This window comes from Lolium perenne, chromosome 3 (genome assembly GCF_019359855.2).
Source record: "Lolium perenne isolate Kyuss_39 chromosome 3, Kyuss_2.0, whole genome shotgun sequence".
NCBI lineage: Eukaryota > Viridiplantae > Streptophyta > Magnoliopsida > Poales > Poaceae > Lolium > Lolium perenne.
This window is the reverse complement of record NC_067246.2, coordinates 260,889,628-260,961,716: the sequence shown is the minus strand read 5'-3', so window position 1 is coordinate 260,961,716 and position 72,089 is coordinate 260,889,628.

The following is a 72,089-nucleotide window of genomic DNA, read 5'->3' as shown; positions in this document are numbered from 1 at the left end:
TACGCCGCCATGGTCGCCTCCGGAGTGATGTGTGAGTAGTCTACCCCTGGACTATGGGTCCATAGCAGTAGCTAGATGGTTGTCTTCTCCCCATTGTGCTATCATTGTCGGATCTTGTGAGCTGCCTAACATGATCAAGATCATCTATCTGTAATTCTATATGTTGCGTTTGTTGGGATCCGATGAATAGAGAATACTTGTTATGTTGATTATCAAAGTTATATCTATGTGTTGTTTATGATCTTGCATGCTCTCCGTTATTAGTAGATGCTCTGGCCAAGTTGATGCTAGTAACTCCAAGAGGGAGTATTTATGCTCGATAGTGGGTTCATGTCTCCGTGAATCTGGAGGGGTGACAAGAACCACTAAGGTTACGGATGTGCTGTTGCCACTAGGGATAAAACATTGGTGCTATGTTCAAGGATGTAGTCACTAGTTACATTACGCGCAATACTTAATGCAATTGTCTGTTGTTAGCAACTTAATACTGGAAGGGGTTCGGATGATAACCTGAAGGTGGACTTTTTAGGCATAGATGCATGCTGGATGGCGGTCTATGTACTTTGTCGTAATGCCCAATTAAATCTCACTATACTCATCATGATATGTATGTGCGTGGTCATGCTCTCTTTATTTGTCAATTGCCCAACTGTAATTTGTTCACCCAACATGCTGTTTATCTTATGGGAGAGACACCTCTAGTGAACTGTGGACCCCGGTCCAATTCTCTTTATTGAAATACAATCTACTGCAATACTGTTCTACTGTTTTCTGCAAACAATCATCTTCCACACAATACGGTTAATCCTTTGTTACAGCAAGCCGGTGAGATTGACAACCTCACTGTTTCGTTGGGGCAAAGTACTTTGGTTGTGTTGTGCAGGTTCCACGTTGGCACCGGAATCCCTGGTGTTGCGCCGCACTACATCTCGCCGCCATCAACCTTCAACGTGCTTCTTGACTCCTACTGGTTCGATAAACCTTGGTTTCTTACTGAGGGAAACTTGCTGCTGTACGCATCACACCTTCCACTTGGGGTTCCCAACGAGCGTGTGCTTTACGCGTCATCAAGCTAAATTTCTGGCGCCGTTGCCGGGGAGATCAAGACACGCTGCAAGGGGAGTCTCCACTTCTCAATCTCTTTACTTTGTTTTTGTCTTGCTTAGTTTTATTTACTACTTTGTTTGCTGCACTAAATCAAAATACAAAAAAATTAGTTGCTAGTTTTACTTTATTTGCTATCTTGTTTGCTATATCAAAAACACAAAAAAATTAGTTTACTTGCATTTACTTTATCTAGTTTGCTTTATTTACTTTTGCTAAAATGGCCAACGCTGAAAATACTAAGTTGTGTGACTTCACAACCACAAATAATAATGATTTCTTATGCACACCTATTGCTCCACCTGCTACTACAGCAGAATTCTTTGAAATCAAACCTGCTTTACTGAATCTTGTTATGCGAGAGCAATTTTCTGGTGTTAGTTCTGATGATGCTGCTGCCCATCTTAATAATTTTGTTGAATTATGTGAAATGCAAAAATATAAGGATGTAGATGGTGACATTATAAAATTAAAATTGTTCCCTTTCTCATTAAGAGGAAGAGCTAAAGATTGGTTGCTATCTCTGCCTAAGAATAGTATTGATTCATGGACTAAATGCAAGGATGCTTTTATTGGTAGATATTATCCCCCTGCTAAAATTATATCTTTGAGGAGTAGCATAATGAATTTTAAACAATTAGATACTGAACATGTTGCTCAAGCTTGGGAAAGAATGAAATCTCTGGTTAAAAATTGCCCAACCCATGGACTGACTACTTGGATGATCATCCAAACCTTCTATGCAGGACTAAATTTTTCTTCACGGAATTTATTGGATTCAGCTACTGGAGGTACCTTTATGTCCATTACTCTTGGTGAAGCAACAAAGCTTCTTGATAATATGATGATCAACTACTCTGAATGGCACACGGAAAGAGCTCCACAAGGTAAGAAGGTAAATTCTGTCGAAGAAACCTCTTCCTTGAGTGATAAGATTGATGCTATTATGTCTATGCTTGTGAATGATAGGACTAATATTAATTCTAATAATGTTCCGTTAGCGTCATTAGTTGCTCAAAAAGAATATGTTGATGTGAATTTCATTAAAAATAACAATCACAATGATTCTAGGCCATACCCTGCTAATGGTAACTCTTATGGTAGATATGCTTCACCTAATGAAGAAAAGATGCTAGAAATTGAAAGATCCACCAAGAGCTTTATGCAATCACAATATGAGCAAAATAAATTGTTTACTAAAACTATGAATGAGCAATCTACCTTGTTGAAGAATATAGGGAATCAACTTGAAAATCTGAATAGGGAGATCTCGGGGTTGCAAACTAAACTTGCTAATGCTGAAACCCGAATCTCATACATGTCTGCATCACAATCTTCTTTAATTAATAAAATGGCTGCTAAACCTGAGGATTTAGATGACAAAATTACTACTACAGCAAATGCCATTCAAGTTAGAATTAATGAGAATATAAGATTAATGGCTGAACTGCGTGCTAGGTGGGATAGAGAAGAAAATGAAAAACTAGCTAAAGAGAAGGATGTAGCTAAAGTTTGGACTATTACCACCACTTGTAATGCTAATGCTACACATGTTGCTGCACCTCCTACTAATACTAATAAAAGAATTGGTGTTAGCAATGTTTCCACTTCTAATGCAAAGCGCGAAAAACTGCCTGAAACTGCTAAAACTGCTGAAACTACCTGTGATAAAGCTGCTGAAATTTTTTCCAACATTGGGGATGATGACCCCATTGCTTTAGATTATAATGGTTTGAATTTTGATGATTGCCACATCTCTGAATTTATAAAGTTCTTGCAAAAACTTGCTAAAAGTCCCAATGCTAGTGCTATAAATTTGGCTTTCACACATCATATTACAAATGCTCTCATAAAAGCTAGAGAAGAGAAATTAGAGCGTGAAGCCTCTATTCCTAAAAAGCTAGAGGATGGTTGGGAGCCCATCATTAAGATGAAGGTTAAAGATTTTGATTGTAATGCTTTATGTGATCTTGGTTCAAGTATTTCTGTTATGCCTAAGAAAATTTATAATATGCTTGACTTACCACCGCTGAAAAATTGTTATTTGGATGTTAATCTTGCTGATCATTCTACAAAGAAACCTTTGGGTAAAGTTGATAATGTTCGTATTACCGTTAACAATAACCTTGTTCCCGTTGATTTTGTTGTCTTGGATATTGAATGCAATGCATCTTGTCCCATTATATTGGGAAGACCTTTTCTTCGAACTGTTGGTGCTATTATTGATATGAAGGAAGGTAATATAAAATATCAATTTCCTCTCAAGAAAGGTATGAAACACTTCCCTATAAAGAGAATGAAGTTACCTCTTGATTCTATTATGAGAACAAATTATGATGTTGACACTTCGTCTCTTGATAATACTTGATACACACTTTCTGCACCTAGCTGAAAGGCGTTAAAGAAAAGCGCTTATGGGAGACAACCCATGTTTTTACCTACAGTACTTTGTTTTTAATTTGTGTCTTGGAAGTTGTTTACTACTGTAGCAACCTCTCCTTATCTTAGTTTTGTGTTTTGTTGTGCCAAGTTAAGCCGTTGATAGAAAAGTAAGTACTAGATTTGGATTACTGCGCAGTTCCAGATTTCTTTGCTGTCACGAATCTGGGTCTACCTCCCTGTAGGTAGCTCAGAAAATTAAGCCAATTTGCGTGCATGATCCTCAGATATGTACGCAACTTTCATTCAATTTGAGCATTTTCATTTGAGCAAGTCTGGTGCCATTTTAAAATTCGTCAATACGAACTGTTCTGTTTTGACAGATTCTGCCTTTTATTTCGCATTGCCTCTTTTGCTATGATGGATGAATTTCTTTGATCCACTAATGTCCAGTAGCGTTATGCAATGTCCAGAAGTGTTAAGAATGATTGTGTCACCTCTGAATATGTTAATTTTTATTGTGCACTAACCCTCTAATGAGTTGTTTCGAGTTTGGTGTGGAGGAAGTTTTCAAGGATCAAGAGAGGAGTATGATGCAACATGATCAAGGAGAGTGAAAGCTCTAAGCTTGGGGATGCCCCGGTGGTTCACCCCTGCATATATCAAGAAGACTCAAGCGTCTAAGCTTGGGGATGCCCAAGGCATCCCCTTCTTCATCGACAACATTATCAGGTTCCTCCCCTGAAACTATATTTTTATTCCATCACATCTTATGTGCTTTTTCTTGGAGCGTCGGTTTGTTTTTGTTTTTGTTTTGTTTGAATAAAATGGATCCTAGCATTCACCTTATGGGAGAGAGACACGCTCCGCTGTAGCATATGGACAAGTATGTCCTTGGTTTCTACTCATAGTATTCATGGCGAAGTTTCTCCTTCGTTAAATTGTTATATGGTTGGAATTGGAAAATGATACATGTAGTAATTGCTATAAATGTCTTGGGTAATGTGATACTTGGCAATTGTTGTGCTCATGTTTAAGCTCTTGCATCATATGCTTTGCACCCATTAATGAAGAAATACATAGAGCATGCTAAAATTTGGTTTGCATATTTGGTTTCTCTAAGGTCTAGATAATTTCTAGTATTGAGTTTGAACAACAAGGAAGACGGTGTAGAGTCTTATAATGTCTTCAATATGTCTTTTATGTGAGTTTTGCTGCACCAGTTCATCCTTGTGTTTGTTTCAAATAAGCCTTGCTAGCCTAAACCTTGTATCGAGAGGGAATACTTCTCATGCATCCAAAATACTTGAGCCAACCACTATGCCATTCGTGTCCACCATACCTAGCTACTACATGGTATTTCTCCGCCATTCCAAAGTAAATTGCTTGAGTGCTACCTTTAAAATTCCATCATTCACCTTTGCAATATATAGCTCATGGGACAAATAGCTTAAAAACTATTGTGGTATTGAATATGTAATTATGCACCTTATCTCTTATTAAGTTGCTTGTTGTGCAATAACCATGTTCACTGGGGACGCCATCAACTATTCATTGTTGAATTTCATGTGAGTTGCTATGCATGTTCGTCTTGTCTGAAGTAAGAGCGATCTACCACCTTATGGTTAAGCATGCATATTGTTAGAGAAGAACATTGGGCCACTAACTAAAGCCATGATCCATGGTGGAAGTTTCAGTTTTGGACAAATATCCTCAATCTCAAATGAGAAAATTATTAATTGTTGTTACATGCTTATGCATAAAAGAGGAGTCCATTATCTGTTTTCTATGTTGTCCCGGTATGGATGTCTAAGTTGAAGAATAATCAATAGCGAGAAATCCAATGCGAGCTTTCTCCTTAGACCTTTGTACAGGCGGCATAGAGGTACCCCTTTGTGACACTTGGTCAAAACATGTGCATTGTGATGATCCGGTAGTCCAAGCTAATTAGGACAAGGTGCGGGCACTATTAGTACACTATGCATGAGGCTTGCAACTTGTAAGATATAATTTACATAACTCATATGCTTTATTACTACCGTTGACAAAATTGTTTCATGTTTTCAAAATCAAAGCTCTAGCACAAATATAGCAATCGATGCTTTTCCTCTATGAGGACCATTCTTTTACTTTCATTGTTGAGTCAGTTCACCTATTTCTCTCTACCTCAAGAAGCAAACACTTGTGTGAACTGTGCATTGATTCCTACATATTTGCATATTGCACTTGTTATATTACTCTATGTTGACAATTATCCATGAGATATACATGTTACAAGTTGAAAGCAACCGCTGAAACTTAATCTTCTTTTGTGTTGCTTCAATGCCTTTACTTTGAATTATTGCTTTATGAGTTAACTCTTATGCAAGACTTATTGATGCTTGTCTTGAAGTGCTATTCATGAAAAGTCTTTACTATATGATTCACTTGTTTACTCATGTCATATACATTGTTTTGATCGCTGCATTCACTACATATGCTTTACAAATAGTATGATCAAGATTATGATGGCATGTCACTCCAGAAATTATCTGTGTTATCGTTTTACCTGCTCGGGACGAGCAGAACTAAGCTTGGGGATGCTGATACGTCTCCGACGTATCGATAATTTCTTATGTTCCATGCCACATTATTGATGTTATCTACATGTTTTATGCACACTTTATGTCATATTCGTGCATTTTCTGGAACTAACCTATTAACAAGATGCCGAAGTGCCGCTTGTCGTTTTCTGTTGTTTTTGGTTTCAGAAATCCTAGTAACGAAATATTCTCGGAATTGGACGAAATCAACGCCCAGGGGCCTATTTTTCCACGAAGCTTCCAGAAGTCCGAAGACGAAACGAAGTGGGGCCACAGGGTGGCCAAACCCTAGGGCGGTGCGGCCCACCCCCTGGCCGCGCCGACCTATGGTGTGGGGCCCCTGTGCTGCCTCCTGACTTGCCCTTCCGCCTACTTAAAGCCTCCGTGACGAAACCCCCAGTACCGAGAGCCACGATACGGAAAACCTTACTGAGACGCCGCCGCCGCCGATCCCATCTCGGGGGATCCAGGAGATCGCCTCCGGCACCCTGCCGGAGAGGGGATTCATCTCCCGGAGGACTCTACGCCGCCATGGTCGCCTCCGGAGTGATGTGTGAGTAGTCTACCCCTGGACTATGGGTCCATAGCAGTAGCTAGATGGTTGTCTTCTCCCCATTGTGCTATCATAGTCGGATCTTGTGAGCTGCCTAACATGATCAAGATCATCTATCTGTAATTCTATATGTTGCGTTTGTTGGGATCCGATGAATAGAGAATACTTGTTATGTTGATTATCAAAGTTATATCTATGTGTTGTTTATGATCTTGCATGCTCTCCGTTATTAGTAGATGCTCTGGCCAAGTTGATGCTAGTAACTCCAAGAGGGAGTATTTATGCTCGATAGTGGGTTCATGTCTCCGTGAATCTGGAGGGGTGACAAGAACCACTAAGGTTACGGATGTGCTGTTGCCACTAGGGATAAAACATTGGTGCTATGTTCAAGGATGTAGTCACTAGTTACATTACGCGCAATACTTAATGCAATTGTCTGTTGTTAGCAACTTAATACTGGAAGGGGTTCGGATGATAACCTGAAGGTGGACTTTTTAGGCATAGATGCATGCTGGATGGCGGTCTATGTACTTTGTCGTAATGCCCAATTAAATCTCACTATACTCATCATGATATGTATGTGCATGGTCATGCTCTCTTTATTTGTCAATTGCCCAACTGTAATTTGTTCACCCAACATGCTGTTTATCTTATGGGAGAGACACCTCTAGTGAACTGTGGACCCCGGTCCAATTCTCTTTACCAAATACAATCTCGTAATACTGTTCTACTGTTTTCTGCAAACAATCATCTTCCACACAATACGGTTAATCCTTTGTTACAGCAAGCCGGTGAGATTGACAACCTCACTGTTTTGTTGGGGCAAAGTACTTTGGTTGTGTTGTGCAGGTTCCACGTTGGCGCCGGAATCCCTGGTGTTGCGCCGCACTACATCTCGCCGCCATCAACCTTCAACGTGCTTCTTGACTCCTACTGGTTCGATAAACCTTGGTTTCTTACTGAGGGAAACTTGCTGCTGTACGCATCCCACCTTCCACTTGGGGTTCCCAACGAGCGTGTGCTTTACGCGTCATCAACGCTGTTCCCATGGCTCCAACGCCTGCCATGGCTATGTTATACAATGCTTCCCTTGGATCTCTAGGAGGTGGCCTAGATGCGAGGATAAAGGCTTGTGTCGCCATATACCCAGCTTCCGGTGTTTTGGGAATGATGTTTCCTCTCGTGTCTATCGACATAAAGGACATGTCGAGGTTTTGGACTAGATTCTCTCTTTCTGCCTCAGGTATATTGCGCAACCTTGATCTTGCTCTGTTCCGAGCTTCTCTGTGGCTATCTCCCGAAGTTCCTGAATGTCGACTTAGGTCTGCCCTTCGCCTGCTTGACGCGGAAGCTGCCTCCTTTCTTCTGTTCAAATCAGCTGTCTGTTTTTCCAATTCCCTTCCAGCTCGAGCGAGTCTATATTGGTATGCTTGCAATTCTTCAATCATGGCGGTTGTCGCCATAGGTTCTGAACCATCCATAGCTCTTGCGGCTCTGTCCCATGCTGCTTGTGGCAGTTGAACTCTCATACGTGGTGTAGGCCCGACGTATTTGTTGCCTAAACCTCGCCTTAGGTCGGAGGGATCGATGTATGGATTTCCCAGATCGTCGAAAGCCTCCGACGTTTCTTCCTGATCACGACTTGCTTCTCCAATGGCGTAGATTTGATGATATTTTGAATTTTGCACCTTGCTGGATTCGGTGACACCATCGTAGAGATTGGTGAAGACCTTTCCAATGGTGATAGATTTGTCGATGAAATCGAAGCTGTCGACGCTCTCGGAATCGCTGCTTATATAGGAGTCCGCAGACGACTCGAAAGACATGTCGCTGAAGATCTTGGCGAGTTTTTCGCTTGCCTTGGTGCTGATGAAGCGTGGCGAAGAGGTTCCTTCGTCGCCTGACTCGACCGATGATGCCGAGCTTGAAGATTCAGTATGTTCCACAGAAAACCTCGAGAAGGTCGGAATTTCGAGACGATAAGTTCCTTCCTTCCCGATGCGAAAGTGGAACCTTCCGAACGTCATCTCCATGGGCTCCTCCAGATACGTATATGCATCCAAACGGGAGGGCGGGTGAGGTACAAAATCAACGAGACCAGTTTCGATCTGTTTACCTTTGTCCATGATGTTGCTTGCTGCCGATGAAGTCGACGATCCTGAACGTGCCATCGAGATCAGCTCCTTGTCGCCTCTAAATCCCACAGACGGCGCCAATTGACAAGGTATTAACTTGTCAATGCCTACAAGTAGTAGACTAGGGTTTCGTTGGATGTAGAGGGCAAGTAGATCTCGAAGGTTTCAGCCGAAAAGTACTCGACGAAATAGAAACTAGGGTTTGCTCAACAATGATTCGATCCTCTTCTTGTCCCTCGACTCCCCCTTATATATGAGGCAGAGCCGAGGGATTCGTATTGTACAAGTTACAGAGTCCGGGAAGGTTTCTAACTCATCCCGCAAGATTACAAATAACACTTCCTATTACAACTCTAGCTTTCCTTAATAATAACTTGGGCTTCCGAATCTTCTTAGTCTTCGGGTAGTGGGCCTTCAGTAAACCCCGGGTACTATCTTTGGTAGGCCCATTGGGGATACCTATGTCAATAGCACCTCATACTTGAGTACTTTGAGCTATTAAATTGTTGTGATAGTAGTATTTAAAATGCATGAGGTTTAGTACCTCATTTAAATCCTTTTTCTCAAATGATAAGGGTGAAGTGTTGACCTAGGTCAACATGTGATCATACCCTATTATTGGAGAAGATTAAATCTTAATAAGATTAAATGAGAGGAAATTATTTTCTCTTACAAGTTTATTTAAACCCAAAGTCAAACCCCCTTGTGCTAATGTTGTGATGCTAGAATAGCTTGTGTGAACCATGTGTGTACTTAGTCTAGCTCTTAAGCTTTGTTTGGTGATTGTTACCTCGTATCCATTTTTAGACGCTAGTACCGAGAAGTGCCAGGAGGAGGAGGTCTACTTCTAGGAAGAAGAAGACCACTTTGATCAGTACAAGTTTATTTAAACCCAAAGTCAAACCCCCTTGTGCTAATGTTGTGATGCTAGAATAGCTTGTGTGAACCATGTGTGTACTTAGTCTAGCTCTTAAGCTTTGTTTGGTGATTGTTACCTCGTATCCGTTTTTAGACGCTAGTACCGAGAAGTGCCAGGAGGAGGAGGTTTACTTCTAGGAAGAAGAAGACCACTTTGATCAGTACACCAACCAAGGCAAGCGAAACTCTTGCAAGTTACCCTAGTGCAAGCTCAACTTGAGCAAAGCACTCGTACCATATTACTTGTGTTTTACTTTACAAGTCCCAGTTTCTATCTCTCAAAGCTTTTACTTTGATTTCCAAGTCTTACTTTTATAAGTTAACTTGAGTCTAGATAAGGTAGTGCCAGAATATCAAAGTTAGCCTAGAAGAGCTACAAACTAGATTAACACCCCTCATGACTAGTTGCTAGTGCTAAACTAAAATTGACTACTCTAGATGGGAACTTGTGAAAACCATTGACTTTGAAAACCTTGGAATGAGGAGTCATTCTATTGAAAGATTTTTGAAGGTGAATATGACTTGTGAATGACTTGGTGAAATTTACCAAAAACTGATGGTTGAGTTCGGATGCGATACCATTCCAATTTCAAGTACCCCCACAATACCTGAATCTGCGTAAGGCTTAACTAGAAACTTATGTATTCTAGTATGGGTTCCTCTGAACAAGCGTCATAGGGGTTATGCCGAGGCTGCCTCCGTTGAAAGTGAAATGACGTGAAATGAGGTGAATGTCAGACCCAAGCCCTGTGCAGTTCCCAGGTTGACGGTTTGTCTTCACTGGGAGGCCAAGCTCATGGGGAGAGGTGCCTATACTAGGGTATGTAAATGAAATGTTGTGATTGGTAGTTCGCGCACTGAGTGCGATAAATCAGGGGCAGTTACCCCTGACGGACTATTGCAATTATTGTGGCCTAAGTGTATGACCTCTGCAGAGTCTTAAACTATTCGAATAGCCGCGTCCGTGGTCATGGACAGTTGGAAATGCCATCCTGTTCCGTCATCAGAACTTTTCAAAAATGTGAATGGTGACTTGTGACTTGAGTTTGAAACGTGACTTTGACTTTGAATCACAACAAAGTTGTGGAATGACACTAATGTTCCCACTTGAGTTAGTTAGACAATCAAAGAGTCTTTTATTACTAAAGTGCTTATGAAATAAAACTAGCTTTATGCAAATGAACCTAGAGCTTAGCACCCCCTTACCATAGTTGATAGTACTTACTTTAGTATTAGTTTGCGAGTACTTTAAAGTACTCATGGCTTTGTCCCTGCCTATTCAAATGGCCAGACTATGAAGAGAAGTATCAGAACCATGAAGATGGACAACATGACGTATACGATAACTAGGACCACTCCTGACGTCAACAGTTGCCTGTGGAGCAGATGGACTACTACTACGCTACTTCCACTGTGTGTCTTGTATTGGATCCTTAGATTCCCTATGTTGTATTAAGACTGGATCATATGATCCTTTGTTGTAAGACAATTATGGTTTGTAATGAATGATGTTCTGTGATATCAATCTATTATGTCTCGCAAAAACAATATTCCTGAGATTGCGATGTATGGCATAATAGGCATCTGGACTTAAAAATCCGGGTGTTGACAGTGGCCCTCTTGGCCGTTTCTCCTCATCACCCTCTCTGCACCAGCATCCCGCCTCCCAAACAAGCCAAAGATAAGTTCATTGCGTCCCCTCCAGCCATGAAAAGACCATGGTTAGCTAACAGAGGTTTTGATACTCGATGACCATTTAGTTATCATGGATAAATTTGGTGCTCATTGTCCGACTTATATCTCTTTTTGTTGGTCTGGTTCTTGAATTCATGGTGAAATCAGAACAATGTGTAGGGGGTGGGGTGCTAAGGGAAGTAGCACAGATCGGAATCAAACCACTGGAATGGTACTGAACGGAGCAGTTTGAGTGGTTTTCTTGAGGCATTCTTTCTGGGAAGAAACACAAATACAACTCCATCCTGGTAAATAAATGAAGTCATGAGCGTCCAACCAATCTGCTGTGGCCTGAAATTTAATAACATTTGCATTGAAGGGAAGCTATTCCAAGTGCTCAATAGTGTTACTTGCGAATAGAAAACAAGGGACGATATATTATCTGTAGTGTTGCAAGTTGGAAAATGGCAAATTGTACTGAAGTAGTTTCTGCACTGTATATTTTTTTGCTTCCCACAGTTCCTTCCCACTGAATATGGGTAGCCAATTTCCCTATTTCTAAGAGTTAAGTTTGAAGCATGGCATGTGGAGTGGTGTTTTGGAACATGGGAGCATATGCTCCCTATATTTTGAAATACATCTTACACATATTTTAAATTTCAAAAAAATTGAAACAAAAAATTCGCACGTACATCTTCACGTGATAAGCGCTCACAAAGTCGTTTCATAAAAAATAAACTTATCATGTGACGTGTGTAAAAAGGACAAAATTTAGTGCTAAAAACAATGCTTTTCACAGGATAAGTTTTCTCTTTTTTACATAGGCCACAGAAAATATTATTTTTTCGTGAAACTTGACACACACACATATATTATGGAGATGTACATGTAGAATTTTTTTTCAAAATTTTTCCACACTTCAAAATATGTTTTCTTGGTAGAGGGAGCATACGCACCCGGGAACCGAATTGAATTTCCGGCATGTTATGTTCTGTGAAGTTTGTCTATATATGTGCAGGTTAAATACTCTTAAATTGCTTTTAAACTTCTACCCAAGTATCTATATGTTTATATTATTTGCTGCAAGACGTTAGAGCTCACTGAAAATATTTGTTCTCACCTACAGCAATGCGGTTCAGCCAAATTTGGAATTATTTTATTATTGGGTGTTCTCATCCGCATATACTGAAGTACCGAGAAACAAGAAGCAGGTCGTTGGCTTTTATTGACTTTCATCTGCATATACTAAAGTAAGGGGAAACAATAAGAAGTGCAAGTTTGGGTACTTATTTTTCCATGAAGGTAATATGGCTTAACAGATGATCAACAGATCATATGTAATATATGCAGGTTCCAAGTGCTTAATAGTGTTACTCGAGAATAGAAAACAAGGGATTATCTGTAGTGTTGCAAGTTAGAAAATGACAAACTGTACTGAAGTAGCTTATGCACTGTATATTTCTTTGCTTCCCACAGTTCGTTCCCACTTGAATATGGGTAACCAATTTCCCTATTTCCTAGAGTTAAGTAGATTGATTATGCATTACAGATTTACCATGTAGTAAAAATATTTTGTTATGCTGATGCAAATTATGATTTAGTTTTCTTTCAGAGCATCGAGAGCGGATGGATAAGAAGGTGTTCAGTACATGGGATTGGAGAAATAAGAAGAGATGTGACCTAATTATAATTTCAGCCGCGAGGTATGATGTTGTCTTTGCTTATTTGTCTGTTAGATATTTAGTTTGCTTCTTGTTTTCCAGATTTAGCATGCATCCTTTATATTCTGAAGATATGCATGTTTAAGTTCTGCAAAAGCATTTGTAATGGGTGCATCGTAGCTAAACTGAAAAAAAATTGTGAGAACCAATTCATTTTTCAGTTTTTTGTTTAAGAAGTAATGAAGGATATGTCATATGTATTGTTGCTAAAATTTATTCTATGGTGTATGTAGCTGATGTCCGTTGCATCAGAGAGAGAGAGAGGACAGCAAAAAATTGTTGGGTGTTTGCCCAGGATGATTTTTTCATTGCATTGGAGGGACAGGACAACAATAGTAAGAGAGCAAGACTTGCTGGATGTTTTCCTAGGTAATTTTTTCCACCTCATATTTCCAAGCATGTCTATGTAGATTAAAAGTTGTGACCTTCAGAGGTGACTTTCGAGATACTATGCATGGCTTTATCTTTTATGTACTGACTTGCAATAATTAATTTTGATTCTGTTCTAAACGGCAAGGTTGGGTAGACTAGCATCCTAGAGGTATGGAGGTACCTCGCAGCTTTGTTGATGACGGGATGCAAGGTATGATCAAGAATATGCCAGACGATAAATTTATTTAGCTGAACCCTCTTATATGAAGTAAGTGTAGATTACATATAAGTTTTGGACATGGAGCCACATCCATTGCCAATAAGATCATTTTTTGCATGGTGAGTCATAGATTGTCCTCATGTTTGTTTTATTCGACATAATTGTTTCCGGGTGTGTTCTATATTCTTGAATTCAGTGAATGTCTGTTGCATTACCAATTTGTTTCTCTCGTCTCTATCATCTGCCAGTTTGGTGATGAATTTACGATAGTTGTAATTAGTCTTTGAAATTAAGGTACTGTGATTTGGTGATTTGGGGATGTATGCATTGTTTACTCAAGCTGTTCCATTTTGATGTTGATTGTAAAAAGTTATTAATTGCAGTACAGGGCCGTAGCTTTTTGGTGGCATTCCGATTGCTGCATAAGGCGATACTTTTGTAAGAAAAATGGTACACCTACAGATTTTGGATGCATGGTTTAAACTATTTTGCCAGGTAGCTCAGAAATATAAATAACAACACCTCAGGCACGCATGCCTTTCCCCTGGACATATTCACAACCATCACCATCACCACTCAACCACAGCCTCATCAACTCCATCACCACATATCCTCACAGTCTCCCATCTCCATTTTCTCCCCCTGTTTGAGGGTCTCCTCCTGCTGCCTGCCTCCACCATAGCTCCACACCCCCTTCTCTCTCTCTTGTAGAGTTTCAGCGAATGGGTGGGTTAGGTCACTCAGACCACCACACTCTGTATTTATATCATCTGATCTAGGGTTACAATACTACTGGACCTGGGCCTCCATGGGCCTCACACTGGACACTTTGCTACTTGCTACTACAGTGCTACTACTAGACTCATGGTTCAACACTCCCCCTCAAGATGATCATGGGTAAACAACCATGGTCATCTTGCAACAACTACGTGACCCAAAATACAACTACCACTAATGAACATTAAGCATAACTCCTAGGATACATGACAGTATTGCACTTTCCATCATCTTGTCATCTCGATTCATCTCTTCATCAGCAGCGAAGACATCCAGCTTCAACCATCTGGGATACGCACAACTCCTAACCATACACTTCCTCAACAACCCCGGCTGCCTCATCACACAAGTTCTGCAGAACCATCCACACTCACCTCAATGTCCTCAGCCTCTCTTCTCCACTCTACCCGGCCACTGACCTCTTCCATCTCTCCCACAAACCCGCGGCCAACTCCGGCCTCAACCATCTATCTGTTGGCCCGATTTGGATCGGGATCGATCTGTTGGTGAGATGAAGAACAAGAACGGGCGATGTGCACGAGACGAAGCCGGTCGGCGGTGCTGTTGCAGAGGAGGTGCCGAGGAGGTGCGCGACGATGCCGTGTGGCGGGCAGAGCTTGGGCGTGAGCCGTGGCAGCCGGAGGTTTCCGCGGCGAAGCCGGACGGGCGCAGGCTGGTTGCTACCCACGGGCGTGGCAACGGAGCCGGCGTTGGTTGGAGGCAATGGTGGCGTCGCGAGCTGGAGCGGGCCACGCTGGCGTGCCGTCAGGTGGACGGAGCCAGGAGGGAGGAAGCGCTGGGATGCAGCTTGAGCTGCACCTGCACGTAAGCTCAATGAAGATGCTGCTGCTACGCGCGCGTACGCGTAGGTTGCTGCTGCTGTGGAAGCGAGGTGCACCGCAGCCAGAGGTGGCGAGCCGGAGCAGATGCTGCTAGCTGCTGCAGCTGTTGCTAGCGTGATGATGGGTGCTGTCTCGTGGAAGTTGCCAGCTGCTGCACTGCATGCAGGCGAGTGTGACCGTGATGCTGTTGCTGCTTGGAGAGGAGCGGGCATGTCTGCGCTGGGAACTGGTCGTGGCGTTGCGTCCAGGAGGGGTGGTGCCTGTGCAAGGAGAAGCTCGATGGGCAAGCTCTCGTGCTGGCCTTCGCGTGAGCAGAACAAGGAAGGAAGGCGTGGGAGCTCGCTAAGCTCGCACTTTGAAGAGAAGAAGAAGAAATTAGTGGATATGCAGATGGGAGAAAAGGAAGTCGGTGTTGCTGCTCCCTGCTTGCTGCAAGGAGCAGAGGGGGAGAGAGAAGCTAGTTTGTCTTGGTTCGCTGCAAGACCAAGGAGAAGATATGGAAGGAAGTGACGGAAATCTGCTGCAGCTATGTGGGCATTGCTTCAGGGGGAGAAGAACTATTGTTGCTATCTATGTTGATTTTCTTTTAGGGGGGGAGAGAGAGAGAAGGGGGTGTGGAGCTATGGTGGAGGCAGGCAGCAGGAGGAGACCCTCCAACAGGGGGAGAAAATGGAGATGGGAGACTGTGAAGATATGTGGTGATGGAGTTGATGAGGCTATGGTTGAGTGGTGATGGTGATGGTTGTGGATATGTCCAGGGGAAAGGCATGCGTGCCTGAGGTGAGACTGGTTGAGGCATGACCGAGGGGAGAGGCATGCGTGCCTGAGGAGTAGATGGTTGAGGTGAGCGCTTGCCCATCGAGCTTCTCCTTGCACAGGCACCACCCCTCCTGGACGCAACACCACGGCCAGTTCCCAGCGCAGACACGCCTGCTCCTCTCCAAGCAGCAATAGCATCTTGGATAAAGTGAGCGCAAGGAGAAGCATCCACACTCGCCTCAATGTCCTCAGCCTCTCTTCTCCACTCTACCCGGCCACTGACCTCTTCCGTCTCTCCCACAAACCCGCGGCCAACTCCGGCCTCAACCATCTACTCCTCAGGCACGCATGCCTCTCCCCTCGGTCATGCCTCAACCAGTCTCACCTCAGGCGAGTTTCAGCGAATGGGTGGGTTAGGTCACTCAGACCACCACACTCTGTATTTATATCATCTGATCTAGGGTTACAATACTACTGGACCTGGACCTCCATGGACCTCACACTGGACACTTTGCTACTTGCTACTACAGTGCTACTACTAGACTCATGGTTCAACACTCCCCCTCAAGATGATCATGGGTAAACAACCATGGTCATCTTGCAACAACTACGTGACCCAAAATACAACTACCACTAATGAACATTAAGCATAACTCCTAGGATACATGATAGTGATACGTCCAAAACGTATCTACTTTCCCGAACACTTTTGCTATTGTTTTGCCTCTAATTTGTGTATTTTGGATGCAACTAACACGGACTAACGCTGTTTTCAGCAGAACTGTTCTGGTATCTCGTTTTTGTGCAGAAATCCAACTTTCAGGAAAATCCTCAGAATTTATGCGAAAGGCCCTATTTTACCAGAAGACTGACGGAGCCAGAAGGGCAAGTCGGGAGGAGGCCCGAGGGCCCCACACCCTAGGGCGGCGCGGCCCAGGAGGGGGGCGCGCGGCCCTAGTGTGTCGCCCCCTCGGTCGGCCTCCGACGCCCCCCTTCGGACTACTTATTGCCTTCGACCTAAAAACGCAGGGAGAGAAGTCGAAGTCGCCAGAAACCCTCCAGAACGCCGCCACATCGCGAAACTCCGTCTCGGGAGCCAGAAGTCTCCGTTCTGGCACTCCGCCGGGACGGGGAATTGGAGGAGATCATCACCGCCATCACCACCGACGCCTCTCCATCAACCAGCAATGTTTCCCCCATCCATGTGTGAGTAATTCCCCCGCTGTAGGCTGAAGGGGATGGTAGGGATTGGATGAGATTGGTCATCTAATAGCATTAGATTGTTAGGGCATAGTGCCTAGTGTCCGTAATTGGTACTTTGATGATATTGTTGCAACTTGTTATGCTTAATGCTTGTCACTAGGGCCCGAGTGCCATGATCTCAGATCTGAACATGTTATTGTTTCATCGTGATATTTATTGTTGATGATCTTACCTGCAAGTTGTATACACATGTCGCTGTCCGGAACCAATGGCCCCGAAGTAACAGAAATCAGGACAACCGGAGGGGATGGTAGTGATGTGAGGATCACATGTGTTCACGGAGTGTTAATGCTTTGCTCCGGTACTCTATTAAAAGGAGTACCTTAATATCCAGTAGATTCCCTTAAGGCCCGGCTGCCACCGGCTGGTAGGACAAAAGATGTTGTGCAAGTTTCTCATTGCGAGCACGTACGACTATAATTGGAACACATGCCTATTGATTGCTTTGTACTTCGACACCGTTTTATTATTATCTGCAAATGCTCTGCTATGATTGTTACATGAGTTTCTCTCATCCATGCAACGCCCGTTATCCGTCCCCGTGCCTACAGTATTTTAATCCTGCTGTTTACTATAATTACTACTGCTGTCTTTGTTACTCGTCGTTATTCTACTACTGCTACTGTTATAAAACTGTTACTACTGATAAACTCTTGCGAGCAAGTCTGTTTCCAGGTGCAGCTGAATTGACAACTCCGCTGTTAAGGCTTTCAAGTATTCTTTGTCTCCCCTTGTGTCAAATCAATAAATTGGGTTTTACTACCCGCGAAGACTGCTGCGATCCCCTATACTTGTGGGTCATCAAGACTGTTTTCTGGCGCCGTTGCCGGGGAGCATAGCTTTATTTGGAAGTTCACTTGGATTGATATTGTTCGCTGCAAATTCTCCATCATGGGTAAAACTCGCAATCCTAAAGTCGCCATATTACCATCCACTACAAGAAAAGGTACAACTCTGAGTACCTCTGCTACACTTGATTCACCATCTGTGATAAGTCAACTTGTTTCACCGCCGCAAGCTTCACTTGCTGGTACTTCTGCTGAATCTGAAAACTCTCATAATATTGATAATGTTTCTGCTGTGCTTGATGATAGTGGTTCATTGGGATCCTTTCTAGATGCTACAATTGCTAGGTCTATACAAATTGAAAATGCTGAAACTCCTAATGCTACTACACCTGTTAATTCACCTGAACTTGATTATTCTAGTGATGATCCTGATGAGGATTATGTGGAGCTTAATGATGATTTTATTAATAGATGCAATGCTACTACTGATGCAAGAAAAATTAAAAAGTTTCTCGCACAATATACTGTTAGACATAAGTTATCTCCTGATCCTGAATTTGCCACATCTCCTATATGCATTAAGGATAAAGATTATGATTTTTCTCTTGATCTATCTCATATAGCTATTGTAGAGAAAACACCCTTTTGTGGTACTGAAAAAGAAAGTGTTGTAGAACACATGATTGAGCTTTCTTCTATGAGTAGCTTGTTTTCTGATGATGTCAAGATGCGTACTTACTTTGTCGCTAAAATTTTTCCTTTCTCATTAAAGGATGATGCTAAAACTTGGTATAATAATTTGCCTCCTGGTTCTATTAAAAGTCCAACTGAGCTGCGTGATGTTTTCTTTCGAAAATACTTTCCTGCTAGTGCTCAACATATTGCTTTACAGAAAATGTATAGGTTTGACCAGGGAGATGAAGAGAAATTGCCTGAGGCTTGGACAAGATTTTGTTCTCTTATCAGAGCTCGACCTGGACATGATTTAGAAAAGAATGATCTACTTGATATATTTTATAGTGGACTAACCATTGAATCTAGAGCGTATTTGGATAGTTGTGCTGGTTGTGTTTTCAGGAAAAGAACTCCAGACGAAGCTGAAGAATTATTGGCTAGAATAAGCCGGAATCATGATGATTGGAATATACCTGAACCAACTCCAACGCCAATATTGAAGAAGAGGGGTTTAATTGAATTGAATGATGAAGATATGAGGGAAGCTAAGAAGTCTCTCAAGGAAAAAGGTATTAAATCTGAAGATGTGAAGAATCTACCTCCCATAGAAGATATATGTGAGATAATTCCCCCTTCATCCATGATCGAGGTAAACTCCCTTCAATGCTTTACTAGGGAAGATATTCCGTATTCAAAACCTCCTGCTCAATGCTTAGATGAGTTTGATAATTATATTGTTAAGCAAGAAAATTTTAATATGAGAGTAGAGAATCATCTAATGGAAAATTCTCAAGCTATTATCAATTTGCATGATATTGTGGAGAGAACCTCCAATGATGTTAAGATGCTTGTTAAACATTTTCAAATGGTTCAAACTCAAATTGATCAACTCACTAAAGTTCAAAATGACTTGTTAAAAAATAATTCTAAAGAGAAACATGCTTATGAAGTAACAACTAGAGGCGGTGTCTCTACCCAGGATCCTCTATATCCTGAAGGGCATCCCAAAAGAATTGAACAAGATTCTCAACGAATTGAACCTAGTGCTCCTTCTAAAAAAAGAAGAAGAAACATAAAAAGGTTGTAGAATCCTCTGAACCTGTTAATGATCCTAATAGTATTTCTATTTCCGATGCTGAAACTGAAAGTGGTAATGATAATGATAAGAATGACGCTTCTGATAAAGAAGAAGTTGAGGATGAACCTGAAAAGCATGCTAAAAATAAAAAGTATACTAAAGAAGATTTTATTGCTAAGAAACATGGTAATGAAAGAGAACCTTGGGTGCAAAAGCAAATGCCTTTTCCTGCTAAGAAACTAAAATCAAAGGAAGAAGAACACTATAATAAATTTTGTGATTGGATGAAACCTTTATTCTTGCAAATCCCTTTGACTGATGCTATTAAATTGCCTCCATATTCAAAGTATATGAAAGATATTGTTACTAACAAAAGGAAAATCCCCAATGAGGAAATTTCCACCATGCTTGCTAATTACTCTTTCAATGGCAAAGTTCCAAAGAAGTTGGGCGACCCAGGTATACCTACTATTCCTTGTTCTATTAAGAATAATTATGTTAAAACTGCTCTATGTGACTTGGGAGCCGGTGTTAGTGTTATGCCTTTTTCTCTCTATAAGAGACTTTATTTAGATAAGTTGATACCTACTGATATATCTTTGCAAATGGCTGATAAATCTACTGCTATTCCTGTTGGTATATTCTAGTGGCAACTCTCCAATAACTAGTGACAAGTGTTGGGTGAACAAATTACAGTTGGGCAATTGATAGGATTGATAAAGCATTAAGAAAGAACATCAATTCATTAATCATGTAGGCATGTTTTCCATATATAGTCGTACGTGCTCGCAATGAGAAACTTGCACAACATCTATTGTCCTACCAGCCGGTGGCAGCCGGGCCTCAAGGGAAACTACTGGATATTAAGGTACTCCTTTTAATAGAGCACCGGAGCAAAGCATTAACACTCCGTGAAAACATGTGTCCCTCACATCACTACCATCCCCTCCGGTTGTCCCGATTTCTGTCACTTCAGGGCCATTGGTTCCGGACAGTGACGTGTGCATACAACTTGTAGATACAATCTAAGCAATACATATAGAGCTTAAATCTAAGATCATGCCACTCGGGCCCTAGTGACAAGCATTAAGCATAACAAGATTGCAGCAACAATAACTTCACAAACTTTATAGATAGACTAATCATAATGTATCATCCATCGGATCCCAACAAACACAACACCGATTACATCAGATGAATCTCAATCATGTAAGGCAGCTCATGAGATCATTGTATTGAAGTACATGGAGGAGAGAATACCAACTAGCTACAGCTAGAACCCGTAGTCCATGGGGGAACTACTCACGGAGCATGATGGAGGCGGTGGCGTTGATGGAGATGGCTTCCGGGGGCACTTCCCCGTCCCGGCAGGGTGCCGGAACAGAGACTTCTGTCCCCCGAATTGGAGTTTCGCGATGGCGGCGGCGCCCCAGTAACTTTTCTGGAGTTTCGTCAATTGGTACTGCGTTTTTAGGTCAAAAGGGGTTTTATAGGCGAAGAGGCGACGCAGGAGGGGCACCAGGGCGCTCTCCCCATAGGCCGGCATGGCCAGGGGCCTGCCCGCGCGGCCAAGTGGTGTGGGGCCCCTGGGCCTCCTCTCCGGGTCTCCTTCGGTGTCCTGGATGCTTCCGGGAAAAATAGGAGGTTTGGCGTTGATTTCGTCCAATTCCGAGAATATTGCCCGAACAGCCTTTCTGGAACCAAAAACAGCAGAAAACAGGAACTGGCACTGTGGCATCTCGTTAATAGGTTAGTTCCGGAAAACGCATGAAATCATTATAAAGTGCAAGCAAAACATGTAAGTATTGTCATAAAACAAGCATGGAACGACAGAAATTATGGATACGTCGGGGACGTATCACTTGTCCTCAAGCAATTCAGTTAACAACTGATGCGATAAAAGAACTTTCACGAACACATTTGTTCATATGATGTATATATTCTCATACTATGGCTAACACTTAGGCAGTTCATAATAAGATGCATGCAAATAAGATCATCTAACAGCTATGTCAATCATGGAGAAGTACCAACAATTAATAATAAGCATCATGAATCATGTCTATAAGCAGGATTGCAATGTTCATAAAAGAGTATGATAAAGTGGTATCTCGCTTGCCTGTATTTGAATAGCAAAACATAAATGCTCAGGCACCTCTGAGGTTCATAGAAAGACTAGAAATAGAGATTGTCAAAGATAAAAGCATCAAAATTATACCACAATCAATAATATTTTGAGACAAGCATATTGTACTAAGAATGACAGTTGTGCTCTCAAGAAAGTGCTCAAAGAAAGGATGGAGACACAACATAAAAATAAAAGATTGACCCTTCGCAGAGGGAAGCAGGGATTAACATGCGCTAGAGCTTTTCATTTTTAAAACAAGAGTAAAATTATTTTGAGAGGTGTTTGTTGTTGTCAACGAATGGTAATGGGTACACCAACTACCTCGCCAACCAGACTTTCAAGAGCGGCTCCCATGAAGGACGTTATTTCTACCAGCAAGGTACATCATCCCTCTTCTCTTTTGTTTACACACGTATTTTAGTTTTATTATGGGTGACACTCCCCCCAACCTTTGCTTACACAAGCCATGGCTAACCGAATCCTCGGGTGCCTTCCATCAATCACATACCATGGAGGAGTGTCTATTTGCAAAATTAAGTTGCTTACTGATGAATCAGAGGAAAACATGTGAAGAGAATTATTAATGAAGTTTGATTAATCGGGGCTGGGAACCCCATTGCCAGCTCTTTTTGCAAAATTATTGGATAAGCGGATGTGCCACTAGTCCATATGAAAGTCCGTCAAGAGTAAATGACAAGGTTGAAATATAAACACCACATACTTCCTCATGAGCTATAAAACATTACACAAATTGAGAAGCATTTTGAAGGTTTTAAAGGTAGCGCATGAGAATTTACTTGGAATGGTTTGAAATGCCATGCATAGGTATTTATGGTGGACACTTTGGAACAACTTGGTTTTCAGGGGTTTGGAAGCACGAGCAGCGTTCCTGCTCAGTACAAGTGAAGGCTAGCAATAGACTGGGGAGCGACAAATCAAGAGAGCAATAACTGTCATAATCATGCTTGCGGCAAAATAAATTAACTGAGGCATAAAAGTGATACAAGAACTCTGAAGCAAATTAAATCATCGAGGCTTAGTTGACTTTTGTTCAGTCATATGCATGCGTGAGCATGTGCCAAGTCGATATAAATGAATTATTCAGAGGAGGATACCACAATGTCATACCTACTTATGAATAAAACAATGCAAGCAAACATCCATGACATGCTACTCATATTAATAAATTGGTGCTAATCATGAGAGATCATGACCTACTAGACTTTCTTAATTGACATATACCTCACATGAACAAACTAAGCATGCTCACATGGATGAGTATATGTACAAAAATGAAAACAAATAGAGTTCATACCAGCCTCTCACCACAGCCGAATTGTCGTAGATTGTCATTATTGCCTTTCACTTGTGTAGCTTGGATAATATGAAATGAAAACCACGCTCCAGCCACCGAATACCATTGAAATCATAATGAACTTTACAAACCAAAGAAGAACAGCAAATATTTTTGGCGTTTTCGAATTGGAAACAAGAACGAAGGGAAACAAGCAAACAAAGTAAAATCTTTTTGGATTTTCTTATAGCAAACCAACGATAGCTAATAAAGCAAAATAAAAGCAAGAAACCAAAATAAACAAATGGTGAAGAGAAACAACATAAATATTTTTGGTATTTTTGTGTTTTAGGAAAGAAACAAAACAAAAACTAGAAAATGAAAACTAGAAAAGTCACATAAACACAAAGCAGCAGAAATTCGTCAAACTTGACAGCAGTACAGTACTCGATTTTTAAGAAATTCTTCCACTGCCCAAATCGAAAAGTTTTCAACTAATGAAAGTTAGATAACAACCTGGGGAATATACACAAAAATTGGCTTCGCAAAATATCGTTCTGGCTGTTTTTGAGAATTTTTATGGTGACAGTCCAGAATCTGTTTTTAATCAGCACTTCCCCAAATATCATCTCCCTCTCATTAGAAAACCACTCAAACAAACTAAACAAGTATATACAAGTATCCAGCAACCATAATATGCAAAGAATGAGTGATGCCGGTATACCTCCCCCCAAGCTTAGGCTTTTGGCCTAAGTGGAGATCAACCCCATGGTGCCCATGAAGTAGCACCTCCGTAGTACGACGAAGATGGATCATATTCCGGGTATGTGCTACAAGAAGCACCCGGATACATGACGGTGTAGTCGTAGGAGGGCTCGGCGTCCGCGGAGTCATGCTGCTGGTGGAAGTCTTGTATCTTCATCTTCTCATCCACCTCCTCCTTAGAGCGCGACCATGGTTTCCTGTCCAAACTGAACAAATCTGGTTGGGGCAAAGGGATTTCCCTCTCATCCCCGTCAGCAAACAACATTCTATAGACCATATTATTTGGAGTGGAATCAGCAGTAACAAATTGATGGCTCTTCATAGCAGCAATATCAAGTCTTATAGGAGTTAATGGCACATCAGTAGGATCAACAGGAAATTCTAGATGTGCTAAAATGCGTGATGCAATAATTCCTCCAAAAATAGGCCCCTTGCTAGACAAGCGGCGAGCAATAAGAGCACCAAGATGATAAGGTGTCTCTCCAGTGAGTGCAGCAATTAAGAAAGCAAGATGATAGCTAGAAATATTGCTGGTGATCTCCCTACCAAGAATGCTAGTAGCAAGGTAATAAGCAAAATACTTAATGGCGGGGAGTTGGATGTTTCTTATCTTGCCACGCTGAATGGTGCGGCAATCATCGTTGGTGATCTCTCGGTAGAGCTCAAGCAAGACCCTCGGATTGTCCTCAATCCTCTTTGCGGTACCTATAGGAACAATACCCAATGCAGCACAAAAATCTTTCAACTTCATAGTGATGGCTTTACCATAGATCTTGAATGCAATTGTCGGGTGGTAGGGCCTATTGTTGAACTTGAAGCTCTCCACAAAGATTTTAGTGAGCATATAGTATTGCTCCCTTTCATCCTCCATATAGGCGTTTAAACCCATCTTGCCAATGAGGGTCAAGAAATCATCCATCAACCCTGCATTACTCAAAAAATCATAACATGGGAAAGATGAAGCGTTAGGGACTCCATCGTCTTCTTCGGGATCGAAGCTTGGCGCGATGATGTCCTCATTATAGGATTGCCTGAATCGAGTGGCGGTCCTAGATGGCCTTTCGGTGCTGGTTGTCTCTCTCTGAAACACTTCTCCAAAGTTGTAGTTGTCCATTTCCTTTTTCTGAATTTTTTCAACAATCATTATAAAATTCGATTTGGTGACATATAATCAAGGGGAACTATTATAGGAACTTGCTAGAGTACAAATCATGCATCAAAACTAGTTTTTACATCATAGAACAAGCATGCAAGCTCACTAAACATGTTACCTACAGCAGCAAAATATTCAAGATATACTCAACCAAACAAAATTCTACTTGGATCATTGGAGGAGTCACATACCAAGGAGCAAATGTGCCAAATTTCAGCAAGAAATCTGGGCTGAGCAAAGAGATCGAAAAATCTGGAGCTCTTGAGCAGAAACACGAGTGAGAGGAAGCTGGTGTCGATTTTTTCGGGAGAGAGAAGATGCTGGGAGGAAAAGATGCTAAAGTGGGGCAAAGGGGGGCCCACACACCAGGGTGGCGCGCCCCCCTTGTTGGCCGCGCCAGCCAGGTGTGTGCCACCCTGGGGTGCCCCACAGGTCATCCCCAGGTGTTTCCAGGTGCCTCGTCGAAAAATAGGACCAACGGTATAATTTTTGTGAATTTTTGAAAACTTTGAAAAATGCACATTTCTGGGCATTAAGTTTATTATTACTGGACAGGAAATTTTTTGAAATCTCTAATTAACTAAGGAACCTTGCAAATCAAAAGTGCTACAACAAGTAAAACAAGTGGAGGAAGAAAGAGATGTTGTTTACCCCCTCTATGCATATAAAAAGTATTTGTTAACAAGGTTGATCAAGTCTTGCCACCAAATAAATTTTACATAACATATGAAGAAATAATCCTCAAATCAATCATGTTACCTTGTATTGTATTGATATGGACCCAATCATAAGAGTTTGATATTCTTCTTTAGGCTCATATATAGGACAATCAATAGTTCCAATTTTGATAGTTCTCACATTAGAAATAGTATTGACACCACATACTTTATCAATCCTCTTGGGGAAATAGACGGTATGCTCCTTATCATCAACATTGAAAGTAACCTTCCCTTTGTTGCAATTAATAACAGCCCCTGCGGTGTTAAGAAAAGGTCTCCCAAGAATAATAGACATATTATCATCTTCAGGCATTTCCAACACAACAAAATCAGTTAATATCAAGCAGTTAGTAGTAACTTGAACAGGAACATCCTCACATATACCAACAGGAATAGCAGTAGATTTATCAGCCATTTGCAAAGATATATCAGTAGGTATCAACTTATCTAAATAAAGTTTCTTATAGAGAGAAAAAGGCATAACACTAACACCGGCTCCCAAGTCACATAGAGCAGTTTTAACATAATTATTCTTAATAGAACAAGGAATAGTAGGTATACCTGGGTCACCCAACTTCTTTGGAACTTTGCCATTGAAAGAGTAATTAGCAAGCATGGTGGAAATTTCCTCATTGGGGATTTTCCTTTTGTTAGTAACAATATCTTTCATATACTTTGAATATGGAGGCAATTTAATAGCATCAGTCAAAGGGATTTGCAAGAATAAAGGTTTCATCCAATCACAAAATTTATTATAGTGTTCTTCTTCCTTTGATTTTAGTTTCTTAGCAGGAAAAGGCATTTGCTTTTGCACCCAAGGTTCTCTTTCATTACCATGTTTCTTAGCAATAAAATCTTCTTTAGTATACTTTTTATTTTTAGCATGCTTTTCAGGTTCATCTTCAACTTCTTCTTTATCAGAAGCGTCATTCTTATCATTATCATTACCACTTTCAGTTTCAGCATCGGAAATAGAAATACTATTAGGATCATTAACAGGTTCAGAGGATTCTACAACCTTTTTATGTTTCTTCTTCTTTTTTTAGAAGGAGCACTAGGTTCAATTCGTTGAGAATCTTGTTCAATTCTTTTGGGATGCCCTTCAGGATATAGAGGATCCTGGGTAGAGACACCGCCTCTAGTTGTTACTTCATAAGCATGTTTCTCTTTAGAATTATTTTTTAACAAGTCATTTTGAACTTTAGTGAGTTGATCAATTTGAGTTTGAACCATTTGAAAATGTTTAACAAGCATCTTAACATCATTGGAGGTTCTCTCCATAATATCATGCAAATTGATAATAGCTTGAGAATTTTCCATTAGATGATTCTCTACTCTCATATTAAAATTTTCTTGCTTAACAATATAATTATCAAACTCATCTAAGCATTGAGCAGGAGGTTTTGAATACGGAATATCTTCCCTAGTAAAGCGTTGAAGGGAGTTTACCTCGATCATGGATGAAGGGGGAATTATCTCACATATATCTTCTATGGGAGGTAGATTCTTCACATCTTCGGATTTAATACCTTTTTCCTTGAGAGACTTCTTAGCTTCCCTCATATCTTCATCATTCAATTCAATTAAACCCCTCTTCTTCAATATTGGCGTTGGAGTTGGTTAAGGTATATTCCAATCATCATGATTCCGGCTTATTCTAGCCAATAATTCTTCAGCTTCGTCTGGAGTTCTTTTCCTGAAAACACAACCAGCACAACTATCCAAATACGCTCTAGATTCAATGGTTAGTCCACTATAAAATATATCAAGTAGATCATTCTTTTCTAAATCATGTCCAGGTCGAGCTCTGATAAGAGAACAAAATCTTGTCCAAGCCTCAGGCAATTTCTCTTCATCTCCCTGGTCAAACCTATACATTTTCTGTAAAGCAATATGTTGAGCACTAGCAGGAAAGTATTTTCGAAAGAAAACATCACGCAGCTCAGTTGGAATTTTAATAGAACCTGGAGGCAAATTATTATACCAAGTTTTAGCATCATCCTTTAATGAGAAAGGAAAAATTTTAGCGACAAAGTAAGAACGCATCTTGACATCATCAGAAAACAAGCTACTCATAGAAGAAAGCTCAATCATGTGTTCTACAGTACTTTCTTTTTCAGTACCACAAAAGGGTGTTTTCTCTACAATAGCTATATGAGATAGATCAAGAGAAAAATCATAATCTTTATCCTTAATGCATATAGGAGATGTGGCAAATTCATGATCAGGAGATAAGTTATGTCTAATAAAGATATTGTGCGAGAAACTTTTAATTTTTCTTGCATCGAGTAGCATTGCATCTATTAATAAAATCATCATTAAGCTCCACATAATCCTCATCAGATCATCACTAGAATAATCAAGTTCGGGTGAATTAACAGTGTAGTAGCATTAGGAGTTTCAGATTTTCAATTTGTATAGACCTAGCAATTGTAGCATCTAGAAAGGATCCCAATGAACCACTATCATCAAGCACAGCAGAAACATTATCAATATTATGAGAGTTTTCAGATTCAGCAGAAGTACCAGCAAGTGAAGCTTGCGGCGGTGAAACAAGTTGACTTATCACAGATGGCGAATCAAGTGTAGCAGAGGTACTCAGAGTTGTACCTTTTCTTGTAGTGGATGGTAATATGGCGACTTTAGGATCGCGAGTTTTACCCATGATGGAGAATTTGCAGCGAACAATATCAATCCAAGTGAACTTCCAAATAAAGCTATGCTCACTGCAAGAACGGCGAAAAACAGTCTTGATGACCCACAAGTATAGGGGATCGCAGCAGTCTTCGCGGGTAGTAAAACCCAATTTATTGATTCGACACAAGGGGAGACAAAGAATACTTGAAAGCCTTAACAATGAGTTGTCAATTCAGCTGCACTGAAACAGACTTGCTCGCAAGAGTTTATCATAAGGTAACAGCTTTATAACAAGAGTGATAGTAGAATAACAAAGCAGAGTAACAAAGACAGCAGTAGTAATTATAGTAAATAGCAGGATTAAAATACTGTAGGCACGGGGACGGATAACGGGCGTTGCATGGATGAGAGAAACTCATGTAAAAATCATAGCAGGGCATTTGCAGATAATAATAAAACGGTGTCGAAGTACAAAGCAATCAATAGGCATGTGTTCCAATTATAGTCGTACGTGCTCGCAATGAGAAACTTGCACAACATCTTTTGTCCTACCAGCCGGTGGCAGCCGGGCCTCAAGGGAATCTACTGGATATTAAGGTACTCCTTTTAATAGAGTACCGGAGCAAAGCATTAACACTCCGTGAACACATGTGATCCTCACATCACTACCATCCCCTCCGGTTGTCCTGATTTCTGTTACTTCGGGGCCATTGGTTCCGGACAGCGACATGTGTATACAACTTGCAGGTAAGATCATAAACAATAAATATCACGATGAAACAATAACATGTTCAGATCTGAGATCATGGCACTCGGGCCCTAGTGACAAGCATTAAGCATAACAAGTTGCAACAATATCATCAAAGTACCAATTATGGACACTAGGCACTATGCCCTAACAATCTAATGCTATTACATGACCAATCTCATCCAATCCCTACCATCCCCTTCAGCCTACAGCGGGGGAATTACTCACACATGGATGGGGGAAACATTGCTGGTTGATGGAGAGGCGTCGGTGGTGATGGCGGCGATGATCTCCTCCAATTCCCCGTCCCGGCGGAGTGCCAGAACGGAGACTTCTGGCTCCCGAGACGGAGTTTCGCGATGTGGCGGCGTTCTGGAGGGTTTCTGGCGACTTCGACTTCTCTCCCTGCGTTTTTAGGTCGAAGGCAATAAGTAGTCCGAAGGGGGGCGTCGGAGGCCGACCGAGGGGGCGACACACTAGGGCCGCGCGCCCCCCTCCTGGGCCGCGCCGCCCTAGGGTGTGGGGCCCTCGGGCCTCCTCCCGACTTGCCCTTCTGGCTCCGCCGCCTTACTGTAAAATAGGGCCTTTCGCATAAATTCCGAGGATTTTCCTGAAAGTTGGATTTCTGCACAAAAACGAGACACCAGAATAGTTCTGCTGAAAACAGCGTTAGTCTGTGTTAGTTGCATCCAAAATACACAAATTATAGGCAAAACAATAGCAAAAGTGTTCGGGAAAGTAGATACGTTTTGGACGTATCACTATCATGTATCCTAGGAGTTATGCTTAATGTTCATTAGTGGTAGTTGTATTTTGGGTCACGTAGTTGTTGCAAGATGACCATGGTTGTTTACCCATGATCATCTTGAGGGGGAGTGTTGAACCATGAGTCTAGTAGTAGCACTGTAGTAGCAAGTAGCAAAGTGTCCAGTGTGAGGTCCATGGAGGTCCAGGTCCAGTAGTATTGTAACCCTAGATCAGATGATATAAATACAGAGTGTGGTGGTCTGAGTGACCTAACCCACCCATTCGCTGAAACTCGCCTGAGGTGAGACTGGTTGAGGCATGACCGAGGGGAGAGGCATGCGTGCCTGAGGAGTAGATGGTTGAGGCCGGAGTTGGCCGCGGGTTTGTGGGAGAGACGGAAGAGGTCAGTGGCCGGGTAGAGTGGAGAAGAGAGGCTGAGGACATTGAGGCGAGTGTGGATGCTTCTCCTTGCGCTCACTTTATCCAAGATGCGGTTGCTGCTTGGAGAGGAGCAGGCGTGTCTGCGCTGGGAACTGGCCGTGGTGTTGCGTCCAGGAGGGGTGGTGCCTGTGCAAGGAGAAGCTCGATGGGCAAGCGCTCACCTCAACCATCTACTCCTCAGGCACGCATGCCTCTCCCCTCGGTCATGCCTCAACCAGTCTCACCTCAGGCACGCATGCCTTTCCCCTGGACATATCCACAACCATCACCATCACCACTCAACCACAGCCTCATCAACTCCATCACCACATATCTTCACAGTCTCCCATCTCCATTTTCTCCCCCTGTTGGAGGGTCTCCTCCTGCTGCCTGCCTCCACCATAGCTCCACACCTCCTTCTCTCTCTCTCTCCCCCTAAAAGAAAATCAACATAGATAGCAACAATAGTTCTTCTCCCCCTGAAGCAATGCCCACATAGCTGCAGCAGATTTCCGTCACTTCCTTCCATATCTTCTCCTTGGTCTTGCAGCGAACCAAGACAAACTAGCTTCTCTCTCCCCCTCTGCTCCTTGCAGCAAGCAGGGAGCAGCAACACCGACTTCCTTTTCTCCCATCTGCATATCCACTAATTTCTTCTTCTTCTCTTCAACGTGCGAGCTTAGCGAGCTCCCACGCCTTCCTTACTTGTTCTGCTCACGCGAAGGCCAGCACCAGCGCTTGCTGACAAGGGATTAACTTATCAATGCCTACAAGTTGTAGACAAGGGTTTTGCTGGAAGTAGAGGGCAAGTAGATCTCGAAGGTTTCAGCCGAAAAGTACTCGACGATTATGAAAACTAGGGTGTTGTGAGACAATGATTCGATGCTTTCTTTGTCCCTCGACTCCCCCTTATATAGGAGGCGGAGCCGAGGGATTCGTAATACACAAGTTACAGAGTCCGGGAGGGTTTCTGACCCGTCCCGCAAGATTACAACTCTATGTTTCCTAATACAACTCTAACTTTCTTTGACACTGTCTTGGGCTTCCGAACTTCATATTCTTCGATACATGGGCCTTCAGTAAACCCCGGGTACTATCTTCGGCAGGCCCATTGGGGATGCCTATGTCAGTAGCCCCCGAGATTTTGCTTGAATCGAAGAGTCAGGGAAAATCTCCAATTTTATATTCTCGTCAAATTCATCACATATCTTTAGATACGCAATTCTATATTGTACAGGGATACTGGTAGTTGGGGCTAGTTCATCTGACGGATCAGGTACTAGTTAACTGCTCTAGTGGCAATCCGCAAAAACCTACTTCAAGATCACGTCCCTGGACATGATCTCGGGATACTGGTGTAAACTTCGACAGGTGCCGCTTAAGGTCTTACCATTCTGTCGAGTCCCAGTCATATTTTATCGGGTATCTAACGCGTCCGTTAGGATTTTTCTTCGTATATGTTGATACGGAAAAAAGTAGCAATCCGACGTCAGAGACGGTGCCACGCCGCTCAGAATAGGTCTGGGGTCTTACCTTCGCAAAGTTTTGCGGCATTCAGAGATTATCCGCGACATTTAGCGCTCTGAGAATATATTGTCGAGTGCTTTTTCGGCTGTTGGAATAGCACATTTTATTGTGTCACGGATGACTTATATTGACTTCCCGATGGGAGTATATATCGAGTTATTTGGATAACTCGAAATATGCTCCTTTCTTGTACTATTTCATCGGGCACGCGAACAGCGTTCCCGATGGGAGTAGCCCCCGAGGCTACAAGCAAGGACTTGGACTTGGTTGTAGGCTCCACATTTTATGCCGCTATATTGTCATTCTTTCTCGAGCTTTTCATATCTATCGGGTGCGCGAACAGCGCTCCCGATGGGAGTAGCCCCCAAGGCTATGAACAAATGCTTGCGTTTGATCATAGGCTCCCGCAATTTCTATATTGTCATACTCGAATTTTACTTTTTTCCAAAGTAGCCCCCGAGCATTTGGGCAAAAACTTGTATTTGATCAAAGGCTCCCTAAGTAATTGATAAATTTTCCTGCCGCCAATCTTCTTATTTCATACTTGTCGAGATTTTCCCCTTGGTCAAAGTGACCTCAGTACTGACGATAACCATGATCTTTGTATCCAGGAAACTCGAGTACTACTGTCCCTGCCTTGTGGGTCCAAATTTCCTGCCATGTTGACACGTCGTGCAAGTGGGGGACACACGTCCTCCGCTTTTCCTGGCGCACGCGCTGTAACGCCTTCATACTGAAATTACTCTATTACCCTTATTCCACGTGTACACCATCTACCTCACATTTTCTCCATCCAACGGTGCGTCGATTCACCGCACCTTTATTTAAGGTCATCATCTTCCTCCTTCCACACTTTCGCTTGCGCCGCTCCTCTGCTCTCCTCTGCCAAAATCTTTCCTTGCGCCCCATAGTTCTTTGAGCTCCGCCATGCTGACTCAGGCCTGGCGAAGCTGTTTCCATATTTCTTCTCGAAGAAAGAAGAGCCAAAAACGTTCGGCGAGCTGGCCAAGTGCTTCAATGTTGAAGAGGATCTTGGACACAATCTTCGCCAAGAAGGCTTGAAGGTTGGCGTTGAAGGTACTATTGCCTTGGTTGCTAACAGCCAGCAAAACGTCGACTGGGCCAAGGTTGGCGACGTACCGAAGATGGAGACAAAGACATGGGTGTCTTTGATCAAGGCTGCCAAGCCCAACTCGAAGAAGATCCTTGCCTTCCTTGGATTCAAGCCAACTTCAGCTCCAAGTTCGTCTAAGCCGGAGGTCAAGTAGACCACTTTTTTTTTTGTTTTGCTGTCGTTCTTTTGATGTTGTCATCGTAATAGTTTTTGGCGACAACTACCCCACTTGCTTATTAGGCACTCTCCTTCTAATAGCTATTTCTAAATATCTGTTCTTATCAATGGAAAACTATCTTGCCAAATTATTGATACCGAAGCTTTTTTCCTTTTTCCAGTTAATTTTTGATAACTATACCGAGGTACCGCCGCCAGATGTCTTGCCTTCTGTACCTTGCTCGAAAAAATCCTCTGCTGACGAGTTTATCAAAAGTTCTTTGAGTACTACCCATACCGAAGATTTGAACGAACTTCGTCAACAGTTGCAGTCAATGAAGAAACAGGCTCTCATGATAATGGAGCAATCTCGAAAGTCTTCTGAAAGAGAAAAACTTGCTACTCAACAAGCTCAAGAAGCCATGGTACTAAAAGAAACTGCAGTTGCCGAAGCTGCGCAAGCTGCCTCTCGAGAGAACTGTATGCTTGATTTGATGATTGAAGCAAGTCAAGATATAGCAGGTATGTCTCTCGATCCTGTCCTTCCCCTTTTCCTTTGCCTGTTGTTTACGTTTAACTCGTATGCTGTCACCAAATAGGTCCCTTTTTAGACGCTGATGCTGAAGATCAACGGGTTGACACAAGATCCAATTATCTCATTAACCTTGCACTTGACCATGGCGCTCTTTTTTGGGCTACCCCTGAACGCACCCGACAAATTGTCAGATTTCAAGATCGAGCCTGCCAAGTTCGTGAATTCCTTGACTTCTGTACCAAGACCCTGTCCATGATTTACAACTCCATGTTTCCTCAGAATGTTCAGCCTAAAACCCTTCCCTAGCTGATGGAGAAATTTGAGGACTCACACAAAATCCATGGTTTCGTAAGAGCTCAACTGGTAGCTGGCGCTAGGTTTGCCCTCATCATGCTTCAAATCTGCCACTCGAAGCTTGATCTAACCCAGGTGGTCGAAAAAGTTCATGATAGGGTAAAACGACGAAGAGTTGGTGTCGACAGAATTAATGCAAAAGTTACGCCTGTAGCTGAAGAAATGATTGAAGATCTTCTTCGGATGGATGCCGACTTTTTTGCAGACGGCCACTATGCCGATTTTCTTGGCGTTACTCCCGAAGAAGGCAGAGTTACCCTTGACAATATATTGAATCATGACTAACTATATTTCTTCGGTAGATAGCTCTCTTTGTAGACAAGAACTGTAACTATATTGTAAAACAAAGACATAGGTATATATTTTTTCTAGCCCCCGAGTGTTCCGGTGGCGATTTTCTGTATTGTACTTGCGATGTTAAACCAAGGCAAAGATTTTCTATATTGAGTTTGCAGGTACTAGCCCCCGAGCTTTTTGTTTGAACACTGTTTTTTATCTTTATTGACTTGAGAGGTATGTTATACCAAGGCGAACTATCTTTTTGTAGTTTTGAAGAACTATGTTGCAGTTGTCGGGTTTAAGCCCCCGAGCGTGTCGAAAAAGAAGATGTATGTCATCACTATATTGCAGCACCGCGAGCCCGCCTCATTAAAAACCTTTCCAGCCCCACTCGGTGCCCTAAAAAGGAAAAGAGTGCGTCTGAAAGCTCGCGGGCGTTTCAGTACATTGTATTTTTACAGAGGAGGATCTATATTTCAACTCTAGGCGTAAAACCGCCTGAGTTGCGCCACGTTCCAGGGGTTTTGCTCGACAACCCCTGTCTTCTTGTCCTTTATCCTGTATGCTCCTCCTCCGATTACTTCTGTGACGATGTAAGGGCCAAGCCATGGCGACTCGAGCTTCTCATGACTTTTCTGTGTGAGCCGAAGAACTAAGTCTCCCACCTGGAAGGATCTTGGTCGCAAACGTCGGCTGTGGTAATTCTTCAGGTCTTGCTGATACTTGGTTACCCGTGAGAGTACTTCATCTCGAGCTTCGTCGAGTGCATCGACGTCATCCTCCAATGCTTTTCTCGAAACTTCTTCATCATACTCCGTGACTCGTGGAGAATCGTGTTCTATCTCGATTGGTAGTACTTCTTCCGCTCCGTGGACCAGGAAAAACGGAGTTTCTTGTGTCGCTGTATTTGGTGTTGTTCGTATACTCCATAACACACTGGGCAGCTCTTCTGGCCAAGTGTGTCGAGCTTTTTCCAGTGGTGCCAATAAACGCTTCTTGATACCATTGCAGATGATACCATTAGCTTTCTCGACTTGGCCATTAGTTTGTGGGTGCGCAACCGACGCAAAGTGTAGTTTGATGCCTACTTCTGCACAGTAGTCCTTGAATTCATGGGATGTGAAGTTACTACCATTGTCTGTGACGATGCTGTGAGGTACTCCAAACCTGAAAATGATACTTTTTACGAACTTAACGGCAGATGCTCCGTCTGGTGAGTTTATCGGCTTTGCTTCTATCCACTTTGTGAATTTGTCGACAGCGACTAGCATGTACTCCTTTCCTCCTGGCCAAGACTTGTGTAATTTACCCACCATATCGAGGCCCCATTGAGCAAAAGGCCAAGACAATGGTATTGGCATTAATTCTGCTGCCGGAGATTGAGGTTTTGCGGCGAATCTCTGGCACGCATCGCAAGTACGAACTATCTCTTTCGCATCCTCAATTGCTGTCAGCCAATAAAACCCTGCTCTGAAGACCTTGGCTGCTATAGCTCGACTACTTGCATGATGGCCGCAAATTCCTTCGTGTACATCCTTCAAGATCATCCTTCCTTCCTCGGGTGTGACGCACCTTTGTAATACTCCCGAAATACTTCGTTTGTATAACTCTCCTTTGACCACAGTAAAAGCTTTTGATCGTCTAATAACTCGCCTTGCTTCCACTGGATCGTCGGGTATTTCTTTCCTTAGGATGTATGATATGTACACCTGCATCCATGGTATCTGTACCATCATAACCAGGTCCTGTTCCTCTTCTTCTTCTAGTGCTTCTTTTGCAGCCCCCGAGGGTTTCTTTTCCTTCTCCTTCTTTTTTGGTTTTGTTGACTTTGTAGATCTCTCAGCTATCTCCTCCCAAAATACGCCTGGTGGAATTGCGAGACATTGCGACCCGATGTTTGCGAGAACATCGGCTTCATCATTGCTCAGCCTGCTTATATGATTTACTTCGCATCCATCAAACAGCTTCTCTAGCTCGTTGTATACTTCCTTGTATGCTATCATGCTATCGTTGACTGCATCACATTGGTTCATGACTTGATGAGCCACCAATTGCGAATCACCGAAGATTTTTAGTCGAGTTGCGCCACAAGCCTTCGCCATCTTCATTCCGTGTATAAGAGCTTCATATTCTGCCTCATTGTTAGATGCGTTTGGGAACGTCATCCTCAAGACATACTTCAGCTTGTCACCCTCTGGTGATATTAGTATTACGCCTGCCCCAGCTCCCTCCAATCTCTTGGACCCGTCGAAGTTCATGGTCCAAGTTCTCGATAAGTCCGGTGGTCCTGTATTTTGTAACTCCATCCACTCTGCGATGAAGTCTGGTAAAATCTGCGACTTTATTGCTTTTCTTTTTTCGTACGTGATGTCCCGAGGGGAAAGCTCTATTCCCCAAAGGGAGACACGACCTGTAGCTTCTGGATTGTTTAGTATATTGGAAAAGGGTGCCTCATTGACCACTATTATCGGGTGTGCCGAAAAATAGTGCCGCAATTTTCTTGCAGTTGTGAACACTCCATATGCTAGCTTTTGGTACTGAGGATAACGCTGTTTTGAAGGCGATAAAACTTCGCTGATGAAGTATACTGGCCTCTGTACTCCGTGGAGTTTTCCTTCTTCCTCTCTTTCGACAACAAGTGCTGTGCTTACCACCTGAGGTGTGGCCGCAATGTATAATAACAGAGGTTCCTTCTCCTTCGGCGCCACCAAGATTGGTGGTGTCGAGATTGTGCGTTTGAGATACTCGAAGGCTCTGTCCGCCTCTTCGTTCCATTGGAACTTCTCTCCCTGCTTGATCAAGGCGTAGAATGGCAACGCCTTTTCACCCAACCTGGCGACGAATCTGCTCAGAGCTGCGACTCGCCCGGTTAATTGCTGTATTTTGTTTTAACTTTGTTGGCTTCCTCATTGTTACGATAGCCTGTATTTTTTCTGGATTGGCTTCAATCCCTCTTGCTGAAACTAGGAACCCGAGAAGTTCTCCCGCAGGGACGCCGAAAGAGCACTTTGTCGGGTTCAGCTTGAGGCAGAACTTGTCTAGGTTGTCGAAGGTTTCTTTCAGATCCTCGATCAACGTTGACCCCTTCTTTGATGTTATAACAACGTCGTCGATGTACACTTGTACGTTTTTCCCGATCTGTGTTGCTAGGCACTTCTGCATCATCCGCTGATATGTTGCTCCCGCGTTTTTTAGGCCAAAAGGCATTGTTTTGTAGCAAAACATGCCGTAAGGTGTTATGAACGCTGTCTTAACCTCATCTTCTTCTTTTAATCTGATCTGGTTATAACAAGAATATGCGTCCAGGAAGGAAAGACGTTCGCAACCTGCCGTGGAGTCGATAATTTGATCGATCCTTGGGAGGGGAAAGTGATCCTTTGGACGGTGTTTATTTAGACACGTGAAGTCGACGCACATGCGAAGGACTTTCGTGTTTTTCTTCGGCATCAGCGCTGGGTTAGCTACCCACGTGGCCTCTGTATGTAATTCCTTGATGAAACCAGCTTCTCTTAGTCTATCGATTTCCGACAGCATAGCTTTGCGGTTTGGTTCCGAAAAACGCCGCAAAGGTTGTTTGATTGGTCTCGCTATTGGATCCAAATTTAGGTGGTGCTCGGCAAGTTCCCTGGGTACTCCTGGCATGTCAGCTGGACACCATGCGAAGATTTTCCAGTGCTCACGGAGGAACTCGACGAGCGCGCTTTCCTATGCGAGGTCCATATCTTTTGCGATGGATGTCGTCTTTTTTGGATCTGTCGGGTGAATCTGCACCTCCTTGGAATCTTTTGTAGTGCTAAAGGTTGGCTCCCTTAGAGGCCTTCCTACATCTGGTAACACGTCGTAATCAGTTGTGAGCCTTGACGCCATGTATTCTGCCTGCATCCCGAAAGTTTCTGACAGCCTATGGAAATCCTTGTCGCACTTATCTGCTAACGTAAAACTCCCCTTGACTGTGATTGGTCCCTCAGGCCCAGGTAGCCTCCATAGCAGGTACGTGTAATGTGGTACCGCCATAAACCTGGCGTATGCTGGTCATCCCAACAAGGCGTGGTATTGCGACGGGAAATCAACGACTTCGAACTCCAACCTCTCTATCCTGTAATTTTCTCGAGTACCAAACTGAACGTCGAGATTGATCTTCCCCAATGGGTAACTTGGCTTCTCTGGTGTGATGCCGTGAAAACGTGTATCCGTTGGTTTGAGGTTTGCCAAGGATATGTTCATCTTCCTTAGTGTATCTGCATACATAAGGTTTAAACTGCTGCCTCCATCAATGAACACTCGAGATACGTCAAATCCTGCTATCACTGCTGGTAAGATAAGTGCTGACTGCCCTGGTCGAGGAACTTGCTGCGGGTGATCCGCGATTGTAAAGCCAATGTCCTGTCCTGACCAATTTAGATAGTCAACCGTCGGTGGAGGCATCTTCTCTGCCATGAACACCTGTCGCGAAATTACTTTCTGAGCCCTGTTAGATGGCCTAGCCTTCTGAATCATCGACACCGCGCCATTGGAATTAGGATCGACATATGGAGGTGGATGTGGGGCTACCGCTATTCTCAGCTGGTGCCGATTTTCGTCCGTGATTGCGGGAGGAGGTGGTAGGTGGATCTCACTCCTAGGTCCCTGAGGATTTCGACTCACTGCCTGAGCATTGGCTTGCCCGGCGAACCTCATCATTGCTTGAAAGTTTCGGCAGTCTTTCTGTAAATGCCCCGACTGCCTCTTCCCGTTATTGTCGACATAGAAGTGCATCTGACACGGGCCGTTCATCATATCCTCGGGAGACACATACGGCCACTAGAACCTTGGCCCACTATTTTGCCTGTTGTTACGGGAATCATCTCTATTGTCGTTTTGCTGCTCGTTGCTTCGTTCGTAGTTATCTCTATTGCTTCCTCCACTGCCTGCTCGAAACCTGCCGATATTTGGCCAGGAGCATCGTAACTCGAGAAATGCCGGAAAGGACGTCGTCTATTTTAAAAATTTCGACCACGGTCCTCCTCTGGTGACCTATGGCGCTTATTGTGAACAACATCTTCTCCGTCTGCCCACCTGTTTGCTATCTCCATCAGCGCTGACACTGTTTTTGGGTTGGTTCTTCCCAAGTCCTCGATGAAATCGCCTCGTCGGATTCCTGCCACAAACGCATCTATTGCCCTCTTGTTAGATATGTTCTCTGCCGAGTTTTTAATGATGTTCCACCTCTGGATGTATTTTCTCATAGATTCGTCGTGCTTTTGTCGACACGACCTCAGCTCCTCTAGCGATGCAGGCTTTTTGCAGGTGGATCGGAAGTTCTTGACGAATATGTCCTCGAAGTCATCCCAGCTGTCGATGGAACCTGAAGGAAGCTTCTTTATCCAAGATCTTGCAGCTCCACTCAGGTGTACCTGAATGCTTTGCATCGCCGTTCCCTTGTTCCGCCTATTAGCTTCACCGTCTCGAGATAATCTACCAGCCAATCCTCAGGGTCTTGCAGACCGTCGAATTTCTTGAAGTTATCGGGTAACTTAAACCCCGAAGGCACCCGAGTTTTTCGGACCCTCCTCGTAAAACATGGTAGCCCACACATATCCTCTTCAGGTATGTCTGGAGAATGTCGATGCTCCCTTCTATTTTGTCGTTCCCTGTCTACCCTTGCTTGAATTTCTGTGTCCCTTGCTCCGCTTGTTCTCTCGGGAACTGCCGCTGCGACGGCAGGGCGTGGACTATTTTGCCTTGCTGATCCTTCAGGAGGTGAATTTACGAACGCTGCTCCCATGGCTCCAACTCCCGCCATGGCCATGTTGTACAGTGCCTCTCTTGGATCTCCGGCAGGTGGTTTGGATGCGAGGATGAAAGCTTGCGTCGCCATGTACCCTGCTTCTGGCGTCTTAGGGATAATGTTCTCCCTTGTATCTATCGACATAAAGGACATATCGAGGTTTTGGACTAGATTCTCCCTCTCAGCTTCAGGTATGTTGTTTAGTCGAGACCTTGCCCTGTTGCGAGGCCCTCTGTGACTACTTCCCGAAGTACCTGATTGTCGACTCAGTTCCGCTCTTCGCCTGCTCGATGCTGATGCTGCTTCTTGCCTTCTATCTAGCTCGATCTTCTGTTTCTCGAGTTCTCGCCTGGTACGCGCGAGCTTATATTGGTATGCCTGTAACTCTTCTGGTGTTGCCGTTACAGTCATTGGCTCTATCCCATTGATAGCTCTTTCCACTCGATCCCATACTTCCTGCAGAAATCGCACCATCTCTCGCGTTGCCGTGCCGATATATTTTATCCCTAGACCTCGCGTGAGATCCGCAGGATCAACGAACGGATTTCCCGCCTCGTCGAAGTTTTCTGATGTCTGTTCTTGAGGTCGGCTTGAACCTCCTATCGCGTAGATCTGATGATACTTTATTTTTTCTATTTTTTCGAGATCGGTGACACCGTCACGTAGACTGGCAAAGACCTTTCCCACAGTAGTGGATTTGTCGATGAAGTCGAAACTGTCGACACTGTCAGAATCGCTGCTTATATTGGAGTCCGCAGACGACTCAAAGGACATGTTGCTGAAGATCTTGGCGAGTTTTTCGCATGCCCTGGTGCTGATGAAGCGTGGCAAGGAGATTTCTTCATCGCCTGACTCGACTGATGATGTCGAGCTCGAGGAATCAGGATCGACCGCTGATAATCCCGAGAAGATCGGAACTTCGAGACGATACGCTCCTTCTTTCCCGACGCGAAAGTGGAACCTTACGAATGTCATCTCCATGGGCTCCTCCGGATACGCATATGCATCCAAACGGGAGGGTGGGTGAGGCACAAAATCGACTAGACCAGTTTCGATCTGTTTACCTCTGTCCATCGCTTTTTTCGCAGTTGATGAAGTCAACGATCTTGAACGTGCCATCGAGATCAGCTCCTTGACACCTCTAATTCCCACATACGGCGCCAATTGACAAGGGATTAACTTATCAATGCCTACAAGTTGTAGACTAGGGTTTTGCTGGAAGTAGAGGGCAAGTAGATCTCGAAGGTTTCAGCCGAAAAGTACTCGACGATTATGAAAACTAGGGTGTTGTGAGACAATGATTCGATGCTTTCTTTGTCCCTCGACTCCCCCTTATATAGGAGGCGGAGCCGAGGGATTCGTAATACACAAGTTACAGAGTCCGGGAGGGTTTCTGACCTGTCCCGCAAGATTACAACTCTATGTTTCCTAATACAACTCTAACTTTCTTTGACACTGTCTTGGGCTTCCGAACTTCATATTCTTCGATACATGGGCCTTCAGTAAACCCTGGGTACTATCTTCGGCAGGCCCATTGGGGATGCCTATATCACTTGCACATCGAGCTTCTCCTTGCACAGGCACCACCCCTCCTGGACGCAACGCCACAGCCAGTTCCCAGCGCAGACACGCCCGCTCCTCTCCAAGCAGCAACAGCATCACGGTCACACTCGCCTGCATGCAGTGCAGCAGCTGGCAACTTCCACGAGACAACACCCATCATCACGCTAGCAACAGCCGCAGCAGCTAGCAGCATCTGCTCCGGCTCGCCACCTCTGGCTGCGGTGCACCTCGCTTCCACAGCAGTAGCAACCTACGCGTACGCGCGCGTAGCAGCAGCATCTTCCTTGAGCTTACGTGCAGGTGCAGCTCAAGCTGCATCCCAGCGCTTCCTCCCTCCTGGCTCCGTCCACCTGACGGCACGCCAGCGTGGCCCGCTCCAGCTCGCGACGCCACCATTGCCTCCAACCAACGCCGGCTCCGTTGCCACGCCTGTGGGCAGCAACCAGCCTGCGCCCGTCCGGCTTCGCCGCGGAAACCTCCGGCTGCCACGGCTCGCGCCCAAGCTCTGCCCGCCACACGACATCGTCACGCACCTCCTCGGCACCTCCTCTGCAACAGCGCCGCCGACCGGCTTCACCACCTCCGGCCCGCGAGCACCACCAGCTGCCCGCACGCACCCGTTCGGCTGCGCGTAACGCCCTGCCGGCACCGCAACGCGCCCTCACCGGCTTCGTCTCTTGCACATCGCCCGTTCTTGTTCTTCATCTCACCAACAGATCGATCCCGATCCAAATCGGGCCAACGCGCCGGCCGCCCGGGCCCCACCTCCGCACCCACTCGAGCCCAGCTGGCCGCACGCCACCAGCCGCCGCCACCCCTGGCTCCCATCCGGTCGGCCCGACCCGCGCCAAGCCACCACTCCACCTTGGCCCAGTACCGCAGCTGGCCTCCGCTCATCCCGCCCAAGCCGCGCGCTGCGAGCTGCGCCGCACAACCCGCTCCTTCCGCGCCCGCTCGCTGCGCAGTTCCGTCAGCCGCCAGGCCGCCCGCGGCTTGCTCCTTGCTGCTCCAACCGTCGGCCTCTGCCCCGCGGTACATCTTGTGTGTCTTGCCATCGACGGTTGGGAGCTCGATCTCGGGGGAGACCAGCAGGTGCCCTCCCAGCGGGTGCCCTCCGGGTTGGCGGCGGAGAGGCGGAACCAGTCGTTGTCCTTGGACTTGTTCACCGAGGTGTAGGCGATGAGGGCGCGGTACTCCTCCTTGAGCCGCTGCCGCCACGCATCGCCGTCCCGAGGACCCGCCCGCGTGGACAGCAGCGGGATCTCGCCCACCACGCTCTTCGTGCCCTTGTCCCAACCCTCCATGGGATCTGCTCCTCCTCGCTCTGTCGATTTCGATTTCCTCTGCTCTGCCGCCTCGACCTCCGTCTATGTTCTTTCTCCCCGCGTGAGCAGCCGCCGATCTCACACAACTCAATCGGTGTGTGAGATAGCCGCAACCCACGCAGAGAACCTGATGCGGCCTCCCGCCGCCTGGATTTCTACATCTCAACGGTGGTTTTTGTGGTCAAAGGAAGAACTTGTTTGGTACTGTTTGTGGCGGCTAGCACTAGCAGGAAGGAAACCTAGGCTCTGATACCATGTAGAGTTTCAGCGAATGGGTGGGTTAGGTCACTCAGACCACCACACTCTGTATTTATATCATCTGATCTAGGGTTACAATACTACTGGACCTGGGCCTCCATGGGCCTCACACTGGACACTTTGCTACTTGCTACTACAGTGCTACTACTAGACTCATGGTTCAACACAACATATTACTTACCAGAATAGTTGATCAGGTGGAAGCTAGGGGATTAAATAGATTGCTTAGTTCCAATCAGAGACTATTTTGCTGCAAGATCTAAGTTGTGGACTCACGGTTGGTCCACCGGCAACTGGCATACCAATAGAAGCAATTTGATTGCTTGATTTGTACCTTAACGGACTTGAAGTTGCTTTGTTGGTTCAGTAATCTTTGACATGTATAAACCAAAGAGAGCTGTGGATGATGCATGCACTATTCAGAACATCAAGAATTTGAATATTTGTAATGATGAGTTCTTTCCTCTATTTGTGTTGCAAATTCTTCCATAATATGCCCGCACAGGAAATGCTATTTTCTTTCTCAAGTGTTCTTTTCAGATGCAAAATAGGAGAGTGATTTAAGTTTTAGTTATCTCTAGATGTTTTAGGCTTATGAAGTGAATGATTTTTCTAGATGTTGGATTGGGAAATTGAGAAGAGGAAAAGAAGATTCATGGTGCAGTACTCTGTTTCCTGCATGCATGTACTTATCCTGGATGCTTATGTGGGAATGAGATAACACGTGCTACTATACCTGGTTCTTAAGTTTGTTTTGTCAGGAATCATTTTCTTTTCCTTTCCTGGCAATAGTATATTTCATGGTTCTTGTATGATTGATGAATCATTTTCTTTTCCTTCCATGTATCTGCATCAATTTTCAGTATAATATTGTTTTATATTGACTTGATAACCAAATTAGTACATGTTGTGAACAGTGTTAGCTAAAGATAAGTTCATCCTGTTAGTGATACATTTAGTCCTTGGTCCACTGCAGGAGTTAGTAAAGAACTTTCAGCTCAAGTCCTGATTTTTGTAGCAGAGCTATTTACGAAGCTAGAAGGTACGTTATGCATTTCTCTTGCCCTTTTCTATAAAGTTTGGTTCTGGATGTGTCGGCATTGCCTACCGAATGGCTCAAGTTTCCAGATCTTGTTATGCTGAAGATTTGTGTTGATAGTAACATGAATGTTTTAACTCATTTGCATTTCACTATTTCATATATTTTTTTATCTCAAGATTCATGCTACTGTAAAGAATATATAGTTCGGAATTCAAATAATCAAATATTTCACATTGGGATTCGGTTAAACCCTATGGTAGGCTACTCCCATTATACTTGATTTGTTCTGTTTGAAGTAGTGTGGTTAATGGTGAGCCTGAGCCTGAGCCTGTGATGTGATGTATTCAGATCTGGGTTAGAGCTCTGACGCCTTCACCTGGAGCTCCAATGATTGTTACACTTAATTGTTATGCACCGTAAGATCACTTCTGAAGTAAAGAATAACTGAGTTATGTTGGCTTTGGGCAAAGAAGAAACATATATACGCTGATAGCCATTACCAAAATTGAAGGTAACTTGACAGGGTTTGCTAATTGTTTGCCAGGAAAATATACTCCTCAGTACTGGTGGCTTGAAGCCGAATTTCCTGAGGTAAACAGGAGCGAAACACCATGGTTGATCGTTATGATGCATGCTCTATGGTACAACAGCTACAATTACCACTAGATGGAAGGTGAAAGCATGAGGGTGATGTACGAGCCATGGTTTGTGAAGTACAAAGTTGATGTTGTGTTTGCAGGGTATGTCCATGCCTACGAATGGACAATAGGTGGATTAAATAATCATGTTTGCATCAGTTCAATGTGGTTTACTCTCCTGCTTAGAATAACATCTCAGTCCTGAACTTCTGACGCGGAACCTTCTTCTCTGATTGCAGCATAGGATATCAATTATCGCATACAACATTGTAAATGGCTTGTGCTCCCCTGTCCCAGACCAGTCTTCGCCGGTTTACATAACCATCGGGGATTGAGGAAACCATGAAGGGCTGGCCACCAAGTAAGATCGACGGTTTCTGTGCACCCATCTACTCACAGAAGTTACATCCTCTGATTGAGTTCTGGTTAACGATGCATCTGCCGCGTTGTTTGTGGAATGGTGCAGCATGTCGGAGCCGCAGCCAAGCTACTCGACGTAAAGGGAGGCGAGCTTCGGGCATGCCTACTACACGCCAGATCATTGATGCAGGGTTGACCATGGACGCGGACACGCGGTGCTTGCGCGGATGGATGAACACACTGCCAGGGTGGCTGACCTGGTGAGTGAGTGACTCTCGGTACATAGAACTTATTCAATTTCATTTGCAGTTTCCGTTTCAGTACAGAGAACAAATCCTGAATTTTCGAAACCGAGGCACATACATCTCCAGATATGCATGTGCCAGTTACGTATGTGAGAAATTAGTTGTTGACTCTTTGCTTAATTCAGGTTCTATACATAATATTTTTGAAATGCAGGGGAGAATCTCATATTTCTTTCGAACTTCTACCCTGGAGATTTATCTCCTTTTATCCAACTGGTTTTGATCATAGAAAACTACTAAAAATAAGTAATTCTTTTTGTTGATGAAGCCATTGATAATATTGGCGACACCTTTCAGTTAAATACAAACTCTTTTGTTATTGGAACCTTTCAAGTGAATATATCAAGGCAACAAGAGTATTTGATAAGAGATATTTATTGTGTTTCTTATAAAAAAATTCTATGACTATTTAATGGTATCTATTATATTGGGCAACCGTCATTTGATGTGTTTCAGGCATGTTTTCCAAAGTAAGAATACATGACATTTAATTTTGCTTTGTTATGTTGGTACACGTAGCTTGAGCACAAGCATATGACTCCACTTGTGGACTGGTTGCTACAATTTAAATACTTAGGCTTGTTGTGCCTTACCTTTCAAAAGATCCTATTTGTGGTGAGCATACACTATCTACGTCTTTAGTTGCTGATTTATGTTTCTCCATATATTAGATGGCTGTGTTTTTCCCTTCTAGAAATAGACAATGACTTTAGTTTGGCTGATTGAAATATGTAGTAGGTGCCAGAACAAAAGGTGTTGTGAGGCTTTGTAGATGGTTTAGACTTCTCCATTGGAAAAATGGAGAGGATTATCACATGAGGCCTTTCTCCTGCCCTCGTGCTCCCTGGTGCTCCCTGGTCAGCATTTCAAAATCGCTTTGTTTTGGCTCGTCCAAACTTTCTTGTGTAGCTCCCCTGCTGCTTAGTGGTTGTAGCTCCCCTGCTGCTTAGTGGGGGTCTGCAGAAGGAAAATATGCACAAAGAAATCTAACCTAAACAAACAAGTGAATTAAACTTGTGTAATAGATTAAGTTGTGTATCTATGTTTTCACTTCAGATAGAAGATAACACCTTTAGAAATCACCCGAGCCACTATAGATTTGTAAAGTGGTAGAAGCTCATGCACGTTGCTGCAGTTTGTTAGCCGGGAACCACAACCTCGATGTTAGTATCGTTGTTACAAAAGATAGAACATAATAGATTGAAAACTATCCCAGGTAATGTGGTTCTAAAGTAGCAGTATCTTGTGCAGATAGCTATGGTGTGTTGGTTGAACACTTATGTTTCTATTTTATTATGTGCTTACCAAATTCAATAATTTTTTGTTTTGGAGTCGAAGTAGAGGATACTTGAAATCTTGTTAAGTCAAATGCACGCCCTTATAGCAAGGTTAATAGTCCTTTTTAGTCAGTATATATGTTCTATTTTCTCACCTGTGTATTTGATTATAGTTCTTTTTGTATTTGTTTGATAGGCTTAATGTCGCAGGAACTGGTGGTAATGATGTATAGTGATCTTGATATGCAAGTATAATTAGGACCACGTGGTGTGGCCTTCACGCATTTGTTTTTTTTTTTTGCTTCTTAGTGATGATTCTGGTGTATTCTTAATGAAGGAAATGACACTACTTCATATGTACTTATTGAATGTGCTGATGGCATCCCAAAAAAACATGATATTTATACACATTTATTTCTCTTTGCTATGAACAAATGGTTGGATGCAACAAATATTACTCCTGTGTTGTACATCTGTTATGTGTAGACCGTTGTTTGAAAGCTTTTATTTTATTTCAACAAGATTGCTTATATAAACTAAGGGCTGCCTCGGGAATAGAGCCCAAAATAAGCTCTTTGTGACCCTTCCTGCTTCGCTTTTCTTATCTTTCCCGTAAAGTCCATCTATCATGTTGACAAGTTATCTTTCAGGACATAAACAATCTATGATATTTGGTTCTTTTTGTACATTGACCTGACATAGAAAACAGAAGTGGGCTAATGTGCACGTAGACACACATAATTCTTGGACAACTAAATAGACATCAGTCAAGTAAAACTTGTGTTTTTATCTTCTTTTAAAAACATTGCCTATACAGGGCTCTCAAAGATCTACTGAATTCCAGGACAACTAAACAGACATCAGTAGCATAAAACTTATAGTTACAATACTATCTTGCATTTATCGGGGCGTGCATTTACCTGTGCGCCGGGGCGCACCGGGTCATCTAGTATCTTAATAACAGTACAGATGAGTCTCACTAGGTATTTCAACTCTAGTAGCAATAATATAACCACCACCAAAACAGCACCTGAATTTCAGACTCTCCAAAAACAACGCAAACAAGGAGAACAATAGACAAACGTTGCCATCGTTCGATCAAAGATCTAAGGTTTTACCCTAAAGATAGTATCCGCTCTAGAAAAACAATGTCTTCAGCAATACCATTGCCAGACACAACCAATTAAGATCAATCCTTGCATTTTTACCCTAAAAGGTAAGACTCTGAACTTCACTAGTGCTGTCGTCCCCACTTGCATAGTGTTGCAAAACCCACGAACATCAAGCAAGTCCCACAATAACGTAGAGAATCGAACCTCTATTTATAGTCCTCGGATTCGGTATCCATGATATTCTCCGCCTTTGACTTCACCATGAACCAAAATGTCATCTGATGGTAACAAATAACAGAGCTTCACAGCGCTTCCCTCCAGAACCAAATGGTCGGAATAAAAACATGGGTACGCACGATCGAATACTACCGATCTAGCAAACTTCAGGCATAAGGCGCACTGGAAAGTTGACCAACAGAGCTTTCCGAAACTAAACACTCCGACAAGATCAAGAAAGACCGGCCTTAGGTAGATCTTCATCTTCACACAAGAGAAAACCAGGACAACTGCCTTTATCCAAAAGTCACGTCAATAAGAGCACCTCCAGACGTCTCCCCGACGTGGCCCGCGACACCTTTTGTTTCATCCGGACGGCGTTATTCGGCCCAGCCGCGCCCCTGGTTCCTCGGTTTCCCCCGGAAAAGGGCATAAATCCATCCGGAGAGCCCAGACCATCCCCGGCCTCCCGGGGTGCGCTCGGGGAGCGAGAGAAAAGCGAAGACAGGCTTGCTCTATCGGCGAGAAAACACGCGAAACCCACCACTTTCTGGCCGCAACCCCCCTTGTAGCTCGCTCGCCGCCGGCACAACCCCTCGCTAATCCGCCGGATGTTTGCCTATATTTCACCGTCCCTCCTTCCACCAGACTATATTTCGTCGACCTCCTCCCATCTGCCTATATTTTCTCCGTCGGGCTACTCCTCGCGCTTCGTGTCTCGCCTCGTGTCGACCATGCCCGTCAGGTGTTTGTCCATTTTCCTGGGCGGCCATGGACTCCGACGAGGAGGAGGAGGAGGAGATGTTCGTAGAGCTTTTTGAAGAAGAGATGGCAGCCGCCGCCCAAGAAGAGGAGCACATGTTGATCCTAGCTTGCTTGTCAGGCCTGTATGCGGAGAAGGCAATTGGTCCAAAGATCAGATATTTGATGTAGTCGGTTCCCCGCTATGACTTGGTCCAAAGATCAGATGTGGGAGGTGATGAATTGTTGTGTGTGCTTACACAAAATAATTATTGAGAATGAGCAAAGTATAAATTCCTCTGAGTAAGCAAGATGCACCATATGATAGAGAGGGTCCTCTTGCACAACCTAATCACTAGGTGTCGGCATCGTGGGCTTCGTTCATCGCTATGCGTCAGGAGATTCGAGACTCCACAATGCATCAACATCTGCACGATGATCCGGTGGAGCACATATGGAGTCTTCGAGGTAACACCAACTAGTTTTCATTTGATTTGTTTCAAAACTTGTTAAATTATTTGCTTGCTTTGTTGAACTGTCACGTTTATTTGTGAAAATAGGCCAAATATTGGCCAAAAATTGTCAAATACGCTGAATTGTGAGTTTATTTGTGAAAATAAAGCCAAATACGATGATCGTCTGATGCCTAGCTGGGGGGGTGGAAGTTCGGCGCTCCCCACGCCAAACTTTCGTCCAATCTGGTGATACTTCACCCCGAATTTGGCCATGGGGAGCGCCAATGGCTGTAGGTGGTCTAAGAGCATCTCTAGTCGCGTCCCACAACGGGATTTGGGTCGTGGTGAACAAATTTTTGTTCCCAGCCGCGCGCCCCATAGCCCCTTTCCGTCCGGCGCCCCAAGCTCGCCCCCTCTACACAGGGGACGGCCCGGGCGTGCCTGATGGTGTGTAACACACACGTTCGTTGGGAACCCCAAGAGGAAGGTATGTTGCACACAGTAGCAAGTTTTCCCTCAGAAAGAAACCAAGGTTTATCGAACCAGTAGGAGCCAAGAAGCACGTTGAAGGTTGATGGCGGCGAGATGTAGTGCGGCGCAACACCAGGGATTCCGGCGCCAACGTGGAACCTGCACAACACAACCAAAGTACTTTGCCCCAACGAAACAGTGAGGTTGTCAATCTCACCGGCTTGCTGTAACAAAGGATTAGATGTATAGTGTGGATGATGATTGTTTGCAGAAAACAGTAGAACAAGTATTGCAGTAGATTGTATTCGATGTAAAAGAATGGACCGGGGTCCACAGTTCACTAGAGGTGTCTCTCCCATAAGAAATAGCTTATTGGGTAAACAAATTACAGTTGGGCAATTGACAAATAGAGAGGGCATGACAATGCACATACATGACATGATGAGTATTGTGAGATTCAATTGGGCATTACGACAAAGTACATAGACCGCTATCCAGCATGCATCTATGCCTAAAAAGTCCACTTTCAGGTTATCATCTGAACCCCTTCCGGTATTAAGTTGCAAGCAACAGACAATTGCATTAAGTATGGTGCGTAATATAATCAATAACTATATCCTCGAACATAGCATAATGTTTTATCCCTAGTAGCAACAGCACATCCACAACCTTAGAACTTTCTGTCACTGTCCCAGATTTAATGGAGGCATGAACCCACTATCGAGCATAAATACTCTCTCTTGGAGTTACAAGCAATGACTTGGCCAGAGCCTCTACTAGCAACGGAGAGCATGCAAGATCATAAACAACACATAGGTAATAGATTGATAATCAACATAACATAGTATTCTCTATTCATCGGATCCCAACAAACGCACATGTAGCATTACAGATAGATGATCTTGATCATGATAGGCAGCTCACAAGATCAGACAATGAAGCACATGAGGAGAAGACAACCATCTAGCTACTGCTATGGACCCATAGTCCAGGGGTGAACTACTCACACATCAATCCGGAGGCGACCATGGCGGTGTAGAGTCCTCCGGGAGATGATTCCCCTCTCCGGCAGGGTGCCGGAGGCGATCTCCTGAATCCCCCGAGATGGGATTGGCGGCGGCGGCGTCTCAGTAAGGTTTTCCGTATCGTGGCTCTCGGTACTGGGGGTTTCTCGACGAAGGCTATAAGTAGGCGGAGGAGATAGGTCAAGGGGCGTCACGAGGGGCCCACACAACAGGGCCGCGCGGCCAAGGGCCAGGCCGCGCCGCCCTGTGGTGTCGCCACCTCGTGGCCCCACTTCGTCTCTCCCTCGGACTTCTGAAAGCTTCGTCTGAAAATAGGAACCTGGGCTTTGATTTCGTCCAATTCCGAGAATAATTCCTTACTAGGATTTCTGAAACCAAAAACAGCAGAAAACAGCAACTGGCTCTTCGGCATCTCGTTAATAGGTTAGTGCCGGAAAATGCATAATAATGACATATAATGTGTAAAAAACATGTGAGTATCATCATAAAAGTAGCATGGAACATAAGAAATTATAGATACGTTTGAGACGTATCAAGCATCCCCAAGCTTAGTTCCTACTCGTCCCGAGTAGGTAAACGATAACAAAGATAATTTCTTAAGTGACAATGCTACCAACATAATCTTGATCATACTATTGTAAGCACATGTAATGAATGCAGCGATCAAAACAATGGTAAATGACATGAGTAAACAACTGAATCATAAAGCAAAGACTTTTCATGAATAGTACTTAAAGACAAGCATCAATAAGTCTTGCATAAGAGTTAAGTCATAAAGCAATAAATTCATAGTAGAAAGCATTGAAGCAACACAAAGGAAGATTAAGTTTCAGTAATTGCTTTCAACTTGTAACATGTATATCTCATGGATATTGTCAATGTAAAGTAATATAACAAGTGCAATATGCAAGTATGTAGGAATCAATGCACGGTTCACACAAGTGTTTGCTTCTTGAGGTAGAGAGAAATAGGTGAACTGACTCAACATAAAAGTAGAAGAAAGGTCCTTCAAAGTGGAAAGCATCGATTGCTATATTTGTGCTAGAGCTTTTATTTTGAAAACAAGAAACAATTTTGTCAACGGTAGTAATAAAGCATATGAGTTATGTAAATTAGGGATGAACCTCGCTACCCACGGGGGTAGCTACACACCCCTTCCACGCCTCACACCTGTCCACTTTGGTCAAACCCAGTTAACACCCCACCCAGTCTTATTCCGTAAATAAGTGATTAATTAGTGGCAGGGGAGGCCGAAAAAAACTCATTTCGTTCCCCTGTCGACTCCATCCGCGCCCGCGACCAACGCGATGTGATAGCCGCCGCCGCCTCCCCTTGCCGTCGGGCCACCTGAGGCTTCGCCGTTGGCTGGATTTGGAGCTCCTCCTCCCAGATCTATCGTGCGCCGCCGGAACTAGCTGAATCGCGCCCCCATCACCACGCCTCTGCTGCGCCGGCCACGGCCTCTCCTACCGTCGCCCTTCGTTGAGCCGACCGTGCGCCTCCTCTAGCTATCTGCGTCGCCATCAAGCCCTTGGGATACGCCGCCTACTCGCCCGCCGGCCAAGCATCAGAGCGCCGCCCCACCCCACCCAAATCTCCCATCTCCCAAATCCCGGCTACAGGAGAGGCGGAGCTCCAAATCGAGTCAACAAGCTCAAAGGGCGTGACCATGGCTGCCCAAATCGAGTCTGCCGGAGCTCGAGGGGAAGGCCATGGCGGACATCGTCGTCCTACCAAGGGCGGTCGTCGGTCGGCCACCAAGGGCGGACGGGCTACATGAGCCACCAAGATCTCCGCCGCCGGACCCCATCAAATTCGCCCCTCCTCTGGCTACCTCCAGCGCGAGAGCGCTCGATGCCTCGATGGCGTCGAATGCTGTGGAATCAGCTCGAGTCCAGGTCGTGGGACATCGATTTGTTGACATGTTTTTTTCTCGCGTCCTTGCTGCATGGTGTGTTCAATTTTGGAACGAGCCGAGCGGCCGGTGGTGCAGCGGCCTCGAGGAGGAGGCCATGGCGGACGAGCTCCGGTGATGAAGCAGCGGCGGCGGTGTTCAAGGGCAGGGGAGACGGCGTTTAGCAGGCAGGGACGACGTGCGGCACCCCGCTGGCGCCAGGAGGCGGAGGTGGAGGAGCGGCCGGTGGTCGAGCGCAAGAATGCCGGCCATCACCGGTGGCGCCGGAGAACGAGCGCGGATGCTCGTGGTGGAGGAGGAAAGTGGAGGAGCGTTGGTGGTGTGCGTGTCTGACCGGAGCAGTTTAAGGGATAAGGACGCCACAGCCCTTTGTGTTTAAGAGATAATAAAAAGTAGAGGCGGGACACAGTCAACGCGACAACTAACCAAAAAAACGAATCTCCAAACAGATTGGATGGTGATGAACGCATGCGTAGCTACCCCCGTGGGCAGCGAATCCACTCTCATGTAAATTATATCCTACAAGTTGCAAGCCTCATGCATAGTATACTAATAGTGCCCGCACCTTGTCCTAATTAGCTTGGATTTACATGGATTATCATAGCATAGCACATGTTTCAACCAAGTGTCACAAAGGGGTACCTCTATGCCGCCTGTACAAAGGTCTAAGGAGAAAGCTTGCATTGGATTTCTCGCATTTGGTTATTCTCAACTTAGACATCCATACCGGGACAACATAGACAACAGATAATGGACTCCTCTTTAATGCATAAGCATTCAACAACAGATAATATTCTCATAAGAGATTGAGGTTTGTTGTCCAAACTGAAACTTCCACCATGGATCATGGCTTTAGTTAGCGGCCCAATGTTCTTCTCTAACAATATGCATACTCAAACCATTTGATCATGATAAAACACTCTTACTTCAGACAAGACGAACATGCATAGCAACTCACATGATATTCAACAAAGAAATAGTTGATGGCGTCCCCAGGAACATGGTTATCGCACAACAAGCAACTTAATAAGAGATATAGTGCATAAGTACATATTCAATACCACAATAGTTTTTAAGCTATTTGTCCCATGAGCTATATATTGTAAAGGTAGAGGATAGAAATTTTAAAGGTAGCACTCAAGCAATTTACTTTGGAATGGCGGAGAAATACCATGTGGTAGGTAGGTATGGTGGACACAAATGGCATAGTGGTTGGCTCAAGGATTTTGGATGCATGAGAAGTATTCCTTCTCGATACAAGGTTTAGGCTAGCAAGGTTATTTGAAAAAAACACAAGGATGAACCGGTACAGCAAAACTCACATAAAAGACATATTGTAAACATTATAAGACTCTATACCGTCTTCCTTGTTGTTCAAACTCAATACTAGAAATTATCTAGACCTTAGAGAAACCAAACATGCAAATCAGATTTTAGCATGCTCTATGTATTTCTTCATTAATAGGTGCAAAGTATATGATGCAAGAGCTTAAACATGAGCACAACAATTGCCAAGTATCACATTATTCAAGATGTTATACCAATTACCACATATATCATTTTCCAATTCCAACCGTATAACAATTTAACGAAGAAGAAACTTTCGCCATGAATACTATGAGTAAAGCTAAGGACATATTTGTCCATATGCAACAGCGGAGCGTGTATCTCTCCCACACAATGAATGCTAGGATCCATTTTATTCAAACAAAACAAAAACAAAAACAAACAGACGCTCCAAGTAAAGTACATAAAATGTGACGGAATAAAAATATAGTTTCAGGGGAGGAACCTGATAATGTTGTCGATGAAGAAGGGGATGCCTTGGGCATCCCCAAGCTTAGACGCTTGAGTATTCTTGATATATGCAGGGGTGAACCACCGGGGCATCCCCAAGCTTAGAGCTTTCACTCTCCTTGATCATAGTGTATATCATCCTCCTCTCTTGATCCTTGAAAACTTCCTCCACACCAAACTCAAAGCAACTCATTAGAGGGTTAGTGCACAATTAAAATTCACATATTCAGAGGTGACACAATCATTCTTTATACTTCTGGACATTGCACAAAGCTACTGAAAGTCAATGGAACAAAGAAATCCATCAAGCATGACAAAACAGGCAATGCAAAATAAAAGGCAGAATCTGTCAAAACAGAACAATTCGTAAAGACGAATTTGTAACAGGCACCAGACTTGCTCAGATGAGAAAACTTTAAACTAATGAAAGTTGCGTACATATCTGAGGATCACGCACGTAAATTGGCATAATTTTCTGAGTTTCCTACAGAGAATTAGACCCAGATTCGTGACAGCAAAGAAAACTGTTTCTGCGCAGTAATCCAAATCTAGTATCATACTTTTATTAGAGACTTTACTTGGCACAACAATGCAATAAAACTAAGATAAGGAGAGGTTGCTTCAGTAGTAAACAACTTCCAAGACTCAAATATAAAACAAAGTACTGTAGCAAAATAACACATGGGTTATCTCCCAAGAAGTGCTTTCTTTATAGCCATTAAGATGGGCTCAGCAGTTTTAATGATGCACTCGCAAGAAGTAGTATTTGAAGCAAAAGAGAGCATCAAGAGGCAAATTCAAAACAAATTTAAGCCTAACATGCTTCCTATGAAAAGGGATCTTGTAAATAAACAAGTTATGTAGGCATAATGCAACAAGCGTAGAAAGATAAAACAAGTGTAACTTCAAAAATTTCAGCATATAGAGAGGTGTTTTAGTAACATGAAAATTTCTACAACCATATTTTCCTCTCTCATAATAACTTTCAGTAGTATCATGAGCAAACTCAACAATATAACTATCACATAAAGCATTCTTATCATGAGTCTCATGCATAAAATCATTACTACTCCCAACATAAGCATAGTCATTCTTATTAATTGTAGTGGGAGCAAATTCAACAAAGTAGCTATCATATATAGGAGGCATATTGTAATCATAATCAAATTTATCCTCCATAGTAGGTGGTAACAAAAGAGTACTATCATTATAATCATCATAAATAGGAGGCAAAGTATCATCAAAGTAAATTTTCTCCTCAATGCTTGGGGGACTAAAAATATCATTCTCATCAAAACCAGCTTCCCCAAGTTTAAATTCTTCCATAGCATTAGCAATAATAGTGTTCAAAGCATTCATACTAATAACATTGCCATTAGCACGCATATAAAGTTTCATAGGTTTTTTAATTTTCTCTTCAAACACCTCATGTCCTAACTCGAGATAAATACTATAAAGGTCTCTAATATTTTTGTTGTTTTCCATTAAGCCTAACTAGTGAAATAAAAACATGCATGAAATTAAGTAAAGTAAAACAAGTAACTAATTTTTTTGTGTTTTTGATATAAAGAGAGCAAACAAAGCAGTAAATAAAGTAAAGCAAGACAAAAAACAAAGTAAAGAGATTGGAGGTGGAGACTCCCCTTGCAGCGTGTCTTGATCTCCCCGGCAACGGCGCCAGAAAAAGAGCTTGATGGCGTGTAACACACACGTTCGTTGGGAACCCCAAGAGGAAGGTATGTTGCACACAGTAGCAAGTTTTCCCTCAGAAAGAAACCAAGGTTTATCGAACCAGGAGGAGCCAAGAAGCACGTTGAAGGTTGATGGCGGTGGGATGTAGTGCGGCGCAACACCAGGGATTCCGGCGCCAACGTGGAACCTGCACAACACAACCAAAGTACTTTGCCCCAACGAAACAGTGAGGTTGTCAATCTCACCGGCTTGCTGTAACAAAGGATTAGATGTATAGTGTGGATGATGATTGTTTGCAGAAAACAGTAGAACAAGTATTGCAGTAGATTGTATTCGATGTAAAAGAATGGACCGGGGTCCACAGTTCACTAGAGGTGTCTCTCCCATAAGAAATAGCATATTGGGTAAACAAATTACAGTTGGGCAATTGACAAATAGAGAGGGCATGACAATGCACATACATGACATGATGAGTATTGTGAGATTCAATTGGGCATTACGACAAAGTACATAGACCGCTATCCAGCATGCATCTATGCCTAAAAAGTCCACTTTCAGGTTATCATCCGAACCCCTTCCGGTATTAAGTTGCAAGCAACAGACAATTGCATTAAGTATGGTGCGTAATGTAATCAATAACTATATCCTCGAACATAGCATCAATGTTTTATCCCTAGTAGCAACAGCACATCCACAACCTTAGAACTTTCTGTCACTGTCCCAGATTTAATGGAGGCATGAACCCACTATCGAGCATAAATACTCCCTCTTGGAGTTACAAGCAATGACTTGGCCAGAGCCTCTACTAGCAACGGAGAGCATGCAAGATCATAAACAACACATAGGTAATAGATTGATAATCAACATAACATAGTATTCTCTATTCATCGGATCCCAACAAACACACATGTAGCATTACAGATAGATGATCTTGATCATGATAGGCAGCTCACAAGATCAGACAATGAAGCACATGAGGAGAAGACAACCATCTAGCTACTGCTATGGACCCATAGTCCAGGGGTGAACTACTCACACATCAATCTGGAGGCGACCATGGCGGTGTAGAGTCCTCCGGGAGATGATTCCCCTCTCCGGCAGGGTGCCGGAGGCGATCTCCCGAATCCCCCGAGATGGGATTGGCGGCGGCGGTGTCTCAGTAAGGTTTTCCGTATCGTGGCTCTCGGTACTGGGGATTTCTCGACGAAGGCTATAAGTAGGCGGAGGAGATAGGTCAAGGGGCGTCACGAGGGGCCCACACAACAGGGCCGCGCGGCCAAGGGCCAGGCCGCGCCGCCCTGTGGTGTCGCCACCTCGTGGCCCCACTTCGTCTCTCCCTCGGACTTCTGGAAGCTTCGTCTGAAAATAGGAACCTGGGCTTTGATTTCGTCCAATTCCGAGAATATTTCCTTACTAGGATTTCTGAAACCAAAAACAGCAGAAAACAGCAACTGGCTCTTCGGCATCTCGTTAATAGGTTAGTGCCGGAAAATGCATAATAATGACATATAATGTGTATAAAACATGTGAGTATCATCATAAAAGTAGCATGGAACATAAGAAATTATAGATACGTTTGAGACGTATCAGTGCCGGACACAACAAAAAGCGAGGCTAGGAGATGCGGGCCTGACGCGTCAGCGGTACATAAAAATTTGACCCCCTCTCCCGCCAAATCGCGCCTCTCCCGCCGCGCATTTCTACCCTCCCAATATATTTCACCACCTATCCCACCGATTTATTTCTCCCTCCCGTCGTCGCTACTTCGTCCCTCCCGCCGCTGCTACCCTCTCCCCATCCATGGCGCCACCGATAGGTCCCAAAAAAATGGCCAAGAAAGCTGCCACCAAGCCACCGGGCAATGAGATGAAAGGGCCGAAGGTGACCTTCGCGAAGCCGCGGAAGGCGCCAGCTGCGAAGAAGAAGCCGGAAGGGCTAGCCGACGATCAGGGGGAGCAATACTGCCTCCACCGCAAGCTGTCGATGGCAGAGCGGAGGGGACGGAGGGCGGCGCAGCTGGAGAAGAAGATGGTGGCGGCGCGTGCGCACCAGCACGCGCTGGCCAAATGTATTGCGGCCAACAACACGAGCCCATGGAGTACGTTGGGGCAAGCGTACATCCGAGAGTGTTGTCCCCGTCGACATCGGCCTTCTACAATGGCGGCCCCTATACCACTCTCGGGTGCGTGACACCTAACTTGTCGCCGAGGTATGAGGATACACTACCGCATGGCGGCTTCAACTCTATGTCGTGTTCTACTCCCCGGCGTACGACCAAGCGCCCCAACGCAATCCAGGCCCCGGTGCGAACGGCGCCCCGTTCAATGGCCGTAGGGGCCCGCTCGAATTCGAGGGCGCCGGTGCTGAGGAGGAAGCGGAGGGGTGGAGGACGATGACAATGAGGACAAAGAGGGCGGCGATGAAGAGGATGACAAGGACGCGGGTGCCGCGGAGGATGCAGATGATCTCGTGGAGGTTGACGCAGCCGACGTGAGGAAGAAGAGGAAGAAGAAGTCCTCGGGCACACGAGGCCTAAGTGGACGGTTCTGGAGGATGAATGTCTCTTTGAGTCGTGGTCGATGGTGAGCCATGAATCCATCATCGGGGCCAACCAAAAGTCTGAGAAGTATTGGGCGAGAATCAAGGCGGAGTTCGACAAGCGCAAGCTAGTCAACACCGATTACTGCAAAGTGACAATGAAGAGGAGCCAAAAGGCAATGTCGACGCGCTGGGCCATCACCCAGGCGTCAGTGAACATGTTCCATGGGTACCATCACGAGGACGAGACTAGAGGCGACAACGGCGCGAACATCAGCGATGTGGTATGCCTCTTTCTATGATATTCTTTAGCGCCTAGTTTGTAATCACGATCTGATTGCGCTTCCTTTGATTAGTTTGACAAGGCCATGGCGATGTACCGGAACCACTCGGAAGGGAATAAGTCTTTCGCGCTGATGCATTGCTATAGCAAGCTCAAAACGAACGAGAAATGGTGGTTGACGCATCATTCGTTGTCGAAGGGGAAAGATGCCATTGATCTGGGTGCGCCGCTCGTGGCATCGGCAGGGCGTCCTATCGGCAACAAGGCTGCCAAGGCCCCCTTGTCCGACGTTGCGTCGACCGAGAAGACGCAGACGTCGATCACACAGTGCCTCACCGATGTCTCCTCGACCCTGCTCTTCCGCGACAAAAAGATCAACAAAAGGTGGGCGGTGCTACTCAAGAGGCAAGAGGAGAAGATGGAGCTCAAAAGGCAAGAGGAGAAGAAGGAGGACATGTCCTTGCTAACCGCGTCGACAGCTGGAATGTCTCCCCGGATGCAGGCGGCGCACAACTTCTACAAAGGCATGATCCTCGACGACATCGAAGCCAAAATGGTGGCGGCCGAGGCAGCGGCAGCAACCCCGCCCCCGGAGCAAGAGTCGGAACTAGAAGACGCATCTATGACTAGCGTCTTCTAGTACACCAGCGTCAGCGGCATCGGCGTCTGCCTCGACATCGGCGATGGAGCATGCACATCGGGCAGAGGATGACGAGGTCATCGTGATCGACGGGCCTACGTCGAATCAGGATGCGTCGTCGGCGTCGCCCAACCCCTTACGTCTTATTAGATTGCACCACCGGTCTGTAATATGATCGCGTGCCTAGTACTTTGATCGCGGCTACTCTGATCATGACGACTTCGACGGGAACGATCTCTTTTGAATGTGATATTTGAATTTCCGTTTGGGGCGGCGTTTGGGGGACGCGACTGGGGAGCGACATCCCCCAAACACGGCACAAAGGAAACACGTCCTCCAAACGCTTGATCCAGCGCCGTTTAGGGGATGCTTTGGAGGAGCCTCTCCAGCCGCGTCCCCCAAAGGGATATGGGGCGCACGGGAAAGAAAAAAGTGTTCCCAACCGCGTGCCCCAAAGCCTCGTTTTGTCCAGCGTGGCCCAATATGGTGTCCGGTGCCCCGAGCCCATCCGTGCTACACAGGGGACGCTCTGGGCACACCGGACACAACGAAATGCGACGCTGGGAGACGCGGGCCCGACACGTCAGCGACACATTCAAGTTTAAACCTAACCGTCGCCTACCTCACGACGGAAGTTATTGGCGCGCAGTGACACACGAATGAAGCATCGCATCTTTGCCTTAATGGCGACGGAGGGGCAGGCGAGACGTCTCGTCAGTGCTGCGCAGCCTTCACGCATTGCCGGTGTTCGCACGCCACCGCACGTTCCCGCGCTTTCTTCCCGCCGCTTCTGGCCTCTTCCGACTCTATCTTCCCGCCTCTTCTAGCGACACCAGCGTCTATAAAAGGCCCCCCGGGCTCAATGGCAGCCACCACAACCGTCGGCACCCCTTTCTCCACCGCAAGCACAACCCTCGTCGCATAAACACCATTGTGTAATGATGAACCGTCCCGGTGCTGGCCAGTTCCCTCCACCACCGTCTCCACCACCACCTCCACCAGTGAAAGCACCACAGTTCGACATCGACCCGGAAGCTGCGGAGAATGAGGGTGGGAGGAGGGCCGCACCCGGACGAGGCGGCGGATCAGCAACGAGCGCTCGTCGAGTCCTTCGAGTTGGAGAAGCAGCTCCAGGACGACGCCCGTGCCCGTGAAGACACGCAGATTAGTCGCGCTGTCAAGCTCTCCCTCTAGGCGACGCAGCAGGGGAGGGTGTTGTGGGTATACTTAATGGGTATGTGTAAGGGTATATTGCCCCTATGTGTGGTTTTGGTAATTAATGACAACCCCTATGGACTAATGTTTTCATTGAGTTTATATGAAGGAATATTCCATAGATACTACTTGCTCTCAATGTGTTGGATTCAAGTATGGATGCCATGATGATAAAGATATACCTGTGTATTGGCATCAAGATCATCGATTTGAAGATACGTATGTGATATGATCAAGAAGAAGAAATGAAGATGGGTTCTTATGTGGAACCCAATATTAGCCATGCTCTATCTTATGTGAGTATGAGAAGATACAAGGTTGAGTTGGACAAGTTCAAGATGAGCATCTTGAGTGGATCACATGCTTAAAGCTTGTCGTCCATTTGGTTATAATGGACATGTGAAGATGTGCATCAATGGAGCTTTCCCATCATAGTGCATGGGGGAGCATTTGTGAGTCTTCACTAAGCAACATTGATCAAGTGTCGCATTCCGGCTTGTGTAGAGCTTGAAATGTTATCATCAAGATCAAGCGGGATGCGCAAGGCAAAGGTATGGCCTTGCTAGGTTTTCCTTTTACCAGTCTCAAGGTGGATGTTGGGAGACCGGATAATAGGATAGATAGCCGCACTATTAAGAGGGGCTTTCGGTTGAGTAACTTGATCACATCGTCTTAGGGAGCTCAATCCTTTGCATACTTTGCATATTCTTATTGCTTCTTGGTATTTCTCGGTGTGAGGTTCTTGAGCTTGTTGCTAGCTTTACAACAAGCCCAAGTTCATCGAAAACGAAGTTAGCATGCATCTTCTATTGCGTTTTCGAGGTTGGGTGATTTTACCGGTTATTCATGATATAAGGTTCCACCTTTTATATTCATGATAAAATCCCCTCCTACAGATTCTTGTGTTTTCACTTTCCATAGGATAGCATTTCTTCTTATCTCTCAAACAAAATTGGTTTCATTCGAATCGGAGTTCGGGAGCATTTGTTATTAAAGAAAAAGTAAAAGAAGTAAAAGAAAAGAAAAAGGAAAAGAAAAAGGGGAGGGGCCAGCCGGCCGACCGGACCGGCCACCGGCCCACGCGGTCTGCGCTGCCACGCGCCCGCGCGCCTCGAGCCTTATCCGCAGCACAGCGGCTGCCGCCGCCCCGCCCGGCTAATGGGCCGGCCCGACCGGGCGCCCAGCTGGGCTGGTCAACGCCATTTCCGGTCGGCCGGCCTGGCAGCCGGCTGGGGCACTTTTTGGGCCGTTTTTCCTGCGATTTTTACACAGCTTTTTCCCCAACGGTTATTTTTCTCCTTGGACTATAAATAGCCCTTTTTCCACCTTGAGCAACTTAGTTCTTCCCCTTTCTTCACCTCCATTGTTGCTCTTGGAAGAACTTGCTCTCCCCTTTGATTCCTCCAACGATTCTTGCTCATTCTTGAGGATTTGAGAGAGGAGATCTAGATCTACAATCCTGTTATCACCAGATTTTGGACAAATCCAGAGGTGGGCCATAAGAAAGATGGGCTTAGAGGACTACACGTGGAAGATCTCTGAAGCGGCCTTGCACGGAGAATTTGGGCTAGTTTGCCCGTGTATCTTTAATTATAGTAGGTCATATCTTAGATCAAGGTTTAGAATTTGTATCGCGCACGGTGGGATATTCCCACGTTAGAAAGTCCGCTGGACTATAAATATGTATCTAGGGTTTATGGAATAAACAACACAACGTTCACCCCAAAACAAACCAATCTCGGCGCATCGCCAACTCCTTCGTCTCGAGGGTTTCAATCAGGTAAGCGACATGCTGCCTAGATCGCATCTTGCGATCTAGGCAGCACAAGCCCCACGTTGTTCATGCGTTGCACATGTCAAGCGTCTTTGATGGCGGGCAACGTAGTTATCATAGATGTGTTAGGGTTAGCATAGCTCTTCGTATAAACATGTTTACGTAGTGCAACCCTCGCATGTCTAGCCGCCCTCACGCCTATCTCAGGCGTGGGGGCGGCACCTTGCTTGTTCATCATCTAGTAGATCTGATCCGTTACGATTGCTCCTTGCTCTGCAAGGATTAGTTTAATATCTGCAATAGTTAGGCCTTACGAAGGGGGGGAGGATCCAGCGGCACGTAGGGTGGCGTTCGCAAGTCCTAAACAGGATGTTCCGATGATCAACGTCACGTTGGTTGTGTGGCCTTGTTTAGGATCGGCTTACGAGCACCGTGCGTGGCCGCGAGGCCCAACCTGGAGTAGGATGATCCGATTATGCGGTGAAAACCCTAAATCGTCGTAGATCTCATTAGCTTTATCTTGATCAAGCAGGATCACCAAGTATTCGTGCACCCCGTACGGATCATGGGTGGATCGGCTCTTTGAGCCGATTCACGAGATAACTGAGAGCCGATCGAGGCTCTGATTTAATGTTTACGTGTATGCCATGCAGGAACTAAGCGAGGCATCCCCATCACCTTCCTGACCAGGTATAGGTCAGGTGGCACGCCCTTGCACTTCGCATCGCCGCGTGTGACCAGAAGAGCATTGCGGGCCGTCGCTCGGAGGGGTCTCAGCCAGCCGCAGCTCTAGGCTCTTCCCGGCTCTACCGTGTTGACAGGCCGCTGCCCGCCGGTGGGTTTTGGCGATCAACAAATCCCCACCAATCAATTTCTCTTCTAAGCGAGGGGAACCCTTTGGATCTAGATCTTGGAGTCTTTGGTTGACTTTCTCCATTGTTCTTCCTCTCCAATCTCATCCTAGCATTTGTTGTTTGGGTGAGATTTGAGTGTGAAGGACTTGAACACCTCTAGTGTTCTTGCTTTGCATCATTGCATAGTGTTGAGCTCTCCACCACGATTTGTTCGAGTGAGAGACCATGAGCTTGTTACTCTTGGAGGGAGACCTCCTAGTTGGCTTGGTTGGTGCCCCGGTGATCTCTTCGTGGAAGATTGTGAAGGGGCTCGGGCTTCTCCTTCGTGGAGCTTGTGAAGTGGTTGTGGAGCTTGCCATCTCCGGAGCGGAGGAAAAGCTAACCATAAGGAAAGGGCCATTATCCTTCGTGGGTGTGGTTCGGAGAATAGGGTGAGCCTTCGTGGCGCGGGGAATCCTTTTTGGGACCTCCACTCCTCCAAATGTGACGTACCTTCTTGCAAAGGAAGGGAACACGGGAATACATCCTCGTCTCCGCGTGCCTCGGTTATTTCTATACCCGAGCTCTCTTTCCTTGTGATAGCCATCATGCTTGAAGTACATATATCTTGCTATCACTTGTGCTACATATATCTTGTGCCTATCTTGCTTAGCTCTAGTTGCTATTGTTACACTTAGTTGAGCTTACCATATTTAGGGTTTGTGCTTGTAAACTAAACGATAGTTTAATTCCGCATTCTTACAAGACAAATCCGCAAGAGTTTTTAATCGCCTATTCACCCCCCCTCTAGGCGACATCTCGATCTTTTAATTGGTATCAGAGCAAGGTCTATCCTTGTTTAAGGCTTCACCGCCTTGAGAGTAAAGATGTCGGCTAGTATAGTGCACAATGACACAATTGTCTTTAATGGCACAAATTATCTTTTGTGGCGAAATTGCTTGCTTTGTAATCTTCGGACCTTGTGTCCAAATATAGAGCAATTTCTAGATGTTGGTTTTTCTCCTCCGATGGATTCTCATAATCTATCTTTAGAGGATGAGAAAAACTTACATCTTGAAGCTCAAGTATCTAATGAGCTTTTATTCTCCTTGAGACCCGATTTTCGTAGGTTATTGATATATATAAAGCGAAAGTCGTCTCATGAGATGTGGATCAAACTTAAGGAAATGTTTGGTGGATCCACTTCTCATTTGGTCGGTGGTGACTCCGAGGAGCTCGCTTCCCCTTCACATCATGAAGAGCTCCAAGTTGCTTCCACCTCCGGCCGTGATGAGTCATCATCTTCTTCCACTTCACCAACGTGTTGCAAGACACAAGGTAATGATATGGTGAGTGGTGAGGGAAATTGCAATGTTGATATTGTGCTCAATAGTGATGACTCTTCATCTCTATCTCATTGCAATGTTTCCTCTTTGGACTTAAACACATCTAGCATTGAAAATAATCTACATGCTTGTGTTGATAGTCCTTGCATATCATGTGTAAATTGCTTACATAGATCTCATGAGGATATGCTTGCCTTGTCTTGCTCCCATAATCAAAATGCTTCTATTTCCTCTAGTTGCTTGTTGACTAACAATGTAGAGGAAACCGAACACTCTATGGATCAAGACATGATTTCAAATGAGGATTCAAGAATATCTTCATCTTCATCCTCCGGTATGCACATGTGCCTTATGGCAAATGGATCAAAGGTATCTCCTACTTTGACTCCTAACACGTCCTCTAATGATGAAAGTGATGATGATGATAATGATGAAGAACATAATACCTTGGTGCATGATATGGCAATGGTATATGCTTCTCTTCGTGGTAATAAAGAAGCTCGTGCTTATCTCGAACACTCTATGGATACCTTGAATAAATATAGGGAAACCATAGTGTAGTTGGAGTCCCATGTTGAAAATGGGAGAATGAGATTCAATCTCCTCAAGCAAGAGCTAAAAGATGAGAAGCATACTAATTTTATGCTCACACAAAAAATTGAATCCTATGAGCTTGAAAAAGAAAAATCTATTGATGATGCTTGTGCTACTAACTCTACTTCTTGTGAAGCATCTATCTTAAAGGAGAATGTTGAGCTAAGGGCTCAACTTGATTGGCTAACTAGCAATTGTAGGGAATTGGAAGAAAGCAATAAAACGCTCTCACACTCTCTTGAGGATCTTCTAACTTCCTACGATGAGCTAAAGTTAGCTCATGAGGCTAGTATCACTAAGGTAACATCTTGTGAGCCTCATGTGGACATTGGTACAATATCTACTACAAATGCTATATCTTCATGTGCTAGTCCTTGTAATCCATCTAGTCAAACTATTGATACACCTTGTGTTGGATTACTTGCCTTGCCTTGTTGCTCTAACAATGAAGCTTCTACTTCCTCTAGTACTTGTATTTCTACTAACCATGTAGAGGAAATAAAAGAGCTCGAGGCTCAAGTCCTTTCTTTGAAGAAAGACTTGGAAAAGCGTCATGAAGGGAAATCCGCACTTGACAAGATGCTAAGTGTGCAACAATTCCCCAATGACAAGAGTGGACTTGGATTCAACTCCAATAACAAGACCAAGTCCAAGAACAAGAACAAAAAGAAGAAGGGCCAAGACAAGGTCAAGGATTCAGCCAAGATTGTTTGCTTCAAGTGCAAAGTTGAAGGGCACCATGTTAGATCATGCCCATTGAAGAAGAAGCACTTGAGTGAGAAACAACAAGGGAAACGGCCACAAGGTCAAGGTCAAGCTCATGCTCGACCTCAAGTTGAAGATAGGCCACTTTCCAAGAAGAATCAAGATAAAGTTCCCCAAGAGAAGAAATCAATAAAGAAGAAAAAGGGGAACACTTGCTACTTATGTCGTAAGAAGGGGCACTTTGCTTCTTCTTGCTTAGGTGGTACCTTATCTAACCCTATAATTGTTGATGATGATTATTCTCTAGGGAAGGATAAGGATGGCAATGTGTTTTCCAAGTTTGTTGGAACTCAAAGTGGTCTCAAGAAAAGGACCATTTGGGTTGCCAAGCCTATTGTGATTAACCTCTTAGGACCCAACTTGGTTGGGGACCAACAATCTCAAACTTGATCAATAGGTACATGTGGAGGTCATTGGAGACTTGGCTACCTCATGAAGAATTAAGGGATCTTCATATATTATACTTTTACCAAGCCAAGTCGTATGGATTATCATCTATATCTTATATCCAATGTTCCTCCTTGCGGTAATTTATACTTCAACTCCTCATATTTATTGTAAGTTACTTGCCCCTTTGCATGTTTGGTTTTGTACCAAATATTTGTGTGTATGTGTTGTGTCTTACTTACCTATCTTGTGTATTCAAGTATGTTTGTTTGACTCATCATATACTTGTGTATTGTTTTGGAGCCTAATGCATCTTGATGATATCTTATTTGGCTCTCTTTGAGTGATTAATGGAACATCCCATTTTGGGGGAGTGATATGCTTTGTGCATCTCTCCTTCTATAAAATGTGGGTATATGGGTACCACCACTTAGTATTGATACTGCAAGATTATCTAATCACTATGTGGTGTGTCATACTCATGAGGAATTCAAATTCTAAATGTCCATTAATCATCTCTAGTTGAATTTTAGTTGCCTCTTGTTTAGAAGAAATGTTTTATCACATTATGGGGGAGTAATATGTTTTGTACATATCACAAGCCTAGAAAATGTGAACATATGAGGTTATGCCACTTAGAGTTGATGCTCTTAATTATCTTGTTCCTAGGTGGCATGTTTGCTCAAACAAGCTCCATTCCTATTAAAAATCTTTTATTACCCATCTTGTGGGTTCTTGTTTGAATAAGAAATTCTTGGTGCGGTTTTTCCTCAAATACATATCTCTATATCTTATTTGGGACACCGTTTGCTTCAAGTTATTCTAATCATTGCCGTGCTTGATTGTTTGACTAGTTGAAGTTATCAAGAATCTTCATCTGCGCATAGTGCTTAATTCTATATACTTATCCTATGCCTTTTATTGTGAAGTTGATCCTTACCACCATTGTTAATACTCCACCGGAAATCAATTCCAATATACTCATTGTCTTTGACAATTGATAATCTTGTATGTGGTTTAATCTATGGATCACCTTCACCTTGGATTGCTTCTTATTTCCTTATATTATTTCCAAGAAATCTTTGTTGCTCCCACGTGTCTTCCTTGTCCCTTTGAAAAATCTTTTGATAAATTCTCTTGATTCATATCAAGTGTTTGTTTTGGAAGACAAACCTTTTCCTTACGGTACATTGTGCCATTGTGAAAAGTCTAGAGGGTTTGGTTTATTTGTTTGAACCTTGCTCTTTTGGGGAGTTTGCTATCTCATTCTTTCTTACATATTCTATTTGCTTGAATGAGATAAATCTTTGAGCATGTTTGCTTTATTTCATCCTTTGTGCTCGATGGTTTCTTCTTAGTTCATTTGTTGAACTTTATTGAACAAATCTTTTGTGATTTGCGTCTTTGATAAAATTTGGACAACAAATTTGTTTGGGGACACCTTTATGCCTTATTCAATTCATTTGGTGTTTTGTCCAAAGTATATCTTTCTTGGATCTTTGAAAGTTTTTGTTCATGCTTGTATGTAATTTGTTTATACTCATAGCATGCTTGCTTCCTTCGATCCATTATATAGGATATACTCCATCAAATCCTAAATGGCTAAGATGTGCATGAAATTCAAATTTCATCCAAAATATGCACATATTTATATGAAGTGTTTCCTATATATTGTGGTTAGTCTAACCATGTTGGACCAAATAAGTTTGGGGACCAAGATGTACTTGAATGATGTTTTAGGTACATTGGAGATGCAATGGAGGCTTGTCTTATCTATAAGGAAGGTGTTGTCACCATATGAGAATTGGAGTCAAGCTAGGATGATAGATGAACTCTTATCTACTACATCATGCCATTGCTATCTCGGTAACAAGTATCTTATTCATGCATACTCATATAGCATCCAACCTCTTGAAGGTTGCATCTTGGCATGAAATTCCTTATTTCAAAAATGTTGAGGTTCTTGAAAAATCCTTTTTAAAGAAAACTTCTTATTGTACTCTTGAGTAATTTGAGAAGACACATATGATAGGAATATATATATATATATCATGCTTATGATTCACCTATCTCAAATATGCCCTCTAGCAATTTATTGCAAATCAATTCCTCAAAGAGCTCTTATGTGCAATATTGATGAAATTGCGAAATAAATCCGTATTTATGATACTTGTTGCCTTTCTCAAAACATTCCAACTAGCTTTACTTCCCTTATTGTTGGTTGTGATGTTTTTGAGATTTTCTTAGTTGAAGCTCATTCATATACCACTAGTGAAAATTGGAGCCATAGGCTATATATGCTCTTTAAGCAAATATCCTTTGGTATATTTTATGACTTCTTCTTGGATATCTTGTCTTAATCTATTTTATTAATCTCTTGTGCGTGCATGTTTCTTTATGTATCATCTTGTCCACTTTAGAAACTCATATTCATGAGAGCGTTAATCCATCACCTTGATACCTTGTTCTTTGCCAACCATCTTCTCATCCTTTTGATTTTAGTGTTGTTGGTAAAGAAGATTTATGAGTGCTTGGTTTACTTGTTTTTCTTCATGCACTCATATCTCGTAATTGTTGGACTCAAGTTGTTCTTGATAAGCATATTCTCTTTATCTTAGTTGTGTTCTAAATGATATATATATAGGGAGTGAGGATTCCATGTTTGTGCAAATTGTATTCAAATGCAACCATTATAAATTGTGCACGAACCTTGGGGAGCTTTCTTATTTTATTTAGAGCACTATATCTCTCTTATCTTGATATCTTTGTTTGTCCAATTGGATCTTTGATTGCTTGCTTTATTTGTTGAAGCTCACTTCACCATGTTATCTTTATGCAATCTTTTGATCCTCAATATAGTTTGACTTCCTTCAAGTATTCGTCATTGGATATGTGCACTTGATTTCACTCAAATTATGAGAACTGCACACTTTGGGGGGGAACTCACATTATATTGGTCTTCTAAATTTTTCACCCATTTTGACAATCGATGCCAATGGGGGAGAAGTTTAGAGGGTTTAAGGGAATGGGACAGAAAGAGGAGACCTTTGCTCTATCTCCTTCTTCCTCTTCCCGGGGCCGAGAATTGGAGGTGTACATTGATGATATTGTTATTATGGCTCAATCCGAGGAACAACATCTCCTGAATCTGAGGAAAGCGTTCGAGAGAATGAGGCTCCTTTTCCCTTTCTTGGGCATAGAGAAAGCAATACATTCTATTTGATTTCTTATACTTAAGTTTGGTTTGTGCTTAAGTGTTTTGTCCTCTCATGCATTCCATATTTATATGTCTTGCATGGTTGTATATATATATAGTGGAAACTATCCCAAAGGTTAATCTTGACAATATATGCGATGAATTCATGTTCATCACACGTGCATCATTGTGGGGGAGTTTTCTCTATATATATTGGTTCTACTCACATCTCTTGCATTTGTTGTAGTTGTGTGAGTAGAGCCGGTTTTGATATGGGCTAGTAGCTTTGTGTTACTTGACCATATCAAATACAACCTCTTGTATACAACTTATTCTCGGATAAGTTGCGTACTTGTTTCTAATATTCATTATATAAACCCTCTTATTGTGTTTGTCATCAATTACCAAAATGGGGGAGATTGTAAGGGTATATTGCCCATATGTGTGGTTTTGGTAATTAATGACAACCCCTATGGACTAATGTTTTCATTGAGTTTGAAGGAATATTCCATAGGTACTACTTGCTCTCAATGTGTTGGATTCAAGTATGGATGCCATGATGATAAAGATATACCTGTGTATTGGCATCAAGATCATCGATTTGAAGATACATATGTGATATGATCAAGAAGAAGAAATGAAGATGGGTTCTTATGTGGAACCGAATATTAGCCATGCTTTATCTTATGTGAGTATGAGAAGATACAAGGTTGAGTTGGACAAGTTCAAGATGAGCATCTTGAGTGGATCACATGCTTAAAGCTTGTCGTCCGTTTGGTGATAATGGACATGTGAAGATGTGCATCAATGGAGCTTTCCCATCATAGTGCATGGGGGAGCATTTGTGAGTCTTCACTAAGCAACATTGATCAAGTGTCGCATTCCGGCTTGTGTAGAGCCTGAAATGTTATCATCAAGATCAAGCGGGATGCGCAAGGCAAAGGTATGGCCTTGCTAGGTTTTCCTTTTACCGGTCTCAAGGTGGATGTTGGGAGACCGGATTATAGGATAGATAGCCGCACTATTAAGAGGGGCTTTCGGTTGAGTAACTTGATCACATCGTCTTAGGGAGCTCAATCCTTTGCATACTTTGCATATTCTTATTGCTTCTTGGTATTTCTCAGTGTGAGGTTCTTGAGCTTGTTGCTAGCTTTACAACAAGCCCAAGTTCATCGAAAACGGAGTTAGCATGCATCTTCTATTGCGTTTTCGAGGTTGGGTGATTTTACCGGTTATTCATGATATAAGGTTCCACCTTTTATATTCATGATAAAATCCCCTCCTACAGATTCTTGTGTTTTCACTTTCCATAGGATAGCATTTGTTCTTATCTCTCAAACAAAATTGGTTTCATTCGAATCGGAGTTCGCGAGCATTTGTTATTAAAGAAAAAGTAAAAGAAGTAAAAGAAAAGAAAAAGGAAAAGAAAAAGGGGAGGGGCCAGCCGGCCGACCGGACCGGCCACCGGCCCACCCGGTCTGCGCCGGACCTGGCGCTGGTGCCATCCGGGCCAAGGCTAGTGGCCTTTTGACCCGTGACCGGCCTCGGGCCCGGTCCGCCTCCGGCCTGCCCGACGCCCCCTCCGGCCCGACCGGGCGCCTCAGCGGCCGCCTCGGCCTCGCGCGGCCCACGCGGCCTGCGCTGCCACGCGCCCGCGCGCCTCGAGCCTTATCCGCAGCACAGCGGCTGCCGCCGCCCCGCCCGGCTAATGGGCCGGCCCGACCGGGCGCCCAGCTGGGCTGGTCAACGCCATTTCCGGTCGGCCGGCCTGGCAGCCGGCTGGGGCACTTTTTGGGCCGTTTTTCCTGCGATTTTTACACAGCTTTTTCCCCAACGGTTATTTTTCTCCTTGGACTATAAATAGCCCTTTTTCCACCTTGAGCAACTTAGTTCTTCCCCTTTCTTCACCTCCATTGTTGCTCTTGGAAGAACTTGCTCTCCCCTTTGATTCCTCCAACGATTCTTGCTCATTCTTGAGGATTTGAGAGAGGAGATCTAGATCTACAATCCCCACCAATCAATTTCTCTTCTAAGCGAGGGGAACCCTTTGGATCTAGATCTTGGAGTCTTTGGTTGACTTTCCCCATTGTTCTTCCTCTCCAATCTCATCCTAGCATTTGTTGTTTGGGTGAGATTTGAGTGT